This window comes from Aedes aegypti, chromosome 2 (genome assembly GCF_002204515.2).
Source record: "Aedes aegypti strain LVP_AGWG chromosome 2, AaegL5.0 Primary Assembly, whole genome shotgun sequence".
Lineage (NCBI taxonomy): Eukaryota > Metazoa > Arthropoda > Insecta > Diptera > Culicidae > Aedes > Aedes aegypti.
This window is the reverse complement of record NC_035108.1, coordinates 389,083,122-389,150,220: the sequence shown is the minus strand read 5'-3', so window position 1 is coordinate 389,150,220 and position 67,099 is coordinate 389,083,122. Positions and strand designations below refer to the sequence as shown.

General features: G+C 38.7%; 2 protein-coding genes across 2 annotated transcripts; one reads left to right on the top strand and one right to left on the bottom strand.

Moving 5' to 3' along the window:
- Nucleotides 1-11,297: 11,297 nt before the first annotated feature.
- LOC5577432 (group XV phospholipase A2) lies at nt 11,298-15,309 on the bottom strand. The gene is made up of 5 exons (XM_001663302.2): nt 14,654-15,309; nt 12,886-13,260; nt 12,421-12,820; nt 12,201-12,323; nt 11,298-12,137 (listed from the first exon to the last, which is right to left on the bottom strand). The coding sequence occupies exons 1-5, from the start codon at nt 14,808-14,810 to the stop codon at nt 11,915-11,917; spliced, it is 1,278 nt and encodes a 425-aa protein (XP_001663352.2). The 5' UTR covers nt 14,811-15,309; the 3' UTR covers nt 11,298-11,914.
- Nucleotides 15,310-29,562: 14,253 nt separating this feature from the next.
- LOC5579501 lies at nt 29,563-63,886 on the top strand. The gene is made up of 10 exons (XM_021846978.1): nt 29,563-30,175; nt 38,828-38,991; nt 39,058-39,247; nt 39,310-39,413; nt 39,472-39,635; nt 39,733-39,875; nt 39,942-40,794; nt 40,858-41,138; nt 49,499-52,239; nt 62,900-63,886. The coding sequence occupies exons 1-10, from the start codon at nt 30,118-30,120 to the stop codon at nt 63,140-63,142; spliced, it is 4,941 nt and encodes a 1,646-aa protein (XP_021702670.1). The 5' UTR covers nt 29,563-30,117; the 3' UTR covers nt 63,143-63,886.
- Nucleotides 63,887-67,099: the final 3,213 nt, after the last annotated feature.

Sequence of the window (67,099 nt, the reverse complement as noted above, 5' to 3'; positions counted from 1 at the left end):
GAATAGTAGCGCTTGCGACGAAGAAGAACAAAACCCTACCAGAAGTAGAGTTACTGTGCACGTGCTTTAGCCTTAAGTACAGGAGCCTCATTGCTTGCAAGCGCACGGGAGCGCTGTACCTACATTGTGAGACCTTTTTTGGTGCGCCTCATTTTTTTGAGATGTGTCTCACTGCGGTCTCATGTGCTCCGTCACATGTGCTTTTTAAAATTCAGCACAATAATTGAAGTGATTACAAAAGTTTTCAACGAGGATCGAAATTGTAACTCTTGGATCGCGAGTTTTCGACCATATCATGTAAGCCATCTAGACACCTGCATATCGAGGCGAAAATAGCTGTAGAGGCTATTCGTTACTAAGCAGTTGTTTCACAACTTGGATACCGATGGCGAGCCGTAGCGCCGAACAGCGCATGAGACGAGTCTCCCCGAGAGCACATCACAGAATTTTCGTGATCCTCCTTCTAGCGCAGCACACTAGGATTCCGATGAGCTGAGAGACGGTTTGGTTGGAGGCTCGTCAGTACATTTCTGTGCTCCTGAGAAATATGTACCGTTTTGTCTCAAATTCCGAACAGACTCATATTCCGAACACTCGGTTTTTGTATGGTGACTTGGTTGAAATGTTTCGCTGAAATGTGTCACTAAATAACAAGGAAATGGCAGTCAATTGCAGTTCAATTTGACAGTCTCCAATATAATTTATACCGCAGGAGTAGTGATGATTCTCTAGTTTGAGACCAATAGAACAAGCTCAGATTAATTTATTTGCCAAATTATTCATTTGAATACGATTTATTCGTGCTGTTCGGAATTTGAATCAGGGTGTTCGGAATATGAGACAGAACGAACACAGTGTTCGGCATTTGAGTCAAAATGTTGTTCCATACTTTTACGTGAAAACAATACTTAAACTAATAAAATCAACATAATTATTGGTACACCCAACAGCTAACAGGTAGACTTTGCGATGAAATTAAAATTTGCACAAATATCAGCTAATTTATGCCAATCAGATGCATTTGAAGTCCCTGTTGGCCTTAAGTGTTCGGAATATGAGTCAAAACGGTAACTCTATATGGGATAAGTAAATCAAATTTTATTATCATGTATTAGTGTACTGATTATGTGAATTTCAATATATTTTTATATCCTAAAATATTGTTTTTCTTCAATTTTCTTTTATTCCTAGCTTACATGAGCCGATTCATGTTATAAAACGTTTGACTTTCACTGTGCGCCCTGTTTTAAAGTTTCCCACTAGAGAGAGCTAGTCAGCATCAACCTACACTCAGAAATAAAAATAGTCACAGAATGGCTAAAGTTTATGCATTAATGACTATTTTCTATCTGCTGTGATTTTCTACACTAAATGTCATTTCGCCTGGGTTGAAGCTTAGCGATGCTTCAACCCAGGCGAATCGACAAATATTAATAAAATTCCCTGTAGAATGAAAGAGAGTCATAAATTACTAAAATTTTAATAATTCTGTGACTACCCGTGTTTCTGAGTGTACGAGACATAGTAAAAGTCAAAAGAACAAAAGAATTTATGACACGTACAGAGGCTCATTTGTCAAACATGCCATTGCAAATTTTGATTAATCTTTCTAGCAATGAAAATGTAATTCTGGTATAATTGCAAAGAAAGTTTTTTTAAGTAGAATTTTTTTTTCTGAGCTGAAATGGATTACTGCAGATTATACAAATCTTTCTGCAACTTATCGTACCTACTTGAATAGACCATATCAATTGATCAAACAGATAAATCAAATATATTTACAAACTTAACGAAAAGATTTTAGTTTTTCAAGCAAATGTACATGTAATGAATGTATTTAAACCAGAAGTTTCTTTTGAAAATAGCTTCAGGAATAATCATACAACATTTGCGTATAAGTCATATGTATAAAAAGACACAATATCTGTTCAAGATTGTGGTTTCCGTTAATAAATTTGTTCAAATTAGAGTAAACCATTGTTTTTAAACTCTACATATTATTTTGATAGTTTAAAAAATATATGTATACACTATAAAAATACACAACAAAGCATTATTAATACGAATGTATGTATTAACATTCCTATTATTGATTGTGTCATCATATTTGTATCATAGTTGTTTTGAGAATAGATAAAGTTTACACTGGTGATCTCTTTGGTGGGGCAAGTGGATCATTTGGCGCAAATTTTTCGATTCTAGCGTACTCAATCTACAACAATCAGAGAAATCTCATTATAATACGATTAGAAGTATTTTAGTTCCACAATCGTTAGCCATAGGGAAAAGTTTGTTTACATTATTCACGTAAGTTTATCAAGAAGATGAAGTGAACGAACTCATAATTTTCCTGTATCTACTTGACCCACGATAGCTTACCTATTTCAATTGTCCTCTGAATCGTTTATAACGAACCACAATCACTGAACAAAACGAATTACTAGAAGTATTTTTTTTTTTTTTGACAAACTCATGGAATAGTAAAAAATAATATTTTAGGTTGTAGATAACATTATGATTTATTTCTTAAAAGAATTATAGATAAATTTCAGAATGTTCACAAAACAACCTGTATTGCTTGTTGTTTGAATTTGAAAAGCTGATTTTGAGTTTAATTTCTTTATCGTCAGATCTGGAAAATAGTGACTTTAGTGATCAATGTATTTTAAGAAACTGGTGTAAAAATAACAAGGATGTCATATAATAAATTAAACTATCCAGACAGGGAGGCATATGGTGGTAGACTAACATTGTAGTTCAGCCACATTCAGTTCAAGTATGGTGCAAAATACATATCGACTTGAATCTTTTTGCCGGTAGATCTTTAAATTTTAGCTCAGCAATTTGAATTTGAGTATGCTCCGTACCTGGCTCAGATAGCCGTAGCGGTAAACGCGTAACCGGTTGGAACGTAACGGCAGAAATAGTAAGAAGAAGTAGAAGCTCCGTGGTCTACAGATTGAACTTCGAACCTTGTAACCGATCGCGTAACTAAGTACATTGAAAAACGATTAAACTTCGATGGCATTTGGTTGCCACAGCATTTCATTGACAGAGCATTCAATTTCAATGAAATAAAACTTATCGTACTCCTGTGGACCATGCCAGGGTATGCTGCGTAAGATACAGGTGCACACAGCACAACAAACATAACATGCCATTTGTTATTAGTGACACATGCGTGACTATGACCTTATAACGATTTGCATACTTGTCTCAAGAAGGACGAGTCGCGACTACAGTCAAAACAGTGATTATATATTTTATATGTGTTATGGCAGGTGTGAACCTTACGTAAACTATTTATGTAAATATTTTATTTCTTCGCATAGATTGTGATATCATCAGATGTGTTATAAAGTTTAAGATACTGGAGACTATCTATTGAACGTTTGCTAGTTGTTCTGCAACAAATAATTGGAACAATTGAAATAATATTCTTTGACGGTACATTACGCTAGAAAAACGTTAATTTGATATTCCCATTTCTAATGCACACAATGAGAAAGGAACGGCACTTGAAATTACTCTCATGTTCTCTAGTAACCAATCAAAGACAGAGAAGTACATTTTCCATTAAATTCGCAAGACTTTTGATCAAGCAACCTCACTATGGGTTGTTTGTAATACAATACGCCCCAAATCACCCACTCCTTCTTCTCCTTTTAATTGTGACGCACTTTGATTGAATGGAGATAGCCCCTGGACATGTGGTTATGATTTGACGTGCAAATGAAAGGGCTAAAGAGCAATGCTAGAACTTTGTAAGAATTACCTACACACCATTCACTGGTGCGCCTTAGGTTCTAGGAAAATGGAAACTCTTTAACAAAGGTAGAATGAGTGTCAGTTTTCTAGAAGAATAATCGAATGCTTACACTGGTAGCAATACTCCGTGACGAGTTCAAGTGAATCATTATACTGAGATTTGCTGAGAATTTGCTTGTCTTCAATCGAAGGGAAATTTAATCCAATGCTAAGAAGATGGTATACCATCTTCAGACAAATTTGCCAGCTTATTCTACCAAGATGAGCGAAAATGAAAACTTGTGATGGGGCACTGAAGTCGGCCTTACAGTTGAGGTCGAAATACGCATATCTATCAAAGGCTACAAATTCTAGTTGGAATTTATTTATGTACCTAGCTGCATTTTTATGTACCTAGCTGCATTCTTGAATCTTTCACCAATTTCGGTCAAATAATCTGTGCATTTGCTAAATATTTAAATCCAAAAGTTAAGAAAGTAACACTTTTCGATTAATTTCTTACTTTTATCATCTGCAAACGCATAAGTTGTTTTATCCGTCCAAGAAGTGAGTTTGATGAATATGAAATGAATATGGATGAACTGATGTAAACATCAGGCCACTTTTATAGCAACCTGGTTTATATGCTAAACTAACCGAACAATCACTCTGCAAACCGGGTGTTTCTTCGGATAAGTTGGTGTATATGCTCATGTCAATCCGTTTTCTTTTTAAAGTTCAAATATTTCAGAACAAATAAGCGCTGTTCGCATGTCCAACGAGTTTATCATTAGGTAAAGAAAGCACATGAAGACAAAATGCGTTTTGGTCGTATTGGCACTAACGTCGACTATGCGAATGAGGGCAGTATAAAGCTCAAAGATTTACTCATATGGAAATGTTGTAAGAAAGTTCTGAGGTTTTTTTATAGAGGCAATATGTGAAAGTCTAATTGCACATTTAAAATATCTTGAAGTTAACATGTACACGACGAACACGTATCAAATGAACAAATTGAAATTGATACTGTGAAAAGAAACCACGTGCTCCTGTGGGGATCGAACACACGACTCCCCCCTAAGTTGCGGAGCCCCTTGAGAGACCCCGACGCTCGTTCCACGACGTTCCATTTCACATTACCCCGTTTCATGAGCTAAACGACGTTTGAACCATTTTTAATCTGAACAATGTGCAAATTATCGAGGTACAAATAAAAAAGTGTTCAGATTAAATGTGGTCAAACCAACGGAGGTACCCAGTTCATGTAAACTGCAAAAACCTTACAACAGCATATGAAAGTCTCCCTACAGAAATTTTGTAAGGAATTCCTGTAGATATCCTTGCGGTATCACCAGATGTGTTATAGACTCTACATAAATACTAAGCAAAAAAAAAACTCTGTATGATTTAGAAAAATGGCTTTTAAAAGAACTCCTGTAAAAAATGTGGGATCCATGCTATAGTGAGATCTGTTGAAGAGCTAGTCCGCTAAGACCACGCAGATCCTAGCGAGGCTAGCCCGTCCACATCCGATTGCAAATCATAAAGAAATACAATACAGTAGATGTTTCCTTCAACTGGGCAGCTACTGACTGATACCTCAATCAGCAGCTGCAACCAGGTATACCTTTACAATTCAACATTCTATACAAATATCATACCTCTCTCAACGAATCTTCCACACTTTTACCTGCGACGACGCATGCTTCTCAACCGACTCGAAAAATATTTTAATATTTATAAATGTTTGAATAAAAAAATCTCTGGATCCCTGAAAAATCCATACAAGGAGTCCTGAGAAAACTCCGGGAGGAATGGTTGAGGTTGCTGTGTAGAATTTCGAAGTACAGTCACCCCACACAGTTGAATCACCCACAATTTATGAATCAGCTGATTTTGAAAAGCAAAATTATAATGAAATTAATTACAAAACATTACAGAAACATTTTAGCTGTTAAGCTACACAATGTGTGTAACCATTTCAATGCTTTAAATCGCGATAAAAAGTCTCTTGATTTCGGTATAAACCAATTAAATTAATGAATTTTGTTTACTGCCAATGAGGATGTATTTTTTGTCAATTTCGGTAGAAGCACGCCTGTAGACGGCTATTTTGCAGCGACGTTTTAAAAGATTAATACAAAGATATTTGTAGGAGAATGAGTTACATACAACATTTGCAGATTAAATAAACATGGTTATACGATACAAATGTGAAATATGAGATATTTGTCTGAGATTTTTGCGTGAAATACTTGATTCATAAAATGTGGGAAATAAACACGCATGTCACAATTTTCGAATCAGCGTGCAAACTGCTAGAACTTGATGAATTTTAAATGTTATACCCATCTATAATCAATTTTCAAAATCAGATTTTGAGATGGGAGTTCAAAAAGTACATGACTTGGCTATGGGGTCGTTCATAAATCACAAATATCCGACAAAGTAGTACAATTCCGTAAAGTTGAATATATTGTTATAGTCAAGTCTGGAAGAAATGAAACAGAAACAGTGTCATTGAAAAGGATTTCTGAAGAATTTATAGCGTACATGATATGCGCCTTGGGGTCCAGATAGCCGTAGCGGTAAACGCGCAGCTATTCAGCAAGACCAAGCTGAGGGTCATGGGTTCGAATCCCACTGGTCGAGGATCTTTTCGGGTTGGAAATTTTCTCGACTTCCCAGGGCATAGAGTATCTTCGTACCTGCCACACGATATACGCATGCAAAAATGGTCATTGGCATAGTAAGCTCTCAGTTAATAACTGTGGAAGTGATCATAAGAACACTAAGCTGAGAAGCAGGCTCTGTCCCAGTAGGCCTCCTTTTTCTTATTTTTTCTGGCGTTATGTCCCAACTGGCAAATAGCCTGCTTCTCAAATGATTATTAACTAATTTCTATTTTCTAATTGATCATTGATCAACAGTTGTCGTTTTTCCAACTCGAAAACATCCTAGACCGGCGGAATTCAAACGCACGACCCTCAGCATGGTCATGATGAATTGCTACGGCTATTGGGCTTCCGGGTGCTTCCTGATCTTATTTGCTTCTGCAGAAGGACCATAACTAACCAGTTAAAAAAGCGCCAGTCTGCATCCCTCCTGTTTCGTATTGATATCAGATGTATGTCATAACTTTTTGCGATCGCATTTGTTGCACGTAAGGTGATTAAGGGCATAATGAACACACGGGTCGATATTGACACCCCCTTATTCTCCAAGAATATGCATTGTTTATTAAATTTTCATACAATTTGTGAAATCTGTATTGTATATGAACTGTTTGACGATAAAAAAGATTATGTTTTGCTTCATTTGTCCTCTCCAATTCGATTTATTTTTTTTTTCTTAGTTTCAAATAAAACAAACATCGCTTGAAATACTGACCAACTTCCTTCCTTAGCCGAGTGGTTGGAGTCCGCGACTACAAAGCAAAGCCATGCTGAAGGTGTCTGGGTTCGATTCCCGGTCGGTCCAGGATCTTTTCTTAATGGAAATTTCCTTGACTTCCCTGGGAGTATCATCGTACCTGCCACACGATATACGAATAGAAAATTGCATCTTATGCAAAGAAAACTCTCAGGTAATAACAGTGCAAGTGCTCATTGAACACTAAGCTGAGAAGCAGGCTCTGTCCCAGTGAGGACGTTAATGCCAAGAAAAAGAAGAAGAAGGAGAAGACTGACCAACTTGACCAAAAGCAAACAAATCAGATCTCTAGGATAAGACTAAGATTAGCAAATTTGAACTTTAATTGCCAAATGGTTCAATTTCGAATCAAGTCATCATCATACATTTCCTGAGTTCTCGGAACTGGTTCCGGTCTTCCGCTGCATATCCCTTATGATGATGTCCTAGGCAGTGTTCTCATACACATATAGACTATTCAACATATATTGTAAAATAAATGAAAATAATCAGCTTATTCATAAATCGTGGTCATATTGATACATATTTGTGGACAGGTTTTTTGCCGATTCATAAAATGTGGTTTTAGACGATGTGCAAATAAGTGAAAATTTCCAGTATTATCAGCTATTCCAATGAGACAATGTGCATGAACTGTAAGTATATGCCCAACTTTACCATTTGGTGTTGAATGCACTGAAATATGTTGTTTATTTAGCTTGCTATATTTATTTGAATTTTCGCAAAGCCTTAATTGGTTCATAATTGTGGGACCAGTGTACTTTCATAAATGATGTCTAGAAGAATCGCAAGAATAATTCTCCAAATAGTCTTCAAAATATAAATATTTGAAGGAAATCTTGGAAGAGTTTGTGAAAGCATCCCTGGAGAGATAACTTGATGAATCCTAAAGATGAAGTATTACAAGGTAAGATCTACCAAACCAATCTCATCTTTTTTTCATTGTTCTGGTAGTTTTGGGCTTTGCAGTATTAAGTCCTCTGTACCAGCATCAGTCTTTTGATTCAACAATCAACAACTTAATAGGATCCTAAAGATAATTAAAATACTTGGAGCTTAGCCAAGGCTAAACTTGGCACAAGTGATAGAATGGGTTCTGGATCACTGAATATATTAACATTCCCGTAACGCGGGTAGATCACCTTTTCGAGGTGCGTTACGAGGTAAGATCTACCATGTTGTTGTACTCTTGTTGTATGTGTTCTTGTTAATACTGATAAGTTATGGTCGGAAGAGTATAAGAGAGTAACAAGTCACTAAGACCCACCTATTTGTCTTAGATGATGAGGAGGTCGAAGTGGAAAAATGAGTCAATCAGCATCTAAGGCTGGTCTCAATTCATAAGACAAGTTCTTTCCGAATTCAAGTGCTTATCTTTGGATATCTAAGGGTAAACGATTCCGATACAGTGGAGTAGGATTTGACAGCTGCTTTCGACAAATTAAATCACCGCATAGCCATTGCAAAGCTAGATAGGCTGGGAATCAACGGCAGCCTTTTGCAATGGTTTCAATCGTACCTGACCGGTCGTCATCTGTTCGTAGATTTGGGAGACTGCCAGTCGCCTACTTTTGCTGTCTCATCTGGAATCCCTCAGGAAAGTCACCTGGGACCTCTGTTGTTCCTGATTTACTTCAACGCTGTCAACCTGGTGATCAAAGGACCACGGCTTCCTTACGCAGATGACCTCAAACTCTTTCTTCGAATCCGCTCAACTGATGACTGCAGATTTCTTCAACTTCAGCTGAACGCTTTTGCTGACTGGTGCCATTTAAACCAGATAGATGTTAACCCTTTAAAATGCTCAGTGATATCGCTCTCACGCAAAAAAGAGTCAATTGTCCATATGTATGTCTTATTTGGTCAAGACATAGAGCGTGTTAACCAAATTAAGGACCTGGGAGTTAACTTGGATATCCAACTCTCCTTTAACCCAAGATCGGTCACATACGTGTACTGAGTACACGCACCTTGAAAAAAGCTCGCTTTTCATACACTGCTCGAGCGAGGTGGCACTGGCGATGGCTGAATGAGCGACCGCTCTTGAGTTAAGCAGCACATCTCGTTCGTCGTTGATAAAGCTTCCAATATTCTAGGACTTATCTTTAGAATTTCTAAGCATTTCTCGGATATCTACTGTCTTAAATCGCTCTACTGCTCCCTGTCTCGTTCCGTTTTATAGAGTATTGCTCGTTAGTTTGGACGCCTCACTACAACAATGGAGTTGAGAGAGTTAAATCCGTTCAAAGGAGATTTTTGAGATTTGCACTAAGAAGACTTCTTACAACTTATTCGCCTGGAACCCCTGTCCGTCCGAAGAGATACAGCTAGAGCTTTGTTTATTGCCGATATTCTGCAAGGACACATAGATTACCCTGTCCTGTTGGAGCAAGTCAACATAAATGTGCAACCCCGAGTCCTTCGGAATAACGTGACGCTGAGATTACCTCTTCAACGAACTAATTATAGCATGTTTGGCGCTATTTAAGGTCTGCAGAGGCTTTTCAATAGAGTTGCTGCTCTCTTTGTTTTCAACTTGTCTCGCCAACTACTTCGACGAAGATTCAGTTCGTTTTTTGATATATCGTAAGAATGACAATTTTGAATATGTTTAGTTTTAATATGACATCATTGAGGCTTTGAAGCCTGTTGGTGGTACAAGTAAATAAATAAATAAGTAGCAGACCTCCTACATTCTACAATTAGCTTCTTTTTTCAAGGAATCTAACTGCTTAATGCGATGAAACCTGTTCACAATTACAAAAAAAACCCGACTTTGAACCTTATTAGTAGAACCAATAATGTGATACGTTAGAGTACCGATACATGGTCAAATTCAATACCATTCAACCAGCTTAGTGGCCGAACCGCGTTTGAGAGTTTGATGGTGACAAATTGTTTTCTCCAAAAGGTTTAAATAGCGGTACCTTTTTCTAAAGAGACTCTATGCAAAATGGTGAAGAATGATAATTGTACAAAAACGACTAGGGAAAGTGTACCAGTTATGGCCATAGTGGTTCCCTATTTGGCCATATGCAAAATTTGAATAACTTTTACATTTTTAATCTTTTTGAATGTTTAAACATCAAGATTTATCCTTTATTTTACTGCTAAAACACAAATGATTTTTCAAAATGTGAAAGCATTCAAGATATCACGTATGGCGAAATAGGGAACCACTATGGCCATAACTGGTACACCTACCCTACTTCATTATTTCTCAATAGTAATGGAGTAGAACGACATGCACTAAACAAAAACCACGGGTATACCACAAAAGATCAAAAACTGGTCGCAGTGGTTCATCCTGAACAGAAACAGAAACTTTCCCAAGATTGGCCATTGACGTAATACTTAGTACTGTACGAAACTTCTCGTTTGAAATGCTTCTGATGCTAATAAGAAGCCCCGTTTTTTTTTTCGCAGTCTCCTGCCGATAATTTAATACCTGGACGAGGATGAGGCTAGGTTTCCGAAGCATGGCCAAAAATCAGTCCTAATATTTTGTATCTCTAAGAAAATGAATCGCTTATGATTAATAAGGGACACGCCTTCGTTGAGTTAATTCTCTGTGGAGGGTCTAAATAAAGGAACCTTTTCAACTTAATTATTCCTTCCGATTTTTCGAGGTTACTAGAACACACTTAATATACGAGTGGTGTCACAATTGATCTATAGACTGGTCGCATTGACTAATCCGAATAGGAATAAAAAAGGATGGAGAATATTTGACGAAATTTTTGCATTACGCCTGGTAAGATCTTTGATGGAAACCTGAATTAGATTCAGAGAATTCCCCATGAATTTTCTGGAGAAGAAATTATTTTTTAAATTAAGGACTTAGTAAAATCAAGTAGGTATATCAATTAACTTCCTATTTTAAGTTTCACGCCACTATATATGTCTAATTTTGATTCGAGAAAGTAATCTTTATGATATCAGAATAGAAGTTTCAGGTTTCTTTTTAATTTATTTTTGTTCTTGTTATAATGCTTGTCATATTAATAAAATACCAAAATGATATGAACGAAATGTTGAAATGTTTATTACGCATTCTCGTTGAAACAAATATTGTTTACAAATTTTAAAGAATAGTAAATGTCTTCTATTAATTTTTAAACTATTTCAGCATTACTAGATTTACACATTCTATTATTCACTGCTCTTTTTTTTTTTTTGTTAGAAAACAAACGACATATAAGATTCATTTTCATCAACGTTGTTGAACCAAACCAAGCTACAACAGGAAAATAAATTAATTTTGATCAGCTGCGATCGTATATGCGTAAATTGATTTTGTTTAAATATCTATTTATTTAATTTGTTTCTGTAAATTCTTGTCTAGTGATGGGTGTTGTCCAGAAACTTACATTTTATAATAGTTTCTCGTATCATAATAATAACTATTTTCATTACTTTGATCAGTTGTTGCTCTTGTTCTTCTTGTCCTATCGCACAACTACTGTTCCTTGTACTGCACCATGAAATCTATTGTTTACTGAATCAATTTTCTGTATCTATCCGCTAAGAGAAACGACCGCTGCCAAGACATTCTACAACTGAGTTATACGTATAGCAACAGTACAGTATTGAGGTGCACACACACATTTTTAACTCATGTCAAACGCATACTAATCTACAATATTGCTTATAAGCTTCAAGTCTCGTACTCTCTATTTGGTATAAGAGAAATAATATCCATCAATTGAAAAGTAAACTTGTCGGCTACGCCGCCCTAATCATACATTAGTACTTTGATGATGCTGTCCAGTACGCTCAAATCTGCCAGGATGTTCATATGGTCAGCGCCTGGAAATTCGCGCATATAAATTGGCTGCTTTTGTTGGCTACTCCAATGCCGACATGCTTCGAGGGAACGTCGATTGACGGTTCCATCACCGTCTCCGTAAACCAGTGTGGGTTTACCGGAGAAGTCGTACGATTTTTCGTAGTTTAGACTAAAACAGAATGCACGAATTGGAATAGATTTTAGATTAATCAATGTGACTGTGTGTATCTACCTTTCAACGGTGTTGAACCCTGAGCCAAACATACAATGCAGTTCCACACCTGGTGCGGTGAAATTGAGTGCATACTCCAAGCTGTCTTTTCTCATTTCCCAACCGTTGATGTAATCAAGATCCCTGCAAAAAACAGACACAAAATCATCGTTGACCATAGACGAATGTTCTTTGAATGTTAAGAACGTCTGATAAAACAAATGAGTACCATACTACTTACTGAAAGAATTCCTCCAACTGATCCATGGTGTAAGTTCTGGATAGAGACCTAACCATAACTTCATTTGGTTTCCACAGCAATGGGTTAGGCATCAGCCAAGCCAGTGATGGATTGGTAATCTGCTCTGCTCTCATTACCTTTCCGCTAAGTGCAAAAGCACCCAAATCGTCACCCACAGCAAAGCACTTCAAGGCTTTTACGCTTCCGCCCCAAGCACCCGCCAGGGAAATTACACGTCGAATGTACTGATCCTTCCACTGTTGAGTTTGCATTTGAAGAAACAATAACGTCATTGGACCACCCATGCTATGCACGATAAAGGTGATTGGGGTGTCATCGTTCAAGGTGTAAGTCTCCTCGACCAGGTGTTTCAGTTTGATGAACCACTCTTTGTTCTCATCTGTAAAATAAATGGAATGATACTGATAACTATGGTCTTCGATAATACAATGTTGCGGAAATTACTTGGTGCTTTCCGGAAGTCGTATGGCGCTCCCCGAATAGAGAGATCACGTTTGTAACCATTCTGCACCAATGCGTTGCCAATGTTCACAAAGTATGCCCCTTCACTGGCGTGGGACGGATCAATCCACTCGACGGTTTCCGACGAACCGAAGCCGGGTATGCGAGTCTCCACACCAGGTGCGTTCGAAGTTTTTCTCGTGGTACTATTGTATACCAAGCGTATGTTGTCGATCCAACAGTCGATGACAAATGGGACCAGGAGCTCTTTATTCAACCAAATGTTGAAATAGGTGCTCGAAGATTTCTGACAATAGAAATGGACCGAGTCTTTCTTGTTGATGATGGCGTCCATTTGGCTACCTCCGTCTCCGGGAACTGAAAATGTTGATGCAATATTATTTTCTTTGAATGTAAACCAAAAATCATCATGAGAATATGGTTTATATTACTACTGAATCTTCTAGCTATCAACTTGATTTTCTCTACAATTTTCTGAAAAAGATATTTTTAAAGGAAGGATGATTCACATCAACGAACATTCATTTTTTTCCAACGAACAGTTCGGATTGGGCATTCGACCACTCAGACAATGTAAAACTCTTGTATTGATATATTGAATATTGTAGATTTTGCAATAGTTTTCTTTGCGTAGGACTCACGCTAGATAAAAAAAAATAAATTCTAAACATTACATTGAGAGTATTTAAACCAAAAGTTACAAATATATAAGGAAATCAAACCCTCAAAACAATTATAGAAATCCGATTAAGATTCCAGTTTTAAAACCAAAGCACGAATATTCTGAATCATGGAAGAGCAGGAATTCTGAATGAGGCAGGAGCATTGTCTGGGTAAAAATCCGCGTTAGACTTTCCGAGGCGCCTTCTTTTATGGCAGAAGCGAACTGATAGCATTACGGAAGCTTCGAAATAGCGTCATTTGGTCGCATTATCTTATTAGGCTTCCACATTGAGCAAGTTCAATGGAAAAGAAGGCCAATAGCCATCGTACGAAGCTCGCCTGATGTGCCTTTATCAATCTGTTTATGAATAAAAGAACGTTTGTGATGTATATATTTTGTTTTGGCGTCATTGCCCTTCACTTGCTGTCGGCGTTTGTGTGGACCCACTGGACGTTAATACCGTTACTATTATGTACACACGTTTTCCTCGCCAGTTGTCGCAAGAACAACTGGACTTAGTTTGCAAAACAACGCAACCGGATTTAATTGAGTCACTAGTTACCTAGTAGTTAGCTAAATATTATTGATCAAACCTAGCTAATGAGTCATATATGCGTCGAATTGAGCCTATTGAGAATATTTAAAACATTTTCTAAGTGCGTAGAAAGATTATCAAAAACAGACAGAATCGTAAGATTGTAAACATGTTGCAAACGAAATTTAGTTTCAAATGAAATGAGACCTTAGAAACACAGAGACGGACAAAAAATTTAGACCACCTTGCTAAAACTTCTCATATTTGCTGATTTGTTATAGTTTTAACATATTGCCATCGGGATTTTCCGTCTATATTTTTATTTTACTATGCTATTTTACGAATTACGCTTTTTCAGAACATAACAATAGTAAAAACAAGCATATACATGATATGGAATATGTCGCATAAACCGAACAAGTAATATAATATGCAGTTACATATGCCTATCATGTGTAGTATCAAATAATACTCTTCCTTTATTTTGCAAAACTAATCAATAATCAGAACAGTGTCAAGGTCATCATCAATAATTATTCTAGAACACTCACCAAAAATTACCGGCGACAATCTCCGTTCGAAGCGTTCATCGTATCTCCGCCGCAGTTTCTTATGCAGATCCGTCACAAATTTCACGCCAGATCCGAAAATCGTGCCATAAGCGGTGGCCGCCACCATGAGCAGCAACAAAACCGAAATTAATCGCATTTTTTACGTAGTAATAATGTTCCACCGCCGATCAATGCTTTGTTCCTATTGTCCACACCACCCCTTGCAATTTCAATGTAATTTTACATCCACTCGTATCGACTGCTAAACACTGACTGATGGTCGTCGGATGGATTCGGCTCACAACAACACACATGCAATTTCTTTTGACAAACGCTTATCAAATAGATTTTGTCTGTATTACTTCCTCGTATGCAAATATGTTTGCGAATTCCGAAAACACTTTCACACACGATTGGTCTAACAAGAGGATCGCAAAGAAGAAAAGTCATTCATAAAAATAACGCACTAACAAGGTCAACTAGGATGACAATCTACTGATAACACTCTCTGCGTTTTTGTTTACAGACCAGACAAACTTTTACTACAAAATCTACTACAATCACCGTTATTGCACAGCAGCAGAGCGCGCAGAAATCTGCCGACTGTCATCATAAAGGAACGTCATCATCGCCCCGTTAGCCAATGTGCACCCTGTGACTGAAATTTTTATACACAGTAAGTAAATCGAAAATACTACCGGGTGCCCCCGTTGGTTTGACCACATTTAATCTGAACACTTTTTAATTTGTACCCCGCTAATTTGCACATCGTTCAGATTAAAAATGGTTCAAACGTCATTTAGCTCATGGAACGGAGTAAAGTGGAATGGAATGCTGTGGAACGAAACGCAGAATCAAAACAAAACAGTGAAAGGGGTAACCAGAAACACGTTTCTAGGGTGACTAGATGTTCAAATTAAAAATGAACCCCGATAGTTTGCATGAGGTACCGTTCAAATTAACGGGGGTGACATTTGAACACACGTAGACTAGCATACGCTCGTCATACACAGTTTGTTTTTGTTTTCCTCAAAGAAACTTGCACATGCTTTGCAGACTCATCAAAATGCATATGTAAATATTACCCAATTTGAAAAATTTAAACCCGGTTTCTGGGTGTTTTTCGAGACTGAGTGCATATTGTTTTCCTCTAAGGTTCACAACTACATCTACACTAGGGCACCCATACCATTAGGCGTAATAACCACTATTGATGAATAAAAGTGAGGTTAAATTTCGCAAAATCTATTATTATGGATCCGGCAGAAATAAGGACAACTTTTTTTTAATTTTTTTTTCTAAATCTCCAAGCGTCGCGACTAATATATTTGAATAGTATTGCGGCGCTCATTTAAAATCCACATCCAGCGGCGGCGGTAACGCGCAGAAGATATGCGCGCAATTCAATCGCAACGTCAAAATTCAAGTAGGCTTGGATTTTTTCATTCATCAATGACGCAAATGTTTCAAATTTACTAAATCTGAAACACTTGGTGATTTTCATTATCACTGCGACGGTATATCGACATTTTCAGATAATCGCATTACGTGGATTTATCTTGCAGAGCACAATATTGTGCTCTGCAAGATAAATCCACGTAATGCGATTATCTGAAAATGTCGATATACCGTCGCAGTGATAATGAAAATCACCAAGTGTTTCAGATTTAGTAAATTTGAAACATTTGCGTCATTGATGAATGAAAAAATCCAAGCCTACTTGAATTTTGACGTTGCGATTGAATTGCGCGCATATCTTCTGCGCGTTACCGCCGCCGCTGGATGTGGATTTTAAATGAGCGCCGCAATACGCTGTGTTCATAAACATCGTACGAATGCAGCGCCACACTTAAAAACTGATTTCAAAAAGCGGTGAGTTGAGGTGCGTCGCGAGTTTCACCGGCGTGATCCGGTTTGGTGGCGGCGCGACAATATGTAAACTTAAACTTGGCGTTCATCGAACAATTTGAATTGCGATGAAAATGTAAAAACAATGATTTTTATTAGAATCTTGACAAATTTTACATCAACTAGACGACTGCAAGTGAGGTCGCTGGGGAAGCAGGAGAGAAATGTCATTGAAAATGTTTGTTTACGTCATAAATTCAATTTTTCAACCCAAAAATTCGGTCATAATCAATAAATTATTGAACTATTTTCCACTGGCATAATCATTTTGATTTTGATTTTTGTTTTTGCGATACGCGTTATTCCACAACAAATTTAACCACTAACAAAGAATGCGGAAGTTTATAACTTTTGTTGCCAAACACCAATTTTCTAATTTTTATCCCACTAATCGTACATAAGCACTAACCGGATCTGTACATTTTCGAAGGACAAAAAAGTTTATCATGTTTTTCAATGCTCTCTGATCGTCTACAAAATAACTATTCCGAGAAAAACTGCAATATTATGTGTGCTCCTTCCCATACTGCAAACGGTGCGTTCTCAACCCAATCTCTTTTTCGACGGTTCTCCCAAAGACAAATTAAAGACCTCCATGTCCCTTGCAAATGCCCAAAACTTTATGGCTCATAAGGTAATCTAGAATGCCGTGAAAAGTGTACTGCGATGTGTCAAACTTGGGTACCTTTTGCACTACCGAGGGACCGAATGCAGTACTAGAAGTGGTACCCAATCTAAGCCCTAGTGCGACGGACCTGGTTCTCCTATACTAGCCACCAGATGTCAAAGTGAGGGCCCAGATAGCCGTAGCGGTAAACGCGCAGCTATTCAGCAAGACCAAGCTGAGGGTCGTGGGTTCGAATCCCACCGGTCGAGGATCTTTTCGGGTTGGAAATTTTCTCGACTTCCCAGGGCACACTGATATAAAAATCATAGTATTCCAAACTATCGGATCATGCTTATTTTTACTATATCTCATTATAGTAAAATTACCAAAACACATTGTGGTGATTACCATGTTTCAATTGACAGTACCATCATACCATGGTAGCTTCAACTTTGGCCCGTAGTAAAAGCAATCGAGCAACTTCTGAGGCAGTTAAAAGTTTTTCCCGTTTCGTACAGAAGTAAAATTGTTCAAGATCAACGATTTTAATTGCTTTTCTAATAAATGTGCCTGCTATAGGATGAAACGGAGCGGCGCATGCATTCGCACACAATTTAAGTTATTTGTGATCAATTGTTGTTTTTATATGTTCAGAAGTTTTACCTTTTCAGGCGACCACTTTGAAGCAGGCAAAAAATCAGTCGAGAATAACCAGCTTGTGAATTTTATAGGAATAAATCGAACTTTCGGTAGTGAATTCAACTACAAGAAAGTTTGCATACCTGCCCAATAAATTTTGACCTGGCTATTTTCAACTCATTTCGGAAACTGGCACTCGATGGAGGTCTTTGATCGACTTCAATTTTGGAATCGATTTGAGCGGGGTAAGCAGACAGAGCACCGAACCCGGAAAAAAGGCAAGATGCGATGGAATCATGTCAGCAGCTTGTAAAGAACCTTGACAGCGATGTGGATGAGAAGATCATTGAGGAGATTACAACGCAGTAGCTGTTCTAGACAACATTCACAACAAAGCGTAGGTGTCCCGGAATGGAGCTGCTCCCTCGATTGTTCCAGTAGTCACATTCGATTCAATCGGTGTTGTTAATAGCGATGGAAACACCTCAGTTCTTCTGGTATATTTATGACTATAGTACGTAACATTGTAAATACTAGATGTGATGAAAAAACATGCAAATAAATAAATAACAGATTGGTGACTTTTTTGTTTTTGTTGTTCATTCAGAAGCCTGCATTAAAAGTCTACTAGCCATTATTTTGTTAATAACCATAGGCATAGTATGCATTACTATGTCGATTCGCTGTCAAAACATAGTAACCATGACCATCGTTTTGATCTTTTGATAATGCAACATGTTCTGCAAAAATCAAGTAGTAAAGTGGTTTTAATTTGACCCTCGATATAGTCAGCATTACCATGTCCTTTTTATCAGTGCATAGAGTATCTTCGTACCTGCCACACGATATACACATGCAAAAATGGTCATTGGCATAGTAAGCTCTCAGTTAATAACTGTGGAAGTGCTCATAAGAACACTAAGCTGAGAAGCAGGCTCTGTCCCAGTGGGGACGTAACGCCAAAAAGAAGAAGAAGATGTCAAAGTGATCGTTTAGCTTTGAAAATATTAGCCTATTCGTCATAAGAGAAAAAATACCTTAATTTTGCGTTTACCCAAACTTAAGTATATCAATTATTCCTTCAACTTAAAATCTCTTGGTATTCTTTTTCTTCCTCACGAATGTTGTCAAAAATAAATGAATATGCATATACCCAATGGAGGTACTTTAGATCAATAAACCAAATTTGCAAGTTTTCTTATGTTTGGGTTGAAATAACTCAATTTTGCGTAAAATCAACTCAAATTTAAGTAACTCTTTCTAATAAGGCTCTCTCAGCCTTCTCTTTCCCGCAACAAGATAAAATGGGGATTTTTGTTTGTTGTTCTCATACGCAAACGGTTTCCGTTTGAAAACGATTGATATGACCTTGGAAATTTAGTCAAAAGTGAGTAATTGGGCTTGTGTTGAAACAACCTAAAATTTAGTTGAACCACGTTATCATGTTATGTATTAGTTATGTTGCTCATTGGTTTATTCTAGGGATCTTTTATATGAAAGGTGTGCGGAAGAAAAATGAAATGATTTGGCAACAGACCAGCAGTGCAGAGTTTACTCAGCGTTGCGAATAATATTGTAACACAGACATGACTTCCTTAAAATGTATTTGTCGTCGTTATAGATGTGCTATATCAAAACTAAAAAATAGCAGAAAAATTAGCAACTACATATCACATTACAATAAATTTAAAAAGGCAAATATTTCATATTTTTTTCTCTTTGCAAAACAATGTTTAACGAAACATTTTCAAGCGGGCTACATTACTCCATAAGTAAAAGTTTAAAACAGACATAACGCATGTTCGTTTGGCTCACGCTTTGACAGTCCTCACTGCTCGATTGGCTTACACTTTGACAGAAATGTCAGCTTCCACGAATCTCTCTTATTAAGGATCACTAGTTTATTCCATTGTACATTGTTCTTTCGACATTCAATATTTGAAATATTTAAGCAGTATTCATTATTCTCCCTTCAAACTGCTGCTTGGTCTTTCATGTCAATGAAATTATTATTAGGGCTCATTCATTTATTTCATAACGCTGAAAATTACCATTTTTTACACCCACCCACCCCTTCGTAACACGTTTTGTATGAATGTTCTACAAATTTTGTATGAGCCGTAACGCCGTGAGGACACCCACCCACCCCCTTCAGCGTTATGAAATTTGTGAATAAGCCCTTACTCATCTCTTATGTTAGGTATACTGCTTCGCGACTCAAAATGAATAAACCAACTTGCGAAGTTCGATTTTTGACCAACTTCAATTTTTAGTCACGAAGCAGTATATACAAGGGGTGGATCACTTCTGATGCATCTGTTATATTTCATGCATTCAGATGCATTTAAATGCACACTCAGCAAATTTGCAATTCATGGCATGCTCCAATGTTTATTTGTTATCCTTGTCAAAACGTCAAACTCATTCTTCAAAACGCTCAGGGAATAATTCTGCTGCTCTTCAAAAAACTCACTACCAGTAATTTCTCGTGTTGTAACTGGTCTTAATAATCCTTCGTCCAGACGGATAAAGGGCGGAGCCATCCGCTGACTTGTAGCTAGTGCGAAGGTGATGTTTTCTGATGCCAGCCGTAGTAAGAAAACTCTTAAAAATCTTACTGCAGACCGGCAGCTGTGGGCGCTTCCTTAGGGCGCTTCAACGAACTTTTAGACCAGATTCAGCTGATTCCTTTGCCATCCGCAGTAAGGAAAACAAAAAACTTAACTTTCTATCGGCTGATCAATATGTGCTTCAAAGGGGAATTGGCCCAGCTGCTTGTGCCGCTCCTCAGACTCATTGAAGTATCGAATATCGACGTTTTGGGCTATTAGTTAGACAGTGTAGTGACAGGGTATCCAGAACTGAATTTTAAAGTGAGATATGTAGTCTTGAAAACAAAATCTGTTGTTTCAACGACTTGTACACAAATCATCTACACTCATGTCCCTTCATCTAATCCAAATGTTCTGGAGATTTAACGTTACGATGCAGAAATGTTGTTCATTCTGCAAGGGAGAATGGAACCAAGGAGTAGAATAGAATATCAACCCATGAAGTTTATCGTTCCTTTACTGGTCCTCAAGATCCCAAACCGACATTGAAGGAAATAAAATAAGATGTTTGTATTTATTCAAGTTTGTTTAATTCGTTTTTTTTGTTATCAATAGCTTGAGAATCTATGTGGATTTCCCGTTACAACCGGTAAGCCAAAGACTGCAGGTTTCTCGGGAAGGAGGTTCCGATTACTTTTGATGAGCTCACAGGATGTGGGACAATGTATACCTATCAACCATTCATCTTTTCTCCACTGTGCATCTAAAAATGCATAGACCATTCTTGACGTATATAAGTAAAAGTATTCAGATGCTTGATGTCTCAAAGGTCGGTATCTATCAGGCTTTTAAATTTTCTGGTGTTGCTTGCTTCACTGAAACAAATAAAGTTTGTATTTAGTTGAAGAAAATAAGTGTAGAATAAACCAATTTCAAATCAATCACAATAAACAATGACGTGTTGCTATAGCATTTTACGATGGTATTCAAACCAGGGCTAAGTTGATGTGAATGTCGAAAAAATGCATTTGATGCAAATTGATGTACATTTTATGTGCATTCAAGAAGTGATCCGCCCCTTGAGTATATATTCTTATTCTTCAGCTTCAGTCCGGAAAACTTTTCGTCAGGAACGTATTTCAACTGTGCCACTGGGCGTTGCATGCTAGTCCGTTGTCTAGTGTGGTGCTTCTTTCAAAGGGCATAACCGTCCACTGAAAGCATTAACGTGTCCTTGTCTTTTTTTTTCTTTTTATAAATCTGTAATGTCAATTATTTGTATCATGTCTGAAACTACAATGCTTACTAAGGTTTATTTCCTTTATACGGGTTTGCTCGCTGTACGTAATTTCTGCCAAGCAATCCTAATTTTTGAATTTCCGCACAATAAAATTAGCCAATTTTATTCGATTATTATTACCGAAAACAAGAAGAAAAGTAAAAAAGTTTAGTTTTGCGTGCAACTTATTTATTCTTATTAATATCATGCTGCATTGTGTTTTTGTTCCAATGAATTACATTTGATATTTACCGTTAAATAATTTATCAATCTCTTCCACTGATATGCCACTTCGTTCAAGATCCGTGGTCCCTGGTAGTTCATGACGATCGACGATAAAATAAACTGGTAAAGTTCCACATAATGATTACATTGATATTCATCGGTATCGCTTTATGTTTTCGTGAACTAAAAATAAATCTATCGACGGCTTCCGGATTTACCAAGCAGAGCTATTGTGGGAATTTCCCCACATTTCTATTTTTTCTTTAACTGGTTTCTACGTGAAACACGGTATGAACCCGGAAGAAAGGAGTCCTGGGATGAATGGAAACAAACTACTTAGAACGCGGTTCCTTGACTTCCCTGGGCATAGTATCATTGTACCTGCCACACGATACACGAAAGCAAAAAATGGCAACGTTGGCAAAGAAAGCTTTCAGTTAATAACTGTAGAATTGGTCATTGCACACTAAGCTGAGAAGCAGACTCTGTCCCAGTGAGGATGCATTGTCTGTCTCAAGATAAATCCAATTATAGCGATTATCTGCCCATGTCTCCAAATATGAGCGCAACGGTCACAGATCATACAGAACTTGACAGCAAGTACACTCATCGTATTCAGTGACTTTTGATATCTATCATTAATACATAGATAAACTGCTGTCATTTTGCGTAAACCACATGCTTTCAATTTAGGCACACTCAAGAAAATGGGTTCCTTGAATTCATGTGGATTTGCACATACGTTGCTCAAATTTCCAGAATCATTAGTTTTATTTGTGCCATATACTCACAATGATAGTATTAAATACCTTCTATTTGCAGCACATATACACCATTTGAAACATATTCAAACTATGTGCAATGTATACATTCTTCTGAAGCACATTGTGCAAAAATATGGCATCCATAAAAAGTTTTCGTGGTAGTGATCTTAATAAGCTGCATTTGTCCAGCGATACTTGGTTAGTATCGGAAGGTAATTATGACTGAAAATAACCGCTATGACATTGTTTTAACTTAATCTACTTTTATGCAGAGGAAGAAATCGAATTTAATCAGAAGCAATAAATGATAATCGACTGATGAACTATCCACCTCGCTGTCCACAGAGATGTGACGTAGAATTATGACCAATACGAGTTGCCACAACAAGTTGCCAATTTTTAGTTCGTCTGCTTCTACCGTTTATTATAATTAATTGTTATATCATACCACATATATTGTGGCCGTTGCAATGTGTCTATCAATCTATACAATAAACTATTTTTCTTTATTTTTGCTCATTATTGGATATAACAAGGAAACCCAAAAACGTCCATTAATATGATTTGTCTGATCAATATGATTTGTCTGATCAATATACTCCATTGAAGCCGCCCATGTAAAGTATGTGTCTGGGTTATGAATCGGATATAAAGTAATCATACTTTAAATGGAAATAAAGATTGGCGACACCTCACTGATTTCGCACATACCTTCCATGTGCAAACCCCCATTGCAAAAATCCATATGGGTTGGCACATGCATCAAATGAGGACATTATCTTGAGTGCAGGAAAGTCTTTCCATTCATTTGACCTTGTGGGTGTCAGTTCGCTATAACGGCTGCGGGCGTACGACCACCGCCGGACTCTAAAAAAACATAAGATGATCAATAATGCTAAGAAGATGAAGAATGCGTATTATACGTGGAAACACCGGAGATAATTGAAAATAAAATTAAGGTATTTGAAATTATCATATATCGAGTACCCCCGTTGGTTTAGCCACATATAATCTGAACACTTTTCAATTTGTACCCCGCTAATTTGCACATCATTCAGATTGAAAATGGTTCAAACGTCGTTTAGCTCATGGAACGGAGTAAAGTGAAATGGAACGCTGTGGAACGGAACGCAAAATAAAAAAAAACAGTGAAAGAGGTTACCAGAAACACGATTCTAGGGTGACTAGATGTTCACATTAAAAATGAACCCCAATAGTTTGCATGAGGTACCGTTCAAATTAGCAGGGGTGCACTCTACTCAATTTAAATAGAGTAGAATCAAGTACCACGAAATTATATTTTGGTTAAGTCCGAAGAGTGGCATGACAAAAAATAATTCATTGTTAAAGCTAAGTATGCTGTTTCGCTTAAGTTAATTAAAAACCTTTCTTGTCCGAAAGGGTCAAGAAGTTTTCTACAGAGAGTTCCATTTGATATGAAATTTCTTTCATCTACATACTGCGAACAAAGAAAACTGAATTTCTATAGCATTTCTGGCAAATAATTTCATCGAGATAGGCGATTACTTTTCTGTTTAACAGTAAACCAGCCTTAAGCATGGAAAAGTATGCAACGTAATATTTTGGTAATTTAGTTATAAGCTTCACGATGCATAAAAGGGGACAATATTGAACAAGTAATAAAGTATATACTAAATAGTATTTTTGACTTTCCTCGTGTGCCAAGTTTTTTTACCCTCAAAAACACGAAGAGTCACAGAATTACTAAATGTTAGGAATTTATGATTTATGGCGTAGTTGAAAAGAGGGAACGATGATCTTCTGGGATTAGGTGTAAACATCTCGGATTGTATTTTCTTTTGCTGTCTTGGCATTATAGTCAATTATATGCAGGCCATGGACAACCGTATATCAATACACAGCGATCTTCGTAGCCAAGATTTCCCGGGCGCCCACTGTCAGTTGTGACAAATGCAAAAATATAGATGTTGTGATGTAGCGAGGCGGCCCATTTGGGCAATAAAATCGTGGGTTGGTTAACTTTAAAACTAATTTATTGAGATGGATAAAAACGTGACTTTAATAAACTACATCACACAATACAATAATGGAATCGAGCATCGTTCATACAACAATGACCTCTACCGGCGACAGTCGAGGCTGCCAACGGAGAGCCTAGTTGATAGCGTTAGGGTGACCATTTGACCCCAACATCTCCCTCTCTAAAATCGCTGGTAGGCGTTAAATCTTTGTGGCGGCCTTCTGTTACGAGAAGATCGACGAGGGACTTTAATCGCTGGCGAAGCTTCGACTGCTGATTGGAAACCAGCTGATGATGTCGTTGCTAATGACGACGAACTTGCTTCACTCGATGACGATGATGATTCTGAGGACGACACCCTGGTTGATAGGTCCATCCGGGACTCCGGCGAGGGTGTTGTCTGAACTGGATCGGAAAACGTTGCAGGTTTAGCTAAGTTGCATTCACTCAGTAAAATATCCAGCGGCAAAATATGCTCCTTGCTAGTTCGATGGGTAGTTGTACCTCGGCTTCGTAGCTGGTTTATATGCGAACGGATCAACTTTCTCTCATTGACCCAAACGTTATACATTACTCGGCCGACCTTTTCCACAACCGTTCCTGGAGCCCAAGTCAACTTGTTATTGGCGTAGACTTTTGCATAAATGGCTTCATTCGGAATAAACGACCTGTGTCGGTCATTTGTGTCCAGCTGTTCTGACGGTGCCTGACTGCGTGGCGCGCGTAGAAGTTCCAGCGATGTTCTAAGCCGACGATTGTACGTCGACTCTGCAGGTGATCGTCCATCAGGTGTATTTGGGTTAGGAGTGGTTCTGTAGGTGAGTAGGAATATATCCAACGCTGTTTTAATGCAATATTTTCCTTCCTGGATCTTTCTGACTGCCCGCTTAAAAGTGTCTACAAACCTTTCGGCCTGTCCATTGGATTGTGGGTGGAAAGGTGCTGTAGTTAAGTGTTCCACTCCGTTCTCGATGCAGAACTCCTTGAATTCGGCGCTCGTAAACTGTGTGCCATTATCTGACACAAGGACTTCTGGCATCCCCTTGTTGGCAAATAAACTTCGCAGCAGGTTGATAGTAGCTTTCGCAGTGATGTACTTGGTCGGAAAAATCTCCGGCCACTTACTGTATGCATCGACGACGACCAAGTAAAACTCGCCCTCCAGTGGGCCAGCGTAATCGATGTGCACTCTCTGCCAAGGAACCGTCGGTTTGGGCCACGGCTCTGGTGTTGCTTTTGGCGGAGATCTAGCTGCAGAGGCGCAGCTCCGACAGTCACGAACGTAATTGATGATTTCTTCGTCGAGACAAGGCCAGTAAACAAAACTGCGTGCGACAGCCTTCATTCGTTGGACTCCTGGGTGCCCTTTGTGCAGCTGGTTCAAGCATCGCTTTCTGTAGACAGTCGGAATGACTAATCTATCGCTGAACATAATACTACCTTCGACGATGGATAGTGCTTCTTGACGATCGTAGTACCGCAATAATTCCTGATCTGTGACGTCTGACCGTTTCTTGGGCCATCCGTGTTTGACGAATCGGTACACCTTCCTGAGAATTGGGTCAGAATTTGTGGCTCGCTCCACCATTCGAAAGCTAAGGGGTAGCTGACTGATTGCGCTGTTTGCTACGGATTGCATGTCTTCTTCAAGGCTCGTACAGGCTACCACAAAGTCCTCATCGGGTTTGATATGCTGGTCAATTAGACGTGACAACACATCTGCATTTCCGAACTTATCTGTTGCGACATATTCCATAGAAAAGTCGTAGGAAAGCAAAGTAAGGGCCCAGCGTTGAAGGCGGTTTGCTGTATACACTGGTATACCCTTTTTAGATCCGAAGATCCGTAAGAGTGGAGCATGATCCGTTTGAAGCCGAAAATGTCTTCCGAAGATGTACTTGTGAAATTTGGTCACTGCAAACACGATCGCTAATCCTTCACGATCTGGTTGAGAGTACTTCTGCTCGGCGGATGATAATGCCCGTGAAGCATGTTGGATAACCTTCATTTTGCCATCGGGGTACTTGTGGCTTATTGTAGCTCCAATGCCAATGGACGACGCATCAGCTGACACCACAATTTCTTGATGGGGATCGTAGTGTGCCAACAGAAGGTCAGACGATAACATCCTTTTGAAGTCTTCAAAAGCCTTCTGAGTCTCTTGCGTAGTGCATCGCACCACAATTCCAGCAAGGCGAAGCCGGCCCACTCTTCCGTGATTGCTGCTGCTGTTGGTGATAGTGGGTACGTTGTTCGCTGAATGGTTTCTTGGAAGGCTTGCGGTGTTGCACGTTTCCCTTGATGGCTTGAACTGCTGGTGCTACCGGATTTTCGATCATAGCTGTATCGTTCTTTAGGTTGATCAACCGTTGGCATTCTTCGATGAGCGCATCCAGATTGGCACAGTTGTTATCCTCGATCTTCGTGAGCAACCGTGTTCGTACCTCCGAGTCGCGTTCTGATTTCAGCCCACAAACAAACATCAAACATTTGAACTGGGCCTCAGACATTTTTGATAACTCAAACTCCACACACATTTTGTTCACCCGACAGGCATAGGATACGTAATCTTCGGTGGGTGATTTTGCGATAGTGAGTGTGGAATACCGTTTCTTCACTGCTGACTCTTTGGTGCCGAAAAGGCCATGCAGCTTCTCCACCGTCTCCGAAAATGAAAAATCTTTCGGTGCATTTGGGAGAATGTAACTCACATAACGGTAATGCTCCTGAGTTCCTAACCGACGGAGTAACAGCCGTACCTTCGCACTGTCATCGATTCGTTCTGCATCCTTTGCAAACAGATCTTCGTATCTGGCATACCACGACCCGAATGTGGAATGGGCTTCTGGGTCATAGAGGAACTCCTTAATGTTCGCAGCTAACGAGTCCAAGATGATTTCTGGGTTAGGTGGAACATTAACTTGGATAGATTGCATAGCGTTCCGAAAAATCGCCTCCTGTTGCTGAAGTGCTCCCTGCTGTTGCTGTTGCTGGGAATCTCGTTGCTGCTGGAGGATCTGGTTCGTAATGGCTTGCTGATGCTGCAGTTGCTGCAGTACTTGCAGGATGAGGGCATCGTGTGTGGAGCCGAGCTGTGGTTGGTTGAGGTTAGGTGGAGGATGCTGCTGATGTGGTGGTAGAAGAGGCGGTTGTCGTGGTGGAAGCTGATGTTGCTGCAGAGACGGATGTTGGTGCTGGGCATTTTGTTGATGATGTCCGTTCTGGCTATGCACGGGTGGATTGGCTCCCGATGCTTGTTGTGCCTCCTCCATTGCACTATATCAATACAGAGTCAGAATTAGGGCGAATGTGAACACTAATACATTGTCAGTAAAATCGGTTTGAAGTTCAGCGGATATAATTTCAATTCTATATTATGTTTCCGATCGATTTAATCGCATGATGCATTTTTGTTTGATCCATTACAATATTACTTTTGTAACAAACCATTTGAATTATTTTCATATTATGAACAACATGTTAAAATAAATAAAAAAGCATCATGCGCCATTCATCAAAATTGAGGATTGTTGCGCCCCTCGGTTTTTCGTCTCCTTCAGTTTGACAGCAGCGATTGCGCCTTTCTACCTCATCCTTCTGGTTTCACTATCATCAGCTTCGCCGTTTTGCTACGCTCTTTCACACGAACCTTCTTCACTATCGACCTTCTGCACACTCAGTTTTAAATGTGCCCTGCTGCCACACTTAATCGCAAATGTGCCCGGTTACCGCAGGGGGGGAAGGTGGGCGAAATTGACATCAGAGTTCGTATCGAAAGAGAATATCAAATGCGCCTTTATGTTTTTCTCACTTATTTCGTGAAAAACGTTATTTTTAAGAAACAGTTGTGCAGTATATGATTGTAGTTTATCAAATAAACTGTTAGGTGAATAAAACTCAATTTGTTTACATTTGTCAGTTAGGCCGTTGTTCTGGTACTGTATTGATATGTGCGCTTTCTCCGTTTCGTCGGTGGCGTCGTGGTAATTTCTTAATTGATTTCTCACTACGCGAAACCGGCGAAACCGACGTAAAATCACTTTACTACTCGTCGCCACTGTTGTGATGTAGCGAGGCGGCCCATTTGGGCAATAAAATCGTGGGTTGGTTAACTTTAAAACTAATTTATTGAGATGGATAAAAACGTGACTTTAATAAACTACATCACACAATACAATAATGGAATCGAGCATCGTTCATACAACAATGACCTCTACCGGCGACAGTCGAGGCTGCCAACGGAGAGCCTAGTTGATAGCGTTAGGGTGACCATTTGACCCCAACAATAGACCATTGCTTTGTTTAATGTTTGTTATGGTTTATCAAATTTTGATATCGTTAAATCAGACAATAATGTGCCAAAAAGTTGAAGCACATTCAACATTGCTATGGTTTTGGAAGAAGAGCAAACATTTAAAGGCATCCTGCAATCCTTCAGGCATGCAAGCAGTTATTTTTTTTTTTTGCGACGATTATGGATCATAAACATTAAACAAAAATTCGCATTGTGATTACACTCTCGATTCAATATACCCGAAAGTGGGTAAACACATCAAGATGGTGGCTACGCTAGAAGTCGTCCCTTGCCATGGGCCTAATTATATGAGAATCGAAATTCAAAAATGTTCTTGAAAATTTGAATATTGTTTTCTTTTTTTTTTTTTTGTTAGTTTGTAGGTTTCGCCCCAATTGCAAGTCTTTTTTTTTTTTCTTTGGATTGTCTTTTCGACTGGCTAAGACCACGAGTTGGTCCATCTCGCCGTAATTGCAAGTCTTTCCCTATCGCTCATTTTGATTTCAGTCACAGGGTTAACATCCAAAAACAAAAACAGACCTTGAGAAAGCAGAATCCACCTACTGAAGTGTTTTTACGTGTGTTTCGTTGTGTTCATTCATAAAATTGGCGCTGTCGCTGGTGCTTCTTCTCGTGCGGTGGCTTGGTGTGTTTTCCTCATACACAAACGCACTCATTCACACACACCCATTGACAGACGAGAAGAAGATGGCAAGTTGCAAGGATTTTATCTCGTGAAAAATGTAAAATTGTGCACGTTTTTTGTAATGTTTCGTCCGGAAAATGATTGCAAAAGTGAAATAAAGTGACAGTGCTTGTTGTGCGATAGAAATCCCGTTGTTCAAAGTGCGTTTCTGCGGTGTAATTTGGAAAAGGAAAAATTTCTGCTGGAGAGGGGGATTGAAATTAGTCACCCCCTTGTTGGGCTGGTAGATCGGTGGATTGTAGTTAGACAAGCGAACATCGGAACAAGGAGGAATCGCAAGCAAAGAGATTGTCGAAGGAATTTCTTCTCATCGTCACCAAATAAGTGCGGTGCTGGTGGCTGCTGGCTGGGAGCACCATTGGTTGCCATTATTGCTCCAGCAGCAGCTCTTCTCTAGCGCATTTCAGTGCAAGCAAAGTGGAAGGCGAACACCAAAAAGTGGTGATCAGTGAAGCGAACGGAGTCGGAGTTGAGTTTGCTCTGGGAAAATGGCTTACATCAATGTGGCCGAATGGAGCAGCGATCAGGTCACGGACTGGCTCAAAGGTAAAAAAAAACAGTGAATGGAGGCTACGAGGGTGGGATTAGGTGTATCTTTGTATTTCAAGGCTCTCTCTGTAGGCTGCAAAAATCAATTTGAAGGCTTCAGAAAAAGATTTTTCAGATGACCCAAATGATAGACAATGCTTAAAATAGTTTATTTGGTTCTTAATTTGTTTTGAAAATAATCTATTGCAAAATAGAGATAAATTATTGCATATTACTAATTTATTGTTAAACCATAAAATATGAACTTTACTCATCAGTCCTCAGTGACTCCTCACTGATCCATCGACTCAATAGACTCATAAAAATATTTTAGACCAGATACATCCGACTTGGATATCTAGATGTGCTTGACCGGAAAAGTAAAAAAAAGTTCAATGATTTGATTTTGCGTTCATCTTAATAGTTCTTTAGCTGGTTCCTTGTGTTTGTTTATTTTTTATTCCGTTGCATGCTCCTGTGGAGCGAGCTACGGAATCAAGATCAATCGTGTTCGGTTCACGATGTACGAAAAGATGTTCGTGTTCAGTCGACTGGTGAGCTCGTTTCATGTTTATGGTAACACTTTTTTGATCATGGCAACGTTATGTTTATGTCATTTCCAAACAAACTATGGCTGGTACGTCACTACAAGTTTTGAAATAAATCCTTATTCCAGTGCCGTGATTTTATTTCATGAACGTCCAAAAGCATTTTATTGGTCGTAGCTCTGAGGTGTTTGGAGGATCACAAACTTTTGGTTGTTTTCCGAATATCACCGCTGAACCCCTTTTCTATAATAACATAAAGCTATATCAGACCAGAATAATACAGGACGCGTGGACTTCTTAATAACCGAGAAGAGCCATTCCTGCTTGGGGCCCAGATAGCCGTAGCGGTAAACGCGCAGCTATTCAGCAAGCCCAAGCTGAGGGTCGTGGGTTCGAATCCCACCGGTCGAGGATCTTTTTGGGTTGGAAATTTTCTCGACTTCCCTGGGCATAGAGTATCTTCATACCTGCCACACGATATACACATGCAAAAATGGTCATTGGCATAGTAAGCTCTCAGTTAATAACTGTGGAAGTGCTCATTAGAACACTAAGCTGAGAAGCAGGCTCTGTCCCAGTGGGGACGTAACGCCAGAAAGAAGAAGAAGCCATTCCTGCTGACACTTTTTGACTTGCTCTTACTGATTATTTGTATCAGTTATTATGAAGATCATGCTATTTATACCACTGCTACATATAGCTTGCCAAATGAAGCATTTTTTAGCATACCGTTTTGATTCATATTACGGACACTTAAGGCCTCAGTGAAGTATAACCCAGCTTGGACCATACAAAATAAATCATTCCGTCTGATTTTATAGCGTTATCGAGCGTCGGAAGCCCTTAACTTTCGGATGGTGGGTAAAGAATACGCGTCCGCAACTTGAATAATTTTAAATAAATCAAATCGTGTGGCCTTTTCATGATTATTATTCCGGACGCTCCCTCACTTTTGCCTCATATTCCGGACGCTTTGATTCGAATTACGGACAGCTCATGATGATCATTAATGGAAAAGTCAAATCATCAATAGAAATCGTTCAACCACTTAAGAGACGTCTAAGGTAGTTGGGCATTATAAATTTGCAATGATATTTATGGAAAAAACCTAATAAAACGAGCCTCGAAAATGAGAACTTTTAGACGGCGAAAATTGAAACATTTCGTGTGAAATGTTTCCCATACAAACGAAAGTGTCCGGAATTTGAAGCTGTCCGTAATATGAATCAAAACGGTATTTCGGCAACTGTTTGGCCTTGGAATGATCGTCAACTTTGCCTCGTTGAAGTGCAGTACAAAATGCAATCCCTGGAAACTGTCTGAAACGTTTAGTTTTTCGTCTGCTTTAACGTTTGGTTGTTCATCCATTCCTACGAAGTTAGAATTTTGTCAGCAATTTGTCATTCAGCTTACGTGTTCGCGTTTTTGCAAAAGTTGCATCCTGCTTCCGTTTCTGTTCGGGGCTTCATTATCTCGAACGACTTATATCTTGCTGCTATTATAACTTTTTGACCTAAGTAAATGCCAATCATATTCTAGATAGAACAGGTTTCGATTTTGCTTAATTATCCTAAGCATTGTTTTCCGCTATAATTCAAAATTATTGTTCTGCTTCCCACGAAATACAGGTTTCGGATCAACCTTCAGTCTATCCCGAAAGCGTTTCAAAATGCTGGTTACTGAAGAACGATGAATTTTAGGCGACTTTGCTATGCCACGATGTTACCTGGCCGGATTCTTCACGCTTCTGTGTTTTGAAACTACGCTCAAATACCAGAACATTGTATTTTTACATGTTTATACATACTAGAACCTTTCCTAACTGGTATTGGTTTTGTTTACATCATTACAAATTGAAAAGATTTATCTAAAAACTCGTGACTAGATTATGCTGTGAGCTGAAATTACTAAAAATAATGGTTCGGTATCATGAATGTCGACTTACTTTATTGATCTACTGATCCAATAGCCGCTCACAGGGTCTTGTGTTTTTTATATAGACAATTATTTTACCAAATTAAAATAATGTCAGACGACTTCATTTGAAAGTTGTTGATGGTACTTGAAGATATCCGTGCAAAAAGATAACAATTCACACCAATGATAAGTGTTTACACTAGTGAGCTACTGGTGCACTGATGGTAGAGCCTTTTCAGCTTGGCATCAAATGCTGGATATCCAGCTGTACCAAGCCTTTTTCATCTACATTGTTTACTGCAATCCAGCTAATGCCATTATAGGTATCTCTCACAGGTAGCTTAATATCGCTTTCAACTAATAAACAGATATTGTACAGCCTCTAAAATAATGCATAACAAGTATGCAATAATTTGCTAAATGTGCACTAAAATGAAATCTTTTAATATTCATTTTACCATGCTGAGAAATACCTATTATTGAAAATTTAAAATCACGCAATACCCCAAATTTCGAATCACAATTCGAACCAATCTGCATTTAAAATGTATTGAAATCTTGTACCACAAACTCCAGATAACTAATTGACGAAACTAATGAATACATACTTGATCATAATAACTGGTAGACCGACCAGAGGCGAGAGTAAGAAAATGTTTTTGGTTCGCCTTCATAAAACAAGTTCTCTTTGAGAACAGTATAAACAAATGCCATTGGCCTGTAGATATGCTCTCCGTTCAACACATAAATCTGCAATAATCCTATCATGGACAAATACAATTTGAAATTTCATTGAATTTTGGTCACGAATGTTTCAGGGAAATTATCGAAAATACGTATTAAGTCAACTAAAACAAAATTTTGACAGATCTCAACTCAAGTGAGATGGCATCGCTTCACCCACCTTTATTCAACCTTAGTTCATTTAGATACAAAAATGAAGTTATGCTTTTGATTCTTGTACAGTATCAACAATCCATGGTGGAGCAGAGCTAAGGTGAGTTACTATGAATCAGCGAATCCGAGATCAATTCTTTCCCCGTTTTTCATTACAACTTACATATTCAACATGCTTTTTATGTGTACCGTAAAATGGGGCGAATAGAAACACCCTCCGACATGTTTGAGTGTGTACAACTTAAACCGTGTGAATAAAAACCAATTTTATTTGTCTCAAATATGAGTCACATCTTCCTTTGCTGAAACCCCAATTTTGTCAAAAAATAAAAATTAAATCGTATAAAGATTTACGAAAATGTTGCATGGGTCTATTCACCCCGCAATGGGGCGAATAGAAACACTGTTCAATAAATATCAATATTGTTTTACATTTTAATGGAAAAATAGACACTTTTCCAAGTGCATCTTTAAGAAATATCAAACTGTATTTACTTAGTGAAGAAAAAAAATAAAATTACTAAAAACAATTTCAATTTTTGATCATGTTAGAAACTGACAAAAATGGCGGATGTTTCAAGTTATCAAAAATGGTCGAGATTTCAATATTTTATTCAAAATATTTTCAGGAGAAATGTAGCATTTTTTTTATTTGAAAGTAGTCTATCGATGCTTTGCTGCTATTGAACTAATGTAAAAAAAAATATATATATATATCACTTGGTTTTTCAAGTTTATCGTTACATAATTGTCGCATTTCTAACTGTAGGTAGGTCGCTTTGTTTCTATTCGCCCCACTTTTTCTATTCACCCCGTTTTACGGTATTAAAATTTGTTCTCGTAGTTGTCCTCAATGCTAAAAATATAAAAACATTTTTAATCAACTTTTGATTAATTGCTGAATTGAAGATGTTAAAGTGATAGTTGAGCATTGCATTTCTTTTGCAAAAGTGAAGTGAAGTGTTAAAGTTCAAATATATCTCTCACAGGTTTCTTAATATCGCTTTCAACTAATAAACAGATATTGTACAGTAGAGGCTTAACAACAAATAACAAGTATGCAATAATTTGCTAAATGTGCACTAAAATGAAAGCTTTTAATATTAATTTCACCATGCTGAGAAATATTAATGAAAATTTAAAATCACGCAATACCTAAAATTTCGAATCACAATTCGAACCAATCTGCATTTAAAATGTATTTAAATCTTGTACCACAAACTCCAAATATCTAATTAACGAAACTAATGAATACATACGTGATCATAATAACTGGTAGACCGACCAGAGACGAGGGTAAGAAAATATTTTTGGTTCGCCTTCATAAAACAAGTTCTCTTACAGTTAAATGTTCTTTTGGCCAGATGATTGTAAAGAAATATTTTCTGCTACCGTAACGTATCCAAATTCACGCATTGCCTAATTTCGCGCTTTTTCTCCACAATTTAGGGATTTTTTAAATTTTGCTACCTGCAAAATGGGAATAGCTTTGTTACAAATCAATACTATTAATTATAATTTTCAATTAATTAGTATTTTTTCAAAATGTGCGAAAAAAGGTCTTAACTTAGCTGCGCTGAATTACGGCACTTTACAGTATACAGTTTTAAAATTTTTATGATAGGTTGAAACGTATTGGGTTCTGCAACAAAAAATCGCAAAAGAAAAGAACAAAACTAGTGAAAGTCAAAATTCTACACAAAATCAAAACAATGCAGTGCCCCATTTATTTTTTGTTTCTCAGAATTTTTTTAGGCTGATGATTGTGTTTTGAAATCTCTTATCTGTTACTATTTTTATCATATTACTGACTGAAATCACTTTTTTACTTTTTTACTTTTGGTTTTTTACTTTTGGTCGCTATCAGCCCTGAGATGTTATCAGTAACGGTTTTCTGATTTTTTTTTTTTCTAAAATCAAAGTTTGAAAATTCAGATAAAATTTCAGCATCAAAATTTCTGTCGAAATGTTTGAATTTGTGGAAATTTGTGGTGACAATCTGGGTCAAGATATTCCAGTAAATAAACACAGGACGTATTTCTGAGAGGCTTGATGAGTGAATTGCTAACAGAAGTTGTATATTAATCTCCGACCTACCTTTTGAGGAAACTGAACAAAATTCCTCAAGAAGCTAAGCTAGCTTTTTTAGATTTTAAATTTTGGATTCTGACTGATTCCATAGGCATTTCTGAAATTTATCAAGTAATTTTCATAAGAATTCTGCCAATACTGATTCCACTCAAACTGTACCAGAAATTGGAACGAAGAAAACCGTCAAAATCCACGGTGTGCCAGAAACCGTTATTAACGCAAAAAAAGTCCAAGGATTTGGCACTTACCATTCAAAAGATATAGTATTCAAGCATCTTCTCCATGAATTTGAAAATATTTTAACGAGGGAATCGAAAGTTATCGTGATTTGAAGGTTTTGAGCTGTTTTGGAAGGGATTTTGACATACTTCACAATTTTCCCCACCAGTGCATCATTATTAATTTGTAAACTAGCCAAATAACCATGAGCTTTGCATTAAGCGTTCAAAACATATGATATCTAAGCATCTTCTCCGAAAATTTGAGATAATTTATTCGAGTAAATCAAAATTTACAATGATTTGTATATTTGCCATTATTTCTATGATGTTTAAATAAGAACTTATTTATAAAGCTTTGCTATATTAAAGTACATAATTTACCAATAAAAATGTTTTTAGGACCGACTCTTGGTATTCGAAAGATATAGTAGTCAAGCATCTTTACAGTTAGTTTGGTGAAATTTTATGAAAAGACGACATAACTGGAGTACTTTGTAGTTTTGGACCTGTCTTTAAGATTTATTTTTCAATCGTCTAAAATGATGTTCGCTACACGCATTTTATCATTGTGACACAAATTAACTTAACAGATTTGTATTGAACTTGTATCTTTCGTTCAAGAAAGGCAGTGCTTCGTTACAGCATAAGCAAAAGTGTTCAATTTTGAAAAGTTTGTTTCATTTTCGGCGTTTTGCTGGGCAGTGATTCATTATGGCCCAAATAAGCGTATTGGTAAACCTGAAAAATTTGAAAGTTCCTTGTTGCTCAGTCGAGGATGGATTATCAACCGGTGAGATTGCTTTATGATTACGGTTCTAAATGGGCTAAACATGATTGTTCAGAATTTATTTGGACAACGAAGGGGATACGTTTATATATTTGTTCAAATAATAGTTCGAAGTCGATTATAGTCGAAATAAACCTTGTTTCAAGTTTTCAAATATTTAAATGCAACAAGTCTCATATTCGGTTTTGTTGTACATAATAACACAAGATTCTTAAATTGTTAGATACTATAAATATCGACTTTTAGATTGATGTTGCATGATTCGCATCATCAAATCTTTGAATGATTCGTCATCAAATGTGTCGTCATATTAAGTCAGTCAAATTTTGTACATATGAAAGAATTACTTTTTGTTTTATTTCATTTATTGTTTTGTTGACTTGTATTATGTTTGGAGAGAGGTGTAGAGATCATGCGATGATCTCTAGGACTCTTGTAATTATGCGTTTTGTTTACCAAAACGAATCCTGTAATATAACCTCTTTCCATTTTTTCAAACTCCCAATGATTTCTCGTGGAAGTGCAGAGGACCCTAACAGCTTCCTAAGAGATAGCAACACGTAATACACTTATTCCATAACCCAAATCAACCTGTATTCGGGCGCAGCCGGCGCCGATGTTGCTTAGTACTGGGAATGAGAATTCCATTACTTACACACTAAGGGTGGTGCAAAAAATCCTAAGTAGCATCCGACGGTTTCTTGTGCAAGTATAGTTGCTCTTGTAATAACAAAGAAGCAGCAGCGGGCGGTCAATCACGCTCTTCAATCACATTGATTAATATTTTGACAAGAACTTTTTGGGTTTAGTAATGGTTAAAACATTGAACGTGCTAATTAAAAATATTTAAAATTCGCTTTTCCAAAACTTCAAAGTACTCTAGTTATGTTGTCTTTTGATAAAGTTTTCTCAAACTAACTTTGAAGATGGTAGTCAACTATATTGTTTGAATGTCGAGTGTCAGTTCTATAACTATTTTTATTTGTAAAATATGTACTTCAATATAGCAAAGCCTTATAAATAAGTTCATATTTAAACTTCATAGAAATAATGGCAAATATACAAATCATTGGATCTTTTGTTTTTCTCGTAAAAAATATCTCAAATTTTCAGAGAAGATGCTTAGATATCATATGTTTTGAATGCTTAATGCCAAGCTTATGGTTACTTGGCTAGTTTACAAATTAATAATGATGCACTGGTGGGGAAAAATTGTGAAGTATGTCAAAATCCCTTCCAAAACAGCTCGAAACCTTCAAATCACGATAACTTTCGATTCCCTCGTTAAAATATTTTCAAATTCACGGAGAAGATGCTTGAATACTATATCTTTCGAATGGTAGGTGCCAAATCCTTGGACATTTTTTTGCGTTAATAACGGTTTCTGGCTCACCGTGAATCATTTAGCTCAAGAAAACAAAAATGATGTGCGCCTCCACGCTAAGTTTAAACATTAAAATTATTTTACTTAACACAAATGTAGAAGTAGATGAAACAACCGGATTTAGTACTATACCATTTAAATCCACTAGAGTTTGTATCTTTTGACAGATACGCGTATTTCGACCTCAACTGTAAGGCCGTCTTCAGTGTCGTGTACTAGAAGTCGAGTCTAGTACACGACATTGAAGACGGCCTTACAGTTGAGGTCGAAATACGCGTATCTGTCAAAGGATACAAACTCTAGTGGAATTAAATGGTATAGTACTAAATTCGGTTTTTCATCTATTCATAGGTATTCTACTAAACAGCTCGAAGATTTATTATCACAAATGTAGAGCTAGATCAAAAGTGGCTTCGACAAAATTGTCCATAATGACATTTGCTGAAGAACGCAACTAAACAGTTCCTCTAACAAAAATGTAAAATTCAATGCTTAAACTTAAATAAGCACCACCCAATCAAGTTTTTTTTTGTCTAAAGATACATAACAGATTTATGAAAAAATCTCTGTAGACATCGTACTTCAAAATCAGAAAAGATAAAAAACTATTTTCTTGCTACAATCATTTGGCTTGGTTCGTTGTACATTGCCTAAACACAGAATGCCTTCTAGAATAGAGAAATGAAATACACTTGTTTTATCTCGGTGGAACAGAAACCGGGTCACCATCCTCTCGGAAATGAAACCATGTTTACGCACTTACATCACAACCCTAGCTAGTTTTGTTTCATTCCTTTATCTTCTTGCTTTATCTCGTTGTTCTAGGCCTCAGCGATGCTATGTACCACTACGTGCAGTCGTTTACCAATAATGAAGTCGGCGGCCGGCAGTTACTCAACATACGGCCCTACGAGCTGGAACAACTGGGGATGTATTCAATCGGCCATCAGGAGATAGTTCTGGAAGCTGTGGGATATCTAAAGAATTTTGTAAGTATTTTTCATTCAGTGCCGCAATATAATGGTCAAACATGAAACATATTTCCATCATTTCAGAACTACAACCTGGACAAAGAGAATCTACAACTGCTTGCGTTGCATGTAGCTCTCGCGGCGCGATCCCTGTGCAAACAACTGAAATACTCAGATCAAACCAAACTAGAAACGCAGATATTGAAAGATATTAGCCGTACCGTGCTCCAGGTAAAATCGTTGATAAGATGGCTTGATCGACCTCCGTTTAGAGGTAAGTAGTTTGCTAAGAATCTCATCGTCTGTAATAGTAATATGTGAATTCTTCCTTATCAGGTCAATGTCAGTTCGATGAGCTACGGAAGCAGATAATCAAGCTCGGTGTCGAAATGGCAACGATGGGCATGCGTGATCGATTCTCCGTCAAGCCAGTTGAAACGGTATGTCAATCACCTGTCGTACGCTTTTACATCCCGCTAATTGGTTTACTCCTTTCAGATATCCAACGTGGCTGATAAACTAGCAAAAGTGGCCGACTACATCATTCAGGACGTTTCCGATCCGATGGTGTTGCAGCCGGCTTCACTGGATCTAGTTACGCTGAAGAAGCGAGAATCTGATCTTGGGTTTTTTGTTTTGCCTAGTATGAACGGAATTCACAGGTATGTACTTAACTGCACGAGTTTTGCAATGGCCCATCACAATGTTTATTCCTACCGGACGCCAATAAACAAACCATAAATCGCACTCATTTTGCAGGATTGATGAAATAAAGTTCAACTCACCCGCGCACAACTCTGGCAAGGTGGAAGAAGGCGATGAAATTGTACAAATCAACTACCAAACCGTGGTCGGTTGGGAGTACAAAAAAGTGATGGGGCAGCTTCAGGAATCGCCACCTGGTAAGTACCAAATTGCGTTCGCTACACGTTTGCTTTTTATCATCATTATCGTTTACTTCTAAACAGACGTTCTGCTGACGTTAAAGAAACGACCCAAACACACGAAGATTTACGGTCAAATCTACATCAAACCGTACCGGTTGCCGAGCAAGAAACGAGCTCTGCCATACCGTTTTGGCGAGAGTCTGCCTAGTCCTCGAACAGAGCTATTTGCGCTGCAAGATTTCAGTCTTCCCCTGGCTCGAGTACCGGAGAAGCACGTATCGTCCGATTCCGAATCTGATGGGAGTGATATATTAACACCAACGGATGTTAAAAAATCAGACAAAGATATTCGACTGTACATGCCCAAACCGAGGGCGGTGCTGCAGAGGAGACACACCCTGTCCAACTTCAAAGATTTGGTCAGTGTTTCGTTTTGGCACGAACGCCAATCGAAGCTACTTTCGAACGATCCACAAAGTTTGCGGGACAAATCGCTTTCGTTTGGATTTGGTTTGGAAATGGCTCCCCGACCAACAACCTGCCTGGGAATGGTTAGCGGTCCCGGCAATGCCGTCGGATCCTCCGAACCCGGAAAACTTAATAGTTTTGCGGGATTAAAGGGCTCGCTGCCGGATATCATTCCACCGAACGATCCGCAAAAATCCGGCGACGAGAAGAGCGAAAACTACAAGCCAGGAATTTCTAAGGTAGTGCGATTCGAGTCAAATATGAAGTTTGAGGAGTGCCATGTCGATACGAAGTACACTTGCAACGTTGATAATACAGTGCTGGAAACGTTCGAACCAATTCCCTATGCGGACGAAGAACCGCCTGCGCAAAGTGTAAACGAGAGAGTGAAACGATTCGAATCGATCGCCAACAAACAATGTGCCAACCATATTAGCGTTGTTAGTGCAACAACGAGTGCTTCCAGGTACGTTGAAGAGCTAGTAATAATAGGAAAACGGTTTAATAAGATAATTTCATCAATTTTCAGCGAAAGTAGCAAAACACCTGTTATACTAAATCATAATGAGAAAAGTACGATCAACGTCGCAACCAATAGTGTAAATAGTACCACCAGCACTAGCAGTGTTGCTCCGCTTAGTAGTAGCACACCCGGCCCGAAGCCAGGTATAAAACCGATACCCATGCAAAGGCAAATCTCGCGAGAAACCGACATTGCAGAGGCCATCAACACGGTGCTAATCAATCGGGAGAATGTGAAGCGAGGTCGTCTGGACAAAAGTCACAGCACACCGGCGTACGATGATGATGGTAAGTTTAGTGTTACAGTCAAGGATGGGAACGATCATTTGCAGATAATTTACATTAATTTAATTCAGAAGCGTTTCATTGTAATATGGTATATGAGTGATTCCAAGCAACAGCACGAAAATTTGGTAAATTTTTTAATTCATTTTTTTCTATTGAGCTGAAACTTTGCACAGTTTTCCAGTTCCATCTAAATCGTCATTTTCCAATATCAAATCTTCAAGTTGAGTCACGACTAACTTTTCAAAAGGGTGTATGTGAAAATGGTTCAAAAATATTCAAAAAGCTGCACAGCAAAAACGGTTCGTTCGATTGTTAGACAACTAAAGAAACAAAGTTAGACAACTAAATAAAGATTCCAAAAAAAAAAATACACACAGTAAAAAAAATTTTTTTTTACATTAAAAAACATTATATTTGACACAAAAACTCAAATATCTCAAAACCCTATCGGAATACCAACGTAATTTTTTGAGGGAAAACGGTCCATTATATTAGCTATCTACCATAAAAATTTGGTGATGGTAAACCAATAAACAAAAAAGTTATGACATTTCAAACATGTCACAATTTTCACATTTAGTAGAAAAAAAAAATTTTTTCGGTGTAAATTATTACGGGAACCGCAGTTTGTTGCTGATTTTATTGTTAAGGGCCTTGCGTGAATTAAACAAGTCGTTTTCATGTATTCATTAGTATTATGTACATTATATGTAAAAATATTATGTATATGTATAAATATTATATGTATATGTATATATGTATAAATTAAAATGAATTAACAGATTACACGAAAATAATTTTTTTTTTACCAGGATATTTTTTTTTAGAGTATGATCGATGAGTTTCTAAATGTTATATATAAACTTTAAAAGTTTTGGATTTGGGTATGCGTTATGAGATCATGAAAACATTTTATTAATACTTATTTATTTATTTATTGTTAAGTATTCAATTTTTTTACAATATCGAACACTTTTGCATCATTATCAGTACAGTTCGAGTATAGTTTTGCTTGAATTTTATTTTCTGACAATGGAATGAAACAGTGAAATTTTTGGGTTCCTTGGATCGTTTTCGCGTTATTATATTGCTCGCTGAGCTCTGATGCCGTTAATTCGTACTCTTCAGTAGTAGTAAAACAAAATGATAATTTTGTTAAATCTTCTTCTTTTCTGCGATTCGCCCAATCAAATAGTTCTTTTGCAGTTTTAATTGGATGCTCACGTTCTTTGGCTAAACTTGCTCTTGTGGCCATGCGCTTTATGGTTCCTCCAATAGCATCACAAGGACCTTTGCCATGTGACGTAGCAAAGAAATGCCATTCTGCATCAATTCCGTACTTTGATTTAAATTGACATAGGCTCGAAAAATTCTTACGGTTTTTGTACTGAGATGCTGCTCCATCAGACATGAAATATATCTTTCTAATTTCTTTATCCTTATCAACGCGTAAAAAGTTAATCATTTTGGCAATGAACAAATTTACAGATACTGAGTCGTGTCTTAAATCTTCGGAAATTACAATAAAACTAAAATGTTCAATTTGCGTACTTCCATTGAAATAAATAACGAATGGATGAATTGTAGCTTGTTGTACATTCCAGTGATGGGACTGCACTTCATCTTGCAATACAAAGCTATAGTTTTCAGAAAAATCACAAATGACTAAAAATTCACCATCTTGTAATGTATTTTTCGTATTTTTTAAAAAGCGGGATTGCTCTGTTTTAATAAAGTCGTGAGGAATTAAACTTTCTAATTTCAAGCAAAAAAATGACACAAACTCATCTACAGGTTTTACAATAGTTTGTAGGTCACACCTATCCGTGGTCACCCATTGCTCAAATGATAACTGATCAATATAATTTTCTTCAAACTCAGCGAATAAAGTATTTTCCAATGATGAAGAATCTGGACAATCCGAACAAGATCGTAGATAGCAATTTGATGTTGTATTTTCACACAAAAGACTACCAGTTAACATTTTAATATCCTTTGATAAATTGATTCTTTTCAAACTATGTAAGATTAGGTTAATATTTTCGTGTGTTGTGCACACACAAACATTATGTGTTCCTGAATTGGATAGAAGCTTGCATTGCCTTGGACGAAGGCTTGCAAATGAGGAAAAACCTACCTTAATATTTTCGTTAATTTCCTTGAAGCGTGTATACGCTTCTTTCAAAGTAGTCATCATTAATCGTTTTTGGATTGCTTGACGCTTTCCATCTTTTTTTACCGATACATAATCTTTTTGGCCAGGCATAGCTCTACTTACTTCATCGTCTTCAAAATATTGAATTATTTTTTCTTTTGTCTCATCTGTTAATGAAGTACTCGACCTAGCATTATTGGTTGCAAAACAGTTATTTTTGAATTGTTTTGCCTCTTTTGCTGTATTTCTATTGGTTTTGAACTCATCAATGGCGTCTAGAATAGACCACGAGCTTGGCAGCATCGACATAATCAATAATTTTTCTTTCCTTGTCGTGGCTAGATTCGAGAACCTTTCCTTCATATTCATAATTACCTCATCGTAGTCTGTATTTTCCACATCCTCAGGTCATAATTTGAAGAGGTTTCTTCGTACAGCTTCGTTGATTTCACGGTATTTTTTCTCGGGATAATTGACGTAACCCATCTTCGTCCATTTAATCGGAGTCACTTTTATTCCAGCTATCCCTTCGTTGAAGCGTTCGATGTTGACCTTCTGGATGCACTCATCTTCTGATTGATTTGTTGAAACAGATGTCGCTGATGGTACCGTGGCAAGACTATCTGCACTTGGTACTTCTGGTAACTCCTCAGTTGTTGTCGGTGCATCTAGTAATTCCTCAGTTGTTGTTGTTTTCGAACTTCCTGCAACCTGATCCACCGATGATGTATAGATTGCCCGTTTGTCAACGTTTAAACGGCAGGACGTACAAATGCGTAACTTTGTATTCAATGTAGACATTGGAGCATAACCAGCCGCTTTCAGTTTATCTATGGTGCTTTCAGTGAGATTTCGTAGCTCTTTCGAACACTTTTTTTCTGCAAACGGCCTGCAACAGTTGAGAAAGCGACTACTCATGTTGCTCGTTAGATTTTAATAAACAAAATCACTTTTAAGTTTTTACTGACTAGTTTGGTGTCGTTTGCTTGACTGAAGAAAAATTTTACGATTAAATCTTTTATAACCATAGTGGTAGTATATTTTTAGCTTTTTCGTGAGTATGTTCATGGTATGTACCTATCATGTTTTTGATGTTGTTGAAGTTACTCGCTTTCTCCCAAATATGATTAACAAAGTCTATTCTCTACCAAGGCGGGTCTATACCCAGGTGTAATCAGATTTTAACTTTGTGGAGAAAACCAGCGCCGAGAAAACCGACCTGCTTTACCTATACTAGATCACCTGGGTATAGACCCGCCTTGTTCTCTACGAGGTAAACTTTTTGCAGGTAAACTCGTCGTATACCTGTATAGAAAACTTTTTTTGTAGCTTTTGTCTTCGATATTAGATTTCTTATAGGTTTCTTTTATCAAAAGGTTTCAACACTATTGAGAGAATTTTTCTTCAGTTACGTACAATAAAAAATATGACACTATCAAGACTTTAGATCACAACACTGGATCGCGTCTAACTTTCCAATAGGTGCTATAATAGTTATGAATAATTAAATAAAATATCATGAAAACAACTTGTTAACCTCATGTGTGTAGTAAATTATAAGCGTCTTTTCAAGCCAAGATTAATCCAATAACTGACAGTATGTTTGTAACTTGGTTTCTATCTCGTATTTTTCTACGCCTGCTTAGAATGCATAGTTGCTTGAATAGATAACTTGAGTACTCTTCATTACTTCCTTACATTACTCCCTCTTTCTATCCTTTTACAAGTATTTGTATTGCTCTTGTTTCTCTTTCTATTCTTGTACAAGTATTTGGTGCTCTTGTTTTGAATAATATATGGAATTAGTTTATTCAAGATAATAAATTAATAAATTATATTATAATCGATTCTGTGTGTGTGTGTGTTTTTTTAGATTTGCACAACCTACGATTTTGTCTTCCAATTAACCTTTTTTACTTTGAACGGCAATTGGTATGACCGTAACTCAACCTGAAGCAAAATTTGTAGCATCGACAATGATTTTAATTTTAATAAAAGGCATGTGTCATAGTCTCTGACGAACTAGTCTGCTTACTTGGTTAACACTTACCACTAAGAATATACACGGTTTAAAAATTTCATGTTATTTTGCGCTAATTCTAAAACACACGAAGGGAATACGTAAATTTACACGATGTTAAAAAAAATTCATTTACGGACTTTTTTTTATCCGTGTAAATTCAAACAACGCGTAAGATTTTGGTTGTTTTGGCCACCAAAATGAAGTTATATTTTCAGATGCAGAAATAACACCACAGAACCACAGAAGATTCTTTTATTTCTTAATTGTTTTACATAGTTCCTTCAAGAGAAACGTATAACAACAAACAGTGCTGTATCAAATCATCAGCTGTGCAAACAGCAACGAGAAAATGTGTCACCTGCTTCTGTCGAATGCTTTAAGGCTGCCGAAATCACACAAATTGCAGTTATATCAGCACTGTAGTTTGAATTATTTTCATACAAATTTATATTTTAACACAGATTGTAGAGTCGTCTAGCAGTCAATATGGCGGAGACTACTGTTTCCAACTGATACTGCCCAGGTTGCGTCAACCTCAGTCAGTGCATAACGTGTAAAATTGTACTATTTGTGATTAAATAGTAATGCGCAAGTCAAATTTTATTTCGTTCATACGATACCATGCATATGCATAGAACAAATTCACAATAAAATCAAGATAACGCGTCGCAACATTGCACGATTGGTCAAATTGCGCTTATGTTAATATTCAAAACTTTTTTTTTGTATGCGGAATCTGATCTACAGAAATTATCCCTATATGGCTTTGTGGAGCAGAATTTTTACATTGTAGCCTTCTAGGGAACAACAATTTACAATCTCTTTTTTCACCTACTTGCAGAAGAACTCCATCAGCAATTGATGATCATCCACTACAAACAAACTTGCATGTTTTAGGTAGAAGATTGTAAATCAAATTTTATTTCTAAACCCCAGACTCCATTTAAGCCGTTCCAGCTACACATCGACATCGTTCGGGAACATTTCTCACTTAAAGTTTTGAAAGCTGAAGCAGAGATTGAAACCACGCTCCATGACATGACGGCCATTACAGCACGGCCACCAAGCCAAGTTGAGTTAAGAATCCGAAAAATATTCCATAAGCAATTTTCACACATGCTACATTAGTCTGTTTGTGTTTACTCGCCAAGCTGTGTTTATTTTTCGCCACCATTATCTTACAGTCATGCATAATCAACAAACATGGATAAGTTTGTTAGTTCCATAGAATTGAAACTCATGAAACTCGAAATACTTTTATTCCCTCTCTGAATGTTATTCTATTCTGGACTTTTTCTTTTATTGCACAAAGCAAAATTTCTATTTATGTTTTACTCAGAATTAGATTCTGTCTCATCAAAGGCCAGTTTTATTCCAGATATCTGCCCATTTCCGTCAGAATCTAGCTTTAGGTTCTCTGCCTCTGTCCATCAGAGACCTTTTTCTATGGATTTCTGCCTATTTCCATCAGAAATCCATTCATAATTGTTATCTCCGCCCATGTCCGTCGGAGACAACTTTATTAGTAATTCCATATGATTACTGCTTTTGCCAATCGAAAGCATCATTCATTGCTAGATAACTTCAAATTTCTCACCTGTATTCTACCAACTACGCCATTGTAGTAAATTATAAGCGTCTTTTCAAGCCAAGATTAATCCAATAACTGACAGTATGTTTGTAACTTGGTTTCTATCTCGTATTTTTCTACGCCTGCTTAGAATGCATAGTTGCTTGAATAGATAACTTGAGTACTCTTCATTACTTCCTTACAATGTGGTACCCTTAACAAAAAATTCAGCAACAAACTGCGGTCCTAAAAAAAAATAACAATGAAAAAAAAAATCACTAAGTGTCAAATTTGTGAAATATTTGAAATGTCATAACTTTTTTGTTTATTGGCTTACCATCACCAAATTTTTATGGTAGATAGCTAATATAATGGACCGTTTTCCCTCAAAAAATTACGTTGGTATTCCGATAGGGTTTTGAGATATTTGAGTTTTTGTGACAAAAATGATGTTTTTTAACGCAAAAAAAAATTTTTTTTTACTGTGTGTATTTTTTTTGGAATCTTTATTTAGTTGTCTAACTTTGTTTCTTTAGTTGTCTAACAATCGAACGAACCGTTTTTGCTGTGCAGCTTTTTGAATATTTTTGAACCATTTTCACATACACCCTTTTGAAAAGTTAGTCGTGACTCAACTTGAAGATTTGATATCGGAAAATGACGATTTAGATGGAACTGAAAAACTGTGCAAAGTTTCAGATATTTTTGAAATGGTCGATCAGAATCGACTTGCATGCCTCCGTGGAATCCCTCATCTGTATACCGTCTTATCACAACATAAGACCTTAAACAAATGATAAACTGAACCCAACCCTTTAGCAAGGTTGACAATCAGGTTAAGTTTGAATTTATAATTCGGTCAAACGACCCATTCGATCAAATGGCTGGACACAGTCGCTACCAGCCCTGCTCTTGAAAAAATACCTGAAAGGAAAATTCTGCGCAAATTTCTAAAGCATGTATTTTTTACAGCAACTCTTGTAAAAAAAATAAAACAAGATACATTTTTGAAATTTATATAAGAATATTCTGAAGAACTTCTCAATGAGTTAGATGGAGCTTTTGGAAAAGCCAATTGTGAAATCGTTGGAAATTTAGCGCAGAAAACTGCAACGTAATGTCGAGACTAATTCCTGGAGGAATATGAAAAGATATGTCTTTAAAAACAGTCAAGAGATGTTTCTTTGGCAATTCCTATCAACTTCCTGGAGAATTTATCAGAAACAAATATCCTGATTTGAATACACCTTAAAACATTCTATTCCTAGAATAAATCCTGCAGTAACTCTTGGAGGAATTCAAGAGGCCCTACTTGGATAAATACCTGATGAAATTATTGGGCACTCCCTTGGCAAGAGAAATGCTTGAAGATGTCATCAGTGTTATAGGGTTCTGCACTGTTTTGATTTTGTATGAGATTTTGACGTTTACCGGCCTTGTTGTTCACTAATTTCATGGAAGAGTGAAAAAGAGATATTGATTTTTATGCAGAGCCCTATGTTTGGTCGGAATCCTTGAGAGATTTCTGTTAAAATCGAATACAGTCAACTTTCCATGACTCGATATTGAAGGGACCATCGAGTTAGGGAGGTATATAACACCAAACCAGTGCAAATGCGATACAAGGGAACATCGAGGTAGCCTTGAAATCCAACTTTTTTTCACTATGGTTCCTTAACTCGATATCGAAATACCGAATATCGAGTAAGGAAGAGTTGACTGTATTTCACATTCATGAAATGTCTATAGAATTTTCTTTCGAAATGTTATTAAAACTTACAAAAGTTGACCTTAGTGGAACTATAGTAAGATTGTTTATGCATTGCCCCAGGCTCATAAAAGTATTTCTTTCAGGATCTTCGTAAAAATGCTTGAAAAAAGGTATAATTTCTGGAAGTATTTTTGAAAGGCTATTTTTAGTATCTGGATAAGTTTTGCGGTAAGTTAAATACAAGTAGCATTTAATCAAATCAACAAGTAGCATTTAATCAAAACAAAAAGAATTTTGCAGGGTTCCAAATGCGCCACCTCGTGACTTATTTGGAGGGGCAAAACTGAAAAAAATGCGATGTAGTTATTCCATGTGTTCTTCTTTTCACATGAATATGTCATATTTTGTTCATTTTTTTTTCCATAAATTCCCAGATCAATTTTTAAAAAGGTCTTTCAATAAATTTCTTGTATTTTTTTTTTAAATCATTACAATTCTCAAAAGAATTCATTGCCTTTGGTCTGAAGACTTCTTCGAGAAATTCCTGAGATCTATAACTGTAGGAATCTCTGAAGAAATTCGAAATATATCATGGAAAAATTTCAGAGAAACATTTGCAAGAAAAACTAATGCAGCGATTCCCAACGTGGACGAAACCACTCCCTTAGTGGCTAAGAATGGCAAACGTGTTTGAAATCGAATTTGGTGGGCGAAAAAGCTACCAAGAAGGCAAAAATACCACAAAGATACGTTATTTGACCAAACGTACATATTATCGTTCATTACACGATATAGCGCTTCAAAAGTTAGTCAGCAGTATGTTTTTGCAAATAATCGATCCTGTTCCTTAGAAGTTGCTTATGTGAAGGCCTAATATTCTTATAAACCATTATAATTACAGCAGACATTCCTCCGGCAATCGAACCACGCAAGGAACATCTATTCAAAGCACCTCCAGTACCACCCCCAAGACCGAAGAAGACCCTCGAATCAAGCAACATAAACCTCGTCCCAGAAAAACCACCTCCACCATCGCCAGCGCTGTTGGCAGCTGCTTTATCCGCTCCATCCACTCCAGCAGATTTGGGATTCATCAGTCCTCAACAAGCTGCCACCTCCAGTACTGATCACGGCGAAGACAACAACAAATCCAAACTGGCCAACTTGGTGGATCTTAAAAATCGAGACACGAACTCGCACGTAGACAACCCTCCCAGTCCATTCATCCTGGCACCGCCACCAAAACCAGCGGAACGGATTGTTGCCCCTCCCAGAAAAGTGCCAGTGGCGAAGCACTTCTTAGAAGGGCCACTCGAAACTCCATCGGAATTGTTCACGCCTAACAAAACGAAAAGTTTGACGCTGAAGAAGAAAAACTCCATCCTATCGAAGAGACGGAATGTTTCTCTGAAAACACTTTGCGTTAGTGACATACAGGGCCACTTGTATCGTCGGACAAAGGATCGGAGTGGACTGGCGTATTGGGCCAAGTACTACTTTGTGCTTATTGAAACTACACTCTACGGTTTCAAATCCAAGGACTCGCACAAAGCCAATAGTATGATATTCCTTTCTGGCTTTACGATTTCATTGGCGAAGGAAGTTCATTCGAAGCCGTACGCATTCAAGGTATATCACCCGAACAAGACGTTCTACTTCGCGGCTGAAACTCAGGAAGCTCTTGGTCAATGGATGGAATATATCAAGCAGGCTACACTGAAGGGTAATAATGCTGCTCCGGGCAGCGGGTCGGCAGACCACAGTGTGAAGGAACTGTTTTCGGAAACCGATAGCTCAGAAGACGAATTCAGTCTAATGGACAGTCAAACCAAACTCAATCTCTTGTGCACTCCGTCACCGCAATTGGCGTCTTCCTTCAGAAATACGGATAATCATTCAACGCATAGCGATACCAATCACAGTAGCACCCCAACATCCTCGAAACAGGAAAAGTACCATCTAAATTTTGGATCGTTGAAGAAGTTTACCAAAAGCTATCCTTTCAATTCTGACGGAAATGGATCGAGCGGTAGTGGCAGCAGTGAAAGCAGATTTTTTGGGTTCTTCAGCTCCAGCAAGAATGTGGAAAAATCCAATTCCAGTGAAATGCCAGTTCCCACATCTCAGTTTCGGAGCTATCGAAAGGTACCGGCCAACAGTGCTGTACATAACAGCACCATAAGCCCAGTTTCGGCTGAAGTTATGCCATCTGTAGCTCATGACCAAATCAAATCGGCAAGCAATTTGTCCCTGGCATCGATCAGCACCACTCAATTCAATGTTCCTCCGGTCGTTCATGCTCACCGAGCACCCACCCCTCCTCCGGTAGAAGAAAAACCCCAACCTGTGATAGTGGAACCGCCGCCGTCGGAACCATCAACCCCGATTCCTTGCGAAACCGACGAGTTGCTGAATCGCGCAAAGAAAACCAAGCGAATCTCGCCACACAACTTTATCCATGCTTCCAATCCCAATCTGGTGGAATTTGATTTCCAAACGTCCAAGCACATCATGCAATCAGTTACCAATTGGGATCCCAACCCATCACATAGTAATCATCATACAATGATTACCTTAAAAGAATTGATGCTACAAAAGCAAGCAGAAGAAGCACAGGATATGTACAATAAGCGTGTTTGCTTAGGCGTAGAGAAATTGGACGATCGGAGCTTGAAGAAAACGCTTTCGAAACAAACCGAAATCAAACCGGAAAATACTGCTGCTCACGTTCCGGAGGCGGTCAACAAAATTCAAAAACGGCGGCTTCCGATTACTCCTGATTATGCTCAAAGCTTCAAATTAGACGACGAAGACATCCTCTATACCAGGAGCAAAGAGGGCCAAAAGCTGCGCGATTTTGGATATGAACTCATTTCAGGCGATGACACGTTTGACTTGAAAAATTCAATGGCAACCTCTATGTCTAGCACAAGCAATCATCACGACAGCAAACGCAATGATAGCAGTGGCTCAATCAAAAAGAAAACCCGTAACTGGATCAACTCGGAACGACGTAACGAAGAGTCTTCCTCTTCAGATCGTTCTTTGCGCGACAGTTTCAAAAAATCCAAAAACAAGGTTGTAATGCTGGACAACATCAAGGCAAGCAGCGAGAAACTGTTCCAGTTCAAACACAGCAGCAATAACGATAAGGAATCGTTGAAAACCAAACACATGGACAAAACGACTCCATCGCTCAATGTGAACCTGAAGCAATCGGGACCTTTTGGCAGTCTCGGCAAAAACCATCCTGGAACACCTCAACTCGAACAGTCGACTATATTCAGCTCAACCACCACATCCGGTGGCTACATTACGTCTAGCCATGTTCTCCCTGGCGGAGGCCCGAGCAGCTCATCTATAACGAGCTACATTCCCGGTGGAATCAAAAAGTCCAACACGTGCAATAGTTCCTCGGACTTTAAGGAAAATTCCAAGGTGCAAAATCTGAGGAAGAACTCCGCTCCCGAGCGTACGGCATCCTACTTTACGAAACTCTCGTTCAGTAGCTCTTCCGGCAAGACGCCCAAGGAAAAGAAACTGCTGGGATCGCCGGGATTGCACAGGGCGTTCTTCGGGAAGAATCAACAACAGCCCACTGTCATAGACCACGAAATTTTCTCCCCCATCACATTTACCAAGGTATGTATCATCAATTTAATTTTTAAGTAGGGAAGTCTTGGAAGACCTAATACTCTTGTCTAAATGCGGCTGTAACTCTGCAAGGAAATCAAATTTTAATGAGATTTGTGCACAAGTACACCATTAAACATGTTTTGCGTGATCTGTAAAATATTCAAAATTGTGTTTATACAATGGCTTGTCTTATCAAGTTTTTTAAAAGTTCGATGACACTTAATCCGTTTTTGAGCACATTTACTAAAGAAAATGCTATTGTATTCCGAAAAATGTAATAATAATAATAATAATGCATTATAGGTTGGAGCTTAGGTAACATAACTCCTGGGCGTCCATGATAAACCACCATCTTGAGCTCCCACCTAGCTTGATGTAAAATATCCCGGGCGTCCATGTGAAACCACCCTCGGCGAGCAACGGCGCTTAAACCAAGCTATTAAGCTATTATTAGAGAGATGTTTAACCAGAGGCGTCGCGTGGCTCTTTCAGCCACATGTGCACCAACCACTCGAAGGTGCAGTTTTCAAAAAATTAACAAGCAAAAAACACAATTTTGATAGAGATTTTTTTTTCCAAGGAATCTAAAAACGACTTAATTGATTTATTTTACTTTATTTAAACAGTTCGTACACATTTCACGTTAGGGTACTTATCTAGACTTATTTATACATTAGAGCAATTCTCCTGTCACTTCTTTTAGCAAATTTCTCAATAATCTCATCGTAAAAGCCTACTCGTTTTTGCATATCTTGCAATAACTTTTGCTCAACGCAGATTATCATTAGCCATTTTAGTCGCTCCTCATTCATTGTGCTTCTCAAATATGATTTGACTCTCCTCAAGACCGAAAAGCTTCTGTCCATGGACACAGTAGTGCTTGGAAGACACAAAATTTGTTTTCCAAGATTAAATACTTCTGAAAACACATCTTCTAGTCCTGTCTCATGAATGTACGAAACGATTTCCGTAACACTTTTACCTTTAAATTCGTTTATGACATACAAAACTTTCAGTTCATTTGTTAGCTTTATTCTGTCATGCGATTTAAATCGATCACAGAAGTAGTCAACCAAATCTTTGGGAAATGCTTCATCATATGCTTCAAACTTTGATTGATCGAGCTACGCAGAGTACTGAAAATTATGGAGGTCTTTGAAACGAATGTCGATTTGATGCAATATGCGATCAATCAAAGTACTATAAACTTTGTAATATTTTGAATATTCATGTCGACGATCATTTGAGACACCCGCTGTCTCAAAGCACGATGAGAGTATCTCATTAAACCTTGATTCACAACGCAATTTAGTAACATTCTCTTTCGTTTCGTTTACGCTTTTCTTACATGCAACAAAATCTAACTCCTTAGACTGCAATGTAAGGTACAAAATATCGGTAAAACAAAATATCGTAGAAAATACTTTGAGATAAAATATTGTGTCAAAATCTAACAAAAATCCATGAAGACCCCTAGCCATCAAGCAAGTTTCGCCATCCCAAACACATTCTCCGAGATACATTTCTCCTAAACATGAGACAATGTCCGAATAATGACTCTCGACGACGTTAACCATACGCGAATTGTAAGCCCATTTCACTTTGCATACGTTGGGTATCTTTTTCTGCATGAACTTATTCAACTCGCTATCCCTTTTTGGACTTTGCGAAAAAAAGGACGCCAAAGATGACAGCGTTGAAAAAAACTTTCTTGTTTGAGGATGGTTACTGCATGCATGGAGAAGGACAAGATTAAGTACATGTGCTTGGCAATGAATATAGTGGGCGTTTGGAAAGTGCTCCCTAACTAGCGCTTGAGTGCCACCAACATCACCGGACATAACCCTTGCACCGTCATATGTTTGTGCTATAAGCTTCTCGGCACCAATCTTAAACTTGTTCAGGGTTTCCATGACATGCTCAGCTATAGATGCTGCTGATTTATCGTCACTCACGTCTTCGATATGTACCAAATGTTCAACGGCTCTCCCTGAAAAGGTTAACTTGTTGTCATTTAATATGCCTACATTTGTTCAGATTTCTTACCATTTTTCAAACAATACCGAAATGTCGTGGCAAGCTGGGATTTTCTGGAATTGTCAGTCGTTTCATCCACCATCACTGCTGCACATTTCGCTTCCTGTACTTCTCCAATCATTTCGTCGATCATCGTTTCGCCTATGATCATAATCAGCTCGTTTTGTGTAGTAGCGGAAGCTCCCGAGAACACATTACTTTTGCTGACAAATTCGTTGAAATTTATGTCGTGGTGCGCGAGGAAAGCACAGAGATCTCGGTAATTCCCACGGTTTGAAGATTGCTCACTCTCGTCATGACCACGAAAACTTAAACCATGTGTCGCCAAGTAGCATACGATTTCAATTAAATTGGTCAATCCTTCGCGATTTTTCTTCACTAACATATTATGATTGTTCCGCTGAACTTCCCTGCCATGATCAATCGCTTCGTCGATCCGTACTTTTCCAAAAGTATGGTATGCCATTGCACTGTCGATGTGATCGCGCGACGCAACGTGAACTTTGATAGCAGTGCCAAGATCAGTGATCCTCAGCCTAACTGGTTATGCGGGCCACCAACTTGCTCTTGAAATACGTCGCGGGCCACGAATATCTATTTTATAAGTCTGATCAAAACAACTCGACTAGATTTATTGGATATTTTGCCCTTCAATAGAGCAGAATTGCTTAATATCAATCATATCAGCTGATGGCTGATGGTCTTAAACTATCAATATCACTTGTGAGCTATCAATATCACTTTGATTTGACAACCAACAGCAGTGATGCAACATCGCACTCTAGATCAAAATCACTGCAGAAATCACTCGTGTTCATTATCCATGCTATTGATGTTTTTCAGTGACCAACACATAGTTTCAAACCACTGTCAAAAATATCGTACTGATAAATTGCCATTTTATCTGTTTAATTTGAAGCTAAACTTAACCCATCAGTGATATCCATAGTCTATCGCCATCAATACATTGGTGATGGAGTAGACAGCATGATGTTGATGTGATATGGAATGATCCGATTTGTATCGCAGTCGGCCTGTACAAATCAGCAAATTTTAAGCATTGATAGTGACATCGAGCAACTCTGCAATAGAGTCTAACCTAAATAATTTTGTCCACCATAATACCTGAGCAAAGTCCAACATCAAAAAGAAAGCAAGTTGAAAACATATTCTGTTTTCAGCATCAAGTCGATGATTATTTTTTCAAAGATTAGACAAGCTTTGACAAACTTCTAATATTTTCTACATTTTTACATAGGATAATTGAAACACTAGTATAATATCAACAATTAACCTGCATGTGATATAAAATTCTTCGCCAATGAAAAACTAAAAGTTCAGCATAAATTAGGAACTAAAATAGAAATACTTGAAAAAAAAACATTTTTTTTCTGTCTATAATCTGATATCAAGAGTTGAAGAAACTTTGGGTTAACTCTAGGAATAAGAAATTTTATCAATTTCCTTTAGTTTCTCAATAGCTATTCCACTGTTCAACACATGTGAAAGAAAAATATCTGAAGATTAACCCAGTGTGGCCCACTTTGAGAAAATCGTTTGCGAGATTTTACAGAAAATAAATTTTCAACGTTTGAAATTACAACTTGCGGGCCGCACTCCAATATTCAAAATTACTCCGCGGGCCGCACAAAACCGTAAGGAGGGCCGCATGCGGCCCGCGGGCCGCAATTTGGTGACCACTGGCCAAGATGGTTCAAATCGTTATACCCGGTTCCGTTCCATATTCCCTTTTGACCTGTTTTTTTTAAATAATAAACAGGCTGTCTTGGTAGTGTCATTCTCAAAACACACCCAAGCCGTTCCCATAGGGGACGTTAGCCACAAGGAAGTGACGTTTCAAGTAATACTGTTTTCATATGGTATGCCCTCTTCAACATCTAATCCAATTTCTCTCGCCGTTCCCTTACGGTACCTATCCATCTAGTATTCATTGCTTTCTTCTCCATGCTCCCTCTTACTTCGAGCAAAATAGACCGATATACCGATAAACAATTTCAAAATAATAAACAGGGCCAACAAAACAACCGATCTAAATTTTCGGATCCGCATAACCATTTCGTTTCATACAAATTTGTATTGAATTTTCTTGTAACGGTTTTTCCTTTCCTCACGCAAGTGGTAATCATGTTTGCCATTTTCGGTCGGGGTGTATCCATTTTCACTAACTGCATCTTCTCTTCAATTGACCGGCCGGAAAAAGGTCGGTTTAGCACATCCTCTACGACATCAAACTTATTTTCCTCCAGCAATGCCATCGTTTTTCCACGCACTACGGACTGAAAACCGTTTTTATTCACAAATCGTCATTGATAAACAAGCGCCTGATTCCCGATCGCTCTACAGTTAATGAGAGCAAAACTGTGTAGCGCGAGAGAGAGAGAGCGAAATACTAGACTAGAGTGGTGGAATTTGCAAAAAAGCTTTCGGTGCACTGAAGCTATGACACGCGTTGGCTACCTATACACATAATGTTTCACTCAGTAAAAACTAACACTATCACACGACCACGCAAATGTGCAACAGTGCCAGAGCGTTTCTGATCGAGGTTTCCATGTTGCTGTTGGCGGCCAAGCGATATGAGCACCGGGAGCACTGCAGAGATGCGACGCTTTGGCTACCTATACTTTACCAACTTCTATCGCCTGAAGACTACCACACTGAAATCGCTCCTTTAATAGCATGCACAGCGTTCCCGGTTCTGATTTGCGTGTTGCTAGCTGTTTCATTGATACGCATATTTACAACAAACTTTTTGTACGCAAGTTTTGGCGTGCGCCTTTGAATATATATTATTTAATGAAGATACATATATTTAGAATTCGTAAAAGCGCTAATTAAGCGTTCATCTAGTAAAATGTGAATTTGCTTCATTATGAATTTTAGACCACCTGTGCAGTGCACATGTTGCACAGGTGGACGCGACGCCTCTGTGTTTAACGAGCGATTGCGCATCAACTTGACTTGAACAACTCACAATGCTCACCGCTGCAGAAGTGGAGTACCAAGAGGACAAGATCGAGCGATACGTTGAGAAGGAGTTGGGCTGGATGCATCGATCGTGAGAGAGAGTCGTGATTCCACAGCTCCAGGACCGACAGCGGATATGCAACGACAGCAATTACGAGACGAACTAGCGCTCCATATGGACACAGCAGTTACGCAGTTTCGTGGGACTGAACCTATGTCAAGGCACGGGATACTAAAATTGCGGTATTCATACCGGCTGACGAGAGCAGTAATCATCCTAAATCAGGATATTCTGCGTTACGAAGTTGGGATTGCAAACGCGCCCGAAAGGAGAAGATGGCTCACGCATCAACGCACAGAAACACGCATGGATGCCGACGCCTTGAGAGTCAGATCGCCACACTGAGGTCAAAGGTTGGCCAAATAACACAGTACAAGCGCTGCATTGATCAAGGAATCTTCCCGGATGTATGGAAGCGACAGAAATTGGTGCTACTACCAAAGGCGGGGAAACCACCAGGTGACCCGTCGGCGTATAGACCTATCTGTCTACTAGATACGACGGGCAAGTTATTGGAGAGGTTGATTCTCAACAGACTAGTACCGTATACGGAGAGTGCGGACGGCCTGTCCAACAACCAGTTTGGATTCAGAAAAGGTAAATCTACTCTGGACGCCATCCAGTCGGTCGTTCAAAGAGCTGAGGTGGCAATCGAGCATAAAAGGAGCGGCATCCGTTACTGCGCGGTTGTCACTCTGGATGTGAAGAATGCGTTCAACAGCGCAAGCTGGGAAGCAATAGCACACGCGCTTCACCGCCTCAAGGTACCGGTGCAGTTGTGTAAGCTTCTAGAAAGCTATTTTGATGGTAGGATTCTACTGTATGACACAGAGGAGGGGCAGAAAAGCGTTCGAATTACCGCGGGAGTACCTCAAGGTTCAATCCTGGGCCCGCTGTTATGGAATGCGATGTACGATGACGTACTAAGGCTGCCCCTTCCGACGGGTGTTAAGATTGTTGGCTTCGCCGACGATATCACCCTAGTGGTCTATGGTGAATCGATGGAGGAAGTAGAGTTGACAGCAGCGCACTCTATTTCCCTGGTTGAGGAATGGATGAAGTCTAGGAAACTAGGACTGGCCCGTCACAAGACTGAGGTGGTGGTGGTCAACAACCGCAAGTCCGAGCAACGGGCGCTTATCTCGGTAGGTGATTGCACCATAGAGTCCAAGCGATCCCTTAGGCATCTTGGGGTAATGATCGATGACAAGCTGAGCTTTACTAGCCACGTTGAATATGCCTGTAAAAGGGCATCTACGGCTATAGCGGCGCTTTCGAGGATGATGTCTAACAGCTCTGCTGTAATTGCCAGCAAACGCAAGCTGCTGGCAAGCGTGGCGCTATCCATACTAAGGTATGGAGGACCAATCTGGTCAAAAGCGCTTAGAACGAACAGAAACCTAAAGCGGTTGGAAAGCACGTACAGGATAATGTGCTTAAGAGTAGCAAGTGCATACCGGACGGTATCTAAAGAGGCCGTGTGCATCATAGCCGGGATGACGCCCATCGGGCTCATCATCAAGGAAGATGTTCAATGCTTCAACCAAAGGGGTACCAGAGGAGTCCGCGACACGTGTAAAGAGGAAACGCTCAGAAGCTGGCAGCAGGAATGGGATAACTCCACTAAGGGTAGATGGACCCATCGACTAATACCAAATGTGTCAGATTGGTATGGTAGAAGCCATGGGGAAGTGAACTTCCACCTGACGCAGTTTCTGTCAGGACATGGTTGCTATAGACAGTACCTGCATAGGTTCGGGCACTCAGAATCTCCTGCGTGCCCCAATTGTGCTGGTGTAGAGGAAACAGCGGAGCATGTCGTGTTCGATTGCCCCCGTTTCATTGTTGTGAGAGGTCGCATGCTCACTACATGCGGAGGGGACACGTCCCCCGACAATATTATAGAGAGAATGTGTGCGGATGCCGAGTGCTGGAATGCAGTAACTACGGCTGTCACTCACATTATGTTAGAATTGCAGCGTCTATGGCGCGCCGACCAAGAGTTGGCTGCAGAGGATTAGCCCTGCCGAGGCTGGTCCCTTGTAACATTGTTTAAGTCGGCTAGGAGAAGCAGTTTGCCTAGGCTACTTCTGCTACACGTGTTGTGCTATATGCACTGGTCCCTTCCCGAAGAAATACCGTAAGGTGGTTCCGGGGAGATGAGGGTCTGAGTCCAAGGGTCATGTCGATGCACTGTTCACCACTTGAGCAATTCTAAATGAATTGCTCATGCACAGTGCATAGGCTGGTTTTAGCGGGTCGTCGTTGGTGCGTCATCCCCGCATTCCCTGAGTTATCTTCTCAGGGGATCTGTTTGCAGATTTCCCCCAAAAAAAAAAAGCAGGGGAATCGATCAACGAGGCTAGTTCGTCATGTTGCTGAAATTGTTTGGCCCGAAGAGCTCAGAGGAGTCGACATTACTGAGGTCCTCGACACCCATGTACAGCGATTGAGTGCTATTGCGTAACGATTGCGACGTTATGGAGAATGTTCGAAGCGGAAGGAACGTAACCGGATGTTCAACATATACGAGAGGGAGTCCTACTACCGCTACCGAAATGACAAGGTCGACTTTGGCGAAGGGCTTCCGGAGATTGACCATGTTCGACAGTTTATGGGAGAACCCCACCGAACACAACGGCGATGGATTGTAGTTAGCTGAAGAAGAGAGACAGAGTAATGGAATTTGAGACATAGCCGTGGTCATAGTAAACGCTTAGAATATACGTGAAGCTACCTGGTATACCAGAAATGGGGCGGCTCATTTTGTACACATTTTTTGGTATAAAAAACTCACAACGATCCATGGACGGATGGCGGAATGCTTCAATACGATACTAGGAGACCCCACGCAGCTACCGGAATTCATTACCAGGAGTGTCACATATCTTCTGCCAAAGAACCAAAACACAGCAGACCCAGCGAAGTACAGACCAACAACGTGCCTTTCGAATCTGTACAAAGTGCTATCGTCGGTAATAGCGAGAAGGGTGCAATACCATTGTCACAGCGGTATGACCAAGGAACAAAAAGGGTGTCGCATAAACACGTAAGGTTGCAAAGATTCAGTCATCGTATATGCAGTCATTGTAAGACTGAAGCTACCCAAAAGCAAAGGAACCTGCGTATGGCGTACATCGACTACAAAAAAGCATACGACTCAGTACCGCACTCGTACCTTCTCAAGGTACTGCAGTTATATAAAGTAGACGGAAACGTCATTAGGCTGATGCAACACGCGATAGAGATGTGAAGCACATCCCTACACATTACCGACGGTGCAGCTGTGTTACGGTCCAGGACTCTCAGCATCAGGAGGGGGATTTGGCAAGGCGATACCTTTAGTCCGCTATGGTTTTGCCTGGCTATGAACCGCCTCAGCAAAGCACTCAACCAATGCAACTATGGCTACCAACTGAGAAGTGAAGAAAGGAGTACACAAGTTACCCACACTTTCAATATGAACGACCTGAAGCTATTTTGCGGAATCAGTGCAGAGGCTGCGTTAGTTGTTGCAGCTAGTTACGACATTCAGTAACGACATCCGGATGGAGTTGGGGATTGAAAAATGCCGATCAATTCATCTACGTCGGAGTCAAGTTATGAATGCCATCTGTTTCCGCGTCAACGAGCAGGAGGAGATTTGGAATATGGTTGAAGGCGTAGCGTATAAATACCTCGGATTCCTTAGAGGTATTCGCCACTCGATGATCAAGAAGGAGGTGCTGGAAAAGTTCTTGTCACGTGTCAACTGTATTTTGAAGAACTTTCTGTCTGCCGACAACAAGGTGAAGGCGATCACCACGTTTGCTGTGCCCCTGTTGACGTATAGTTTCGGGTTGGTAAAGTGGACCAAGACTGACTTGGAGGCGATATAACGAGCAGTACGAGTGGCGTTCACCAAGCACCGAATGCGCCACCCAAAATCGTCCATTGAAAGAGTCACCCTGCCACGTGCAGCAGGGGGAAGAGGCGTCACCGATATCCAGACATTATGTGTCTCCCAGATCTAGCAGCTGCGGGTATATTACGTAGAAAGCCAGAACCGCCACGAAATTTACCGCACTGTTTGCGAAGCTGACCACGGTTTTAACGCCCTGCATCTGGCGCTGGAGTTTTACCAGCTGAAATGCGATATCAAAACCGTCGATGAGATGATCGCAGCGTGGTAGCAGGAGTTGCATGGAACGCACCCCCATCAACTGGAGCTCGAGCACATCGATAAGGTGGCTGGTGTGGGGTGACCTCTTTTCAGAAGCAGAAGGTTTCATGGTAGCCATCTAGGACCGGGCAATTGTGACCAAAAACTTTCGGTACTACATATTGCATGAAGACGTGGAGGACCGCTGTAGGAAGTGTAATTCAGTAGGGGAGACTATCGTTGCAGGCTGTTCAGTACTAGCTGGATCGGCCTACCTCGGATCGTCACAACAAAGTTGCCAAGATTATCAAGATTATGCATCATCAGCTTGCTCTTAAGCACAACTTGGTGGGTCGATTTTGTGCCCTACTACAAGTACCTGCCTGACCCGGCTCTGTAAAATAATTGCATAAAGCTATATTGGGATCACGAGATCATAACGAACGCAACGAACGTCCTCATCCGTGCCAACTGCCCCGACATTATAGTCTAAGACAAAAGAATGAAACAAGTTACACCATTCCAAGAAATAGGAAGTTTCAAAATGGAAATTTATTGCACCACAGATATAAAGTCTGTTGATGGATCATGTGTCCCCAGCCTATATCTTATAAATCGTATCATACTGAGCAAATACATTCTAAATTGTAAATTAGATTTTAATGATTTGAACCACTAAGTTGTGCAAATTTTGGTAAAATATACACAGAGTTATTGGATCAATACAGACAAACACCTCTCAAAATATTGTTCGTAGTTCTTCTTCTTTCTTTGCTTTACATCCAAACTGGGACAGCGTCTATTTCCCAGCTTAGTGTTCTTATGAACATTTCTAAAGTTATTAACTAAGAGCTTTTTTTTTGCAATTGACCATTTTCCCATGTGTATGTCGTGCAGCCAGTACAAAGGAAATTCGAAAATATTTCCATTACGAAAAAATCCTCGACTGGTGAGTCTCAGTTTCTTCTTCTTCTGGCGTTACGTCCCAACTGGGACAAAGCCGGCTTCTCAGATTAGTGTTCTTATGAGCATTTCCACAGTTATTAACTAAGAGCTTTGTTTGCCGATTGACCATTTTTGCATGTGTATATCGTGTGGCAGGTACAAAGATACTCTATGCTCTGGGAATCGAGAAAATTTCCTTTACGAAAAGATCCTCGACCAGCGGGATTCGAACCCACGACCCTCAGCATGGTTATGCTGAATGGCTGCGCGTTTACCGCTACGGCTATCTGGCCCCCCTCAGTTTAGTCTTGCTGATCAGCTGAGCGTTTGCCATTATTATTCGTAGTTACATCTGATGATTTCCTAGCTCTGACTTCGTAATATTGTACAAAAATACTTGTTTTAGGTTCCGAGAAAATAGAGAGGGATCACGTCTCCCCGGGGAACTCTACCCAGTTTCCCCAACCTAATCCAAGTTTCACTTCCACTTCCAGCAAAGCAATATCCCATCCGACAGCAGCATGCAGTCCAGTTCCACCATGACCAGCACGATAACGATCGGGAACGTCCAATCGACGGCAACGACCACCTCGGTGCTGACCAGTAACCTGTCCAATCGAGCCTCCCCAGACTACCCAAACATGGAGTATCCGCCGGTGTTTGAACCGGAAACTTACTCGCTCAGTGATCCGACCACGACCCTCCTGAAGCGCCGTCAAAATCACCACCCAAAATGACGACCGATAAGGTTAGCTACGGTTCGGGAGCACGAGTGCGGATGAAGAATGTAAGCGAAAATGACTCTCCGTGATTCTTAGCGATTAGTCTGAAATGATATTATGTATTCTTATGGGATAAATACTAATCCGTGTAGATTAAGAATGTTATACAATTCCAATTAATCGGAAGGTGCTGTAAACGTTGTTTTATAATGATTTTTCCAGAAATGATTTTTAAAGACTAGTAGGGTTTGTAATCAAATCAATTATTTATTATTGGAAGTGATTTATTGTGCATGGAAAAAATATAACTTTATCAAACGCATACAATACGGCAATTGTGATCCTATTATATAATTACTACTTTTCAATACTTAGCGTAATATTTAATAAAAAAAAGTTTATTTCATAGATTTATAAAAGAAAATCGATTTCATACTATGCAGATTTGATTACAAAGCTCCATTACTGAACAACTTATTACTACCTACTTATCGTAACCAGCAAACTCGAACCAGTTCAAGATATTGTAGCGTAAAAACATAAAGAAAATTTAAAGCTTTGAAAACATTCCTTGAGACCCTGAATACGAACGAATTGTGTTGTAGTGTTTAGTGTTTGAAGAGCTATCCTAAAAAAGCTGTATGCTGGTGTAATTAATTCTTATGGTAGTAGTAGTGTGAAAATAGTGCCTTACAAGAGTTTGATTTACGGTCAATAAACAGTCGGATGAATGTTACAGTTTTCCCAAGAATAATCAAAGTGTTGTGGTGTTTTATTGACAATCGTTGCATGATGACATTTTCCTCAAAATGTGTATAATATAAGAAGTGTGCATATTTCGCTTTGATATGGAAGTTTACTATAGAAGTTCCGAATATTCGGGTCGAATATCACACAAAAAATTAATTTGCCGAATACTCGGTCCGCTGAATAATGAATAATTTTGTTATTTATTTAGCCGAATGGACAGAATAGTGGCCGAATAACGACAAAATAAACCGAAAATTTGTTAAGGCAAAGTAGGCCGTCATTGAAATTTGTATGCGTCGTTGATGATTGTTACTAATTCATCTCACGATTTCGAATCAAAGAAAATCAGTTGGTTTTGCACTGACATAGCTGAAAAAATATCAGCATACTTTCTGCTTGTTGGCGCGTACAGTGATACTTTTTCAAGTCAATATAAACTATCAAGAATGAGTTTTATCACTTTGAAATTGCACGCTGCAAAGTCATCATTGCTGCCAAAACGAATGACGGGCTACTTCGCCTTAAAATATACCGTAAATGGAGAATTAAAAAATCTCTATCATTCGAACAGTTTCAAAGTGATAGTACATGCAGGTTTATCTTTTCATGTACTAGTTTGATTCCACGTACTTTCCGGCCTAAAATCAATATTTCTTCGTTATCTAACGGAAAGTGATTACGGTGCTGCTCAAGAGCTGTGGAGAATTTTCTGTCACATTTTCTACATTTTTAGCAACGAAACCAATGTTCAACGATAGGTTCAAGTCATTATTAGACTTTAAGTAATGGAACAAGGCAAGAATACAACATTTGGTCTTGCATAGAACGAAAGCTGGAACCTGGTTCTGGAAGTACTTTCCGGGTTGGTGCCCAGGCCAAGGAACACATGTTAATTTATGCCGAAGCAACATATACAGCTACTTGAACGTCATGAAATTATCTCAGAAAGCCAATGCAACTTTTAATTCAATTTTACCATATGGCCAAGGCTGGGTTTTAGGGTCACTTCCGATGAACTAGAAGACAAACATGGATGAAACTGAAAACTAGGCATGCGACTGCTCAAACTTCATGAAATAGTCTCAACTTTGCTGTAAGAACATGCTTCTTGCATGCAGAGACACTTTGGCCAGATGACCAGGCAATGACCGGATTTTGAGGTGCATCAGGAACATTGGCAAATGTGACCGAAATACAGGTAAGAAGCATGTTCTTACAGCAACGCTGAGGCTATTTCATGAAGTTTGAGCAGTCGCACGCCTAGTTTTGAGCTCCATCCATATTTGTCTCCTGGTTCACCGGAAGTGACCCTACAGCCCACTCTTGATAACATTGATAATATAAGGAATTGATGTTTTGCATTGGCTTTCTAAGATAATTTCACGACGTTCAATATCCACATTTTTGCTTTGGGTTAGCGGAATTTTGGGCAAGTGTGCCACCTTAAGCAAATTGTTCTATAGTTTTGTCTAAAGCTTAAAAAACCCACAAAATAAGCCTCCCGATGTTAGTTTTGTATCTCAAAGTATTAGTTTTGGAGATCCTCAAATATCATCCAAAATAACCAAGCTTTTGACACTATGGGGCAAGACGGCCACTGAATGAACATTCATGTAATTATACTTGTAATGAAATTTTCTTCACTTCCTTTTAATATTAGGGTAAATTGCCAATCATTGCACGGTTCAGGAAGCAGCGTCAGTAATTTGGCTGTCAAATATCAGAAAATATATTTGGCATTCAGATTTCCCATCGATTTTTGTGGTTTTTAATTGATTTAATTGACTTTGGTGGGGATTGCTTATCAAACCTTCCGGTCCGCCTCATAGTTACGTACTATTTGGTGCTGGGTGTAGTTCTTGTTTTTCCAGCTGTATTGAAAAGCATGAGCCATAGTCTTTGGCATACAATCGGGTCTTTCTTTAGCAGAAAAGAACCGAAATGTCTATCGACGACCGGTGATTGCTAGCAGATATAGTGGAGAGCTTGTCTTGATACGTTCATCGCTTCAAGCTAGTTGAAAAACTGAATACACTGATTGCCTGTCGATCAGAGCCGAACTAGGCATAGATCGTCTACATACATCTGAATCTACATGTCTCCGATGTATTACATCGTTCCAGGTGGGAGTTATCTGATATGTGAATATGGTACCATAACAGAATTTTCCATCTGAACGAAGTGATAAATCATAATATTCCGCAAACTGTATCACACATCTACAGAATGTATTGCGTGAAGTTAAGACACAGCAGAGTATTGGGTACGTAGGACCAAGTCCCTGCCGGGTGGCGCGAAACTGATGAGCGATAGACAATAGAATCAACAACACTGCCATAAGGGATAGTAAGCATGTGACTATTGTCGAAACTATGATTAGGAGGCAAATCAACATCCCAAGATCAAATTTTTGTTACAACCCAATGTAGGTATTATTAAATTAGGCTGTAGAAAATGATAAATATCTGATCACTTAGGAACCTTGCAACAGGTAATAAATGCCCGTAGTCTGTTTTATTCGAATACACATGTATAAATTGTTAAAATTGCCGAATCATACGCGGAATTTATTAAACGGATCATGAAATTAGGACTGAAATCATAATGATGATAGATTATCAACTTTCCTTTCGTCTTGCTATTTGTTACCGTTAGAATCACCAAACTGATTGGTTTCCCACTACTTACACCAATACAACAGCACGAAAACTGAAGTATTATAATCGCGCGTTGGAACTTTCAATATCCATATATTACATCAATAGTGAATTCTTGTATGTAGCCAGTATAAATAACAGAATCATCAACTTCTTGAACATTCTTCAACTGAAAACAGGATGCTTGTTTTATCAAACATGCTCAATCTGCACCTAAAATCTCGGATCCAAATAGTTTTCTAAATAAAAATTGTATCTAAATAAAACGTGTAGGCCAACAAAACATAATTGAGTAGGAGTTTACAAGTTACTTAGCACATGAAAAGCAGTTTAAATTAATCTATTACTAGATCAACACTAATGCTCACATTTTTATATTCTCATTTCATCATGGTCCTCATTGCTCGAGCGGAGACGAACACCCTGGAGATGGAAAAATCGACAGCGCTACGATAAGGAAACGTAACAGATGAGAAACTATCGATACATTTATCAATTATAAAACCCCGTTTTAATGTTAACACTTTGTTTCTGTTTTTTCTGTTTTTTTTCGTTTCAGCAATCA

What these genes read in the sequence shown, in the direction of transcription:
- LOC5577432 (XM_001663302.2), bottom strand. Translation starts at nt 14,810, where the DNA reads ATGCGATTAATTTCGGTTTTGTTGCTGCTCATGGTGGCGGCCACCGCT. An exon ending in CGACTTCCGGAAAGCACCAA is followed by an intron (nt 12,821 to 12,885) that starts GTAATTTCCGCA and finishes TTTATTTTACAG; the next exon opens with ATGAGAACAAAGAGTGGTTC. An exon ending in CAGTTGGAGGAATTCTTTCA is followed by an intron (nt 12,324 to 12,420) that starts GTAAGTAGTATG and finishes TGTTTTTTGCAG; the next exon opens with GGATCTTGATTACATCAACG.
- LOC5579501 (XM_021846978.1), top strand. Translation starts at nt 30,118, where the DNA reads ATGGCTTACATCAATGTGGCCGAATGGAGCAGCGATCAGGTCACGGAC. An exon ending in TGGGATATCTAAAGAATTTT is followed by an intron (nt 38,992 to 39,057) that starts GTAAGTATTTTT and finishes CCATCATTTCAG; the next exon opens with AACTACAACCTGGACAAAGA. An exon ending in GCAACAACGAGTGCTTCCAG is followed by an intron (nt 40,795 to 40,857) that starts GTACGTTGAAGA and finishes ATCAATTTTCAG; the next exon opens with CGAAAGTAGCAAAACACCTG.